At 40.8% G+C, this 72,089-nt stretch overlaps 1 protein-coding gene across 1 annotated transcript; it reads left to right on the top strand.

Moving 5' to 3' along the window:
* The first annotated feature begins 13,269 nt into the window (after window positions 1-13,269).
* Window positions 13,270-59,790, top strand: LHFPL1 (LHFPL tetraspan subfamily member 1). Its single transcript, XM_026478849.4, has 4 exons — window positions 13,270-13,540; window positions 21,541-21,936; window positions 32,131-32,229; window positions 58,795-59,790. The coding sequence occupies exons 2-4, from the start codon at window positions 21,555-21,557 to the stop codon at window positions 58,974-58,976; spliced, it is 663 nt and encodes a 220-aa protein (XP_026334634.1). The 5' UTR covers window positions 13,270-13,540; window positions 21,541-21,554; the 3' UTR covers window positions 58,977-59,790.
* The last annotated feature ends 12,299 nt before the right edge of the window (window positions 59,791-72,089 follow it).

The raw sequence follows: 72,089 nt of genomic DNA, 5'->3' as shown, positions 1-72,089 counted from the left end.
GAGAGAACAGAGCAAGGGAAGAAAGGAACAGAACTACAAAAACAACCATAAAATGAGTAACAAAGTGGCAATAAATATATACTTATCAATAATTACTTTGAATGTAAATGGGCTAACTGCTCCAATCAAAAGATATAGGGTGATGGAATCAATAAAAAAAAAACAAGACCGAGGACACCTGGGTGGCTCAGTCAGGTAAGTGTCCAACTCTAGATTTCAGCTCAGGTCATGATCTCAGGGTTGTGAGATCAAGCCTCACAACAGGTTCCATGCTGGGTAAGGAGCCTGCTTGGGATTCTCTCTCTTCCTCTTCCTCTGCCCCTTCCCTCACTCTCTCTCTCTTTTGCTCTCTCTCTAAGAAAAAGAACAAAAAAACAAGACCCATCTATACTATATGCTACCTACAAGAGACTCATTTCAGAACTAAAAGACACATGCAGATTGAAAGTGAAAAGATGGAAAAGCATTTATCATGTAAACGGATGTGAAAAAAAACCTGGTATAGCAATACTTACATCAGACAAAATACACTTTAAAACAAAGACTGAAACAAGAGACGAAGAACACTACATAATCATAAAAAGAATAATCCAACAAGAAGACACAACAATTGTAAATATTTGTGCACCCACCATGGGAGCACCCAAATACATAAAGCAGTTAATGATAAACATAAAAGAGCTGATTGATGCTAATAAAATAATACTAGGAGACATTAACGTCATACTTATATCAATGGACAGATCAGCCAAACAAAAAATCAATAAGGAAACAGTGGTTTTGAATGACATATTGGACAGATGGATTTAACAGATATATTCAGAACATCTCATCATAAAAGAGCAGAATAGAGCTGCCTGGGTGGTTCAGTTGGTTAAGTATCTGACTCTTGATTTTGGCTCAGGTCATGATCTCAGGATCGTGAGATTGAGCTCCATGTTGGACTCCATGCTCAGTAGGGAGTCTGCTTGAGATTCTCTCTCTCCCTCTCCCTCTGCCCCTCCACTTTGCACATTCTTTCTCTCTCTAAAAAAAATAATAAATAAGTAAATTAAATAAAAATAAAACAGCAGAATACACATTCTTTTCAAGTGCATATGAAACATTCTGCAAAGTAGATCACATACTGGGCCACAAAACAAGTCTCCACAAGTTCAAAAAGATCGAAGTCATACCATGCATTGTTTCTGATCACAGCACTATGAAACTAGAAATCAACCACAGGAAAAAATCTGGAAAGAGCACAAATATATCCAGGTTAAATAACATGCTACTAAACAATGAAAGAATCAACCAAGAAATCAAAGGGGAAATAAAAGAACACATGGAGACAAATAAAAATGAAAACACAGCAGTCTAAAATATTTGGGATGTGGCAAAAGTGGTTCTAAGAGGGAAGTTTATAGCCATACAGGTGTACCTCAAGAAGCAAAAAAAAATCTCAAACAACCTAACCTTTCACCTAAAGAACAAATAAAACCCAGAACCAATAAAAGGAAGGAAATAATAAAGGTTAGAGCAGAAAAAAAAGAAGTTAAAAAAAACCAATAGGACAGATCGATGAAATGAGGGGCTGGTTCTTTGAAAAAATCAATAAAATTGCTAAACCTTTAGCCAGACTCAAGAAAAAAGAGAAAGGATTCAAATAAACAAAATTACAAACGAGAGAGGAGAAACAACAACCAACACCACAGAAATACAAACAATTATAAAAGAATATTATGAAAAGCATATGTCAACAAATTGCACAACCTAGAAGAAATGGGTAAATTCCTAGAAGCATTTAAACTACCAAAACTGAAACAGGAGGAAATAGAAAATTTGAACAGAGTGGTAACCAGCAAAGAAATTGAATCAGTAATCAAAACAGTGCCAACAAACAAAAGTCCAGGACTAGACAGCTTCACAGATGAATTCTACCAAATGTTTGAAGAAAACTTAATACCTATTACCGGACTATTTAAAAAAACAGAAGAGAAAGGAAAACTTCTAAATTCATTAAATAAGGCCAGCATTACCCTGATACAATAACCAGATAAAGACAGGATGAAAAAAAGAGAATTACAGACTAATATCTCTGATGAATATAGATGTAAAAATCCTCAATATAATATTAGCAAACTGAATCCAATGACACGTTAAAAAAATCATTCACCATGATCAAATGCGATTTATTCCTGGGCTTGAAGGATGATTCAATAGTTGCAAATAAATCAATGTGATACAGCACACTAAAAAAAAGAAAGGATTAGAATCATATGACCATTTTGGTAGATGCAGCAAAAGCATTTGAAAAAGTGCAACATGCATTCATGATAAAAAACCCTCCGCATAGTAGGTTTGGAGGGAACATACCTCAACATAATAAAGGTCATATATGAAAAACCCACAGCTAACATCACATGCAATGGTAAAACACTGAGAGCTTTTTCCCTAAGATCAAGAACAAGACAAGGATGTCCACTCTCACCATTTTTATTTGACATAATACTGGAAGTCCTAGCCACAGCAATCAGACAAGAAAAAAAAAACATCCAAATTGTTAAGGGGATAATAAACTTTCACTATTTGCAGATGATGTGATGCTATATATAGAAAAACCAAAAGACCACCTGAAAACTACTAGAACTGAAAAATGAATTCAGTAAGGTTTCAGGATACAAAATCCCTGTACAGAAACCCATTGCATTTCTTTACTTTCTTTTTTAAAAGATTTATTTATTTATTTGAGAGAGAAATTAAGCTTAAGTGAACACGGGGAAGGGCAGAGGAAGGAGGAGAGGGAGAGAATCTCAAGCAGACTCTCCACTCAGTGTGGAGCCTGATGTGGGGCTTGATCTCATGACCCTGAGATCATGACCTGAGCCAAAATCAAGAGTCAGATGCTTAATTGACTGAGCCACTTAGGTAGCCCCATTGCATTTCCATACACAAATAATAAGGCAGCAGAAAGAGAAATTAAGAAAACAATCCCATTTACAATTTCATCAAAAATAATAAAATACCTACAAATAAGCTTAACTAAAGAAAAGACCTATACTCTGAGAACTAGAAAACATCAATGAAAGAAATTGCAGATGACACAAATAAATGGAAGGATATTCCATCCTCATGAATTGGAAGAACAAGTATTGTTAAAATGTCCAACCCACCCAAAGCTATCTACAGATTTAATGCAATCCCTATCAAAATACCAATAGCATTTTTTACAGAACTAGAACAAACAGTTCTAAAATTTGTATGGAAGCAAAAAGACCCTGAATAGTCAAAGCAATCTTGAAAAAGAAAAACAGAGCTGGAGGTATGACAAGTCCAGATTTCAATTTATACTACAAAACTGTAGCAATCAAGACAGTATGGTACTGGCACAAAAATAGACACAAAGAACAATGGAACAGAATAGAAAACCTGAAATAAACCCAGAATTATATAGTCACTTAATCTTTGACAAAGGAAGCAAGAACATGCAATGGGAAAGAGATATTTTCTTCAACAAATGGTGCTGGGAAAACTGGACAGCTACATGCAAAAGAATAAAACTAGACCACTTTCTTACACCACGCACAGAAATAAAATCAAAATGGTTTAAAGACCTACATGTGAGACCTGAAACCATAAAAATCCTAGAAGAGAGCAAAAGCAGTAATTTTTCTGACATTTGCCATAACTATATGTTTCTAAATATGTCTCCTGAGGCAAGGGAAATAAAAGCAAAAATAAATTATTGGACTGCATCAAAATAAAAAGCTTCTGTACTTTAAAGGGAACAATCAACAAAACTAAAGGACAACCTACAGAATGGGAGAAGATATTTGCAAATGACATATCTGATAAAGGGTTAGTATCCAAATTATATAAAGAACTTATTGAACTCAACAGTAAAAAAACAAATAACCCAATTTAAAAATGGGCAGAAGGCATGAAAAGACATTTCTCCAAAGAGGACATCCAGATAGCCAACACACACATGAAAAAATGCTAAACATCGCTCATCACCAGGAAAATGCAAATCAAAACCACAGTGGAATATTATTCAACCATAACAAAGAATGAAATCTTGGAATTTGCAACAACATGGATGGATCTAAAAGTATAATGCTAAGTGAAATAAGCCAGTCAGAGAAAGACAAATACCATATGATTTCATTTGTATGTGAAATTTAAGAAACAAAAGAAACAAAAGGGGAAAAAGACAAACCAAAAAACAGAGTCTTAACTATTGAGAACTATCAGATGGTTACCAGGGGTGAAGTGGGTGTGTGTGTGGGGGGTATTGGTGAAATAGGTGAAGGGGTTTAAGAATACACTTATCTTACATGAGCACTGGATAATACATAAAATTGTTGAATCAGTATATCATACACCTGAAACTAATTTAACACTGTATATTAATTAATTGGAGTTAAAAATATAAAATTAAAGTTTAAAAAAAGAAAAGAATTTCCTTCTTTTTATGGATGATTACTATTTCATTGTATGGATATACCAAATATATTTATCTATTCATCAGCTGATGGACATTTCAGTATTTTCAACCTTTTGGCAATTGGGAAACGTGCTGCTATTGATATTCATGCACTAGTTTTTGTTTGAATACCTGCTTTCAGGGGGTTATTTTTGGTATTTACCTAGGAGTAGAATTGTTGGATCATATGGTAACTGTATGTTTAACCTTTTCCAGGACTTGCCAAGCTGTTTTTTATGGCAGTTGCATGATTTTACATTCCTACCAGCAAAGAACAAGGGTTCCAAATTTTCCACTTCCTCTCCAACACCTGATATTTTCCATGCTTATTACTATCCTTGTTAATATTATAGCCATCCTACTGAATGTAAAATGGTATTGCATTGTGGTTTTGGTTTGCATTTTCCTAATTACTAATGATGCTGAGCATCTTTCATGTGCTTATTGGCCATTTACATATCTTCTTTGGAGAAATACTTACTCAAGTCCTTTGCCCATTTTAAAATACGGTTGTTTGTCTTTTTGTTTTTGAGTTTTAAGTGTTCTTTTTTGTTTTTATTTTTAAAGATTTATTTATTTATTTTAGAGAGCGAGAAAGAGAGATCATGGATGGGAGGGGCAGAGGGAGAGGGAGAGATTCTCAAGCAGAGTCTCTGCTGACCACAGAGCCTGATGTGGGGCTCCATCTCATGACCCTGAGATCATGACCTGAGCTGAAACCAAGAGACAGACACTTAACCGACTGAGACACCCAGGCACCCCTGAGTCATAAGTGTTCTTTGCATATTCTGGATACTAGGTTCTTATCAGATATATAATTTTCAACTCCCCCCCTTCTGTAGGCTGTTTTTCACTCTTTAGATAGTATTATTTGATGCACACATGTTTTAATTTCAATGAAGTCCAATTTATTGATTTCCATTTTGTTGCTTATGCTTTTAGTGTTATATCTAAAACACTTTGCCTAATCTAAGATCATGAAGATTTATGCTTGGATATTTTTCCATAAGTTTTTTGGTTTTAGCTCTTGTATTTGGGTATTTGATCCATTTGGCATTCATTTTTGTATATGGTGTAAGATGAAGTAGCAGTTCAGCTTCTCTCTTTTGCATGTGGACATCCAGTTGTCCTTAGCCTGGATTTAGTTTCTTAAACACTCCATGCATTTTTATAACTTGAGGGCTCTTAATTTTGTTTCTTCTGCCTGGAAGTTTCTTATCTTGGCTCTTTGCATGCTTTTCACTTCAGATCTTTTGGGTCTCATGTCAGATATCACCTCAGAGCTTTCCTAACTACCCCCATCTAATCTAAAGTTGCCTTTATTCCCACCCTAACATCGTATCTTACAACCAAATTCTATTTTGTTCTAGAACTTATTACTCTATTTTATTAATTGTTCACTTGTTTATTGACTTTCTTCCTTACTAGAATGTGAGCTGTGTGAGAGCAGGAACCTTGTCTATCTTGTTTTATCACTGTATCTGCAGCGCCTGACACATAATAAGCAGTCAACGAACATTATAGAATGAACATAGTGGTCCCATCAGTAGTATAACACTGACAACAATGTCCTCCAAGTCATTTTTTCAACTTAATATATGATATAGCCCCTTAGTATATGAGAATAATTTTTAAATTTTCTAAATTTTTTCCCTAGATAGGAAAATTAAGTTCTAGGAAGGGTAAAAGTGCTCTCCAAGGTCAAACAGAAAGTCTTTGACTTGTGGAGTGATTCCCACAGCATTAATTTAGCTTGTGGCATCCCACAAGAGTAAAGGAGAAAGACACAGGAGATTGTTCAAGGCCAAATCCAAGGTTCTTGAGCCTGCTTTCAGCCTCCCTGTCATTCCTTGAAATTTCTTTAAATTCAAGAAAGAAAATCAGCTAGTGCTAGTGTTGATGGGACTTTACCAAGTACAGCAAACGTCAGCTACTGAGTGGTCCCTTAAAATGCATTAAAAGTGAAAAAGACTTGTTAAACAAGCTGGAAGTACAGTTGCATTTCTGAGTGAGACTGGTTTCTCACAGCTCATCCTTGGTTACCTCCGGACAATGGTTGGTCGATAAAGCACTTAACACGGAAGGATTTTTAACCACGCTGCCCCCCTCAACCTCCATGTTCCCACATCCTTCCTGAGCCAGCTCTTATTCTTGAGAGGCTGTGGTGTGTGGGAAACAGGATGGCAAGAGGAGGACTGAGCAATCTTTGTCTCCTTCACAAATCATTGCCTCTTTACCTATCCTTTAAATGTGGATGTTTATCAAGGTTTTTTTTTTTTTTTCCTGTCCTTGACCCACACATTTGATAACCACCTCAGTCACATCATCTACTCTTAGGGCTTATGCCTTTCAGACTTGAACTTTCAGCCCAGAATTTTCCTCTGAGCTCCAGACCCACATAACTCAGTGTGTATTATACACTAAGATGTTCCAGAGATGCTTCTCACCTAAAAGCCAAGCTGAACACAATTATTCACTGTTCTTCACTGTCCATCGTCAAAGAGAAGGGGTATGGGGAGATCACACTGCAATCTGTCTTTATTCTTATCTTAATGAAGTATATCTCCATGCACCCTGGCTCTCAAAGCAGAAATGTAGGAATCATACCACATCTTTCCCTCTCCCTCAAACTCTTTTTGGCCCCTCCCCTCTGGTTTTCCACCCAGCCTCTCTTCTGTCTTCAAGTCCTTTTCTGAATCCATCACTTACTAGACCTAAGAGCTCTGAGGCTTTGGGAAAGTCATATAACTCTTCTAAGTCTCAGTTTCTGCCCAGAAAATGGAGGTAGTGCCTACTTCATAAGGCGGTTGTGAGAATCAAATTTACTATTCAAATTTAAGGGACAGTTACTTGGTAAAAAACAAGTCCTGCTAACAAAGATTAGGTTATATTTGCTCACAATTCCCAGCAAATATCCATGATGACAGCCTCCTGGGCAGGTCTTCTAGATTGAAGGCTTTTTAGAATCACTGATGGGCCTTTTGTGTCACCACAAAGTAGAATTACATCCCAGAAACACAGAGAACAAATTTCTTTGGCTGCCAATTGTATTTTACTCACAGCTGTCAAGAAAACATGGTGCATACTGCAGGTCATTAGGCAAATGCCCAAATGTGCCCTGGGGTGGTCTTACCCCAGCATCCAAATACCCAGAGAACAAAGCTGAGGTTCATAAACAGTGCCTTTCCTATTGTGTGATCCTTGCTTCCTGCAGCTGTTGCTTCATGGGATTTTGTGGGCAAGTGGTCTGGCTCGTAGCACTGTCTCCACTGGCCAGCACTGGCCCTATCAGATTGGTCCTGTGGAAAATGCTGTTGTATATTTCCTGAGCCCTACATCTCATTTCCTGAGCATATTTGGTTATCCTGTAATCCTCACTTTTCCTTCAGCCTCTTTGCCAATACCAAGATGCAGGAGACACACTCATCCCTTCAGCTCTTTTAATGTCCTTCTGTAGTGTAGTTGCCCAGGTCTTTTGAAGCAGCTGGACAGGCTGCACTATTCAGCAAAGCCAGTAAAGTGTAATAATGCTGTGATAACCAACTGGATGCCTAGAAACCAGTCTTTGTGAGTGAGGTTCCCAAATTGACAAAGCTCCATGACTTGCTTCAGGAAGCAGAAGCCAGGATAATAAGGATTTCTTGGTTCTGGAATGCTGCTTCTCTTGTTTCGTGGAAACTCTTCTAACCCAGTTAGATTACCCTCTGGTAAATGAATCAGGGTGGTTTAGAAAATCAGTTAGGCCATCAGTGGTCACTCTTCCAAATTGTTTGGCCTGTGCTAAAGACAGGGGTGTTTGTGCTAAAAAGGCTTCAAAAGACACTGATGGCTTTGTGGTGGGAGAGGAGGAACAGGGAAGAATGGCAGAGGAGATACTGTTGAGAGACTTGGGAGGAGACCATTTAGGACACTGCCCTAGGAACAGAATTCTAGTCATACCTTGATTAACTGGAGTAGGAGAGAATGGGTCTTCTGTTCCTAGGCAAATGAATCTCATAATTAGTTCAGCATCACAGCACCTTGAATGCAGGGGCCAAAAAGGAAATGAAAAGTGAAGTCTGGAGGTTGCGAATGCAAGACAATTCCTGAGAGAATAAGAAAGATTTGATAACAACCTGGGACCTGGAAATATCAATGTTACAAATTTCTATATTTTACAAGAAGACAGTTTTCAAATATGAAGCCGATAATGCTTTAAACCAGGCAGTGGCTTCCTGTTGCTCTGACTTAGGCTGGGCCAGAATATAAACTTCGTAAGGGTAGGGACACCATCTTCTTAACTTTCTGCTTCCAGTTCCTAACACAGTGCCTGGTGCATGTTGGTGATTTGTAATTGTTGGCAAGTTGCGTTTCTCTAAGAGGGCAGCGATCAGCATGGGTGATGAATCCTCCCCATCTGGTATGTCAAACTTCGTAAGAGTTTCATTTTACATCTTGATGAAAACTTTCTCTATTTTTTTCAAAAGTTTATTCATATTCAATAAAAATATCTCACAGAAAGATACTCATAGTTGTTAATATAATGCAATTTAGCTTAACTTACACTGAAAGTGTACTGAAAATATGGGAAATAATTTAAGTTAAAAAGGGGGGATTTGCAACCTGGTTTATTTTTTATCTGTTATAAATACAATAAAGAGCCTGTCTCAAAAGTTGTTAAAGCAGGCAGCAATGAATCTTTTAGGACACTGCCCTAGGAATGAAATTCTAGTCATTCTATATTCACAAACAATTAATCTTTGGTTTACTTCTGTATAATAAACAATTTATACTCTAGAAGCTTAAAAGTTGGTAGAGCAACAAAAAAAAATTTGCAATGTTTTAGTGCCAGCTACCAGTGTATCGTGGTTAGCCACCTATGTGTAACGTGTGAAATAGCTATGTACAGGGTACGAAAACTACCCTATTTTGGTTCATATTGTATGTAGCTTATGAATCTATGCAAACTGAGACTGAAATAAGTCCTTAAATCTGAGTTCCAGTGATGTGCTGGAACTGGCTTATACCAGCTGATGAGGGTAGATTGTGTATATATCTTCCCAACTCCACTTTTGTTGACTTCAAGTTGGTAGCTCGCAATTGGCCACAGTGGGAGTATTTACACCATGGGAATAAGCAAATGCCACAAATCAGGGCTCTCTTGCTCCCCTGCCACCCAAATCCAGTTATTAAATATTTATGAGCACACCACATCATTAGTTAACACTATCAGTTCATCCTCTGAGGACAATAAAAACACTCAACAAAATAGTGGTCAGTTCTGATTTTTATAGAAAAAGAAATATAAGTGCTATCTCTCAGTTTTCAGTCTAGAACTGAAACTACAGCATAAGCAAGGTGTATCTTCCATATTCAACCTGCATGGATGACAGGCCATGGAGACTATGCGGGGTTTTTTTAAATTTATTTTTTATTTTTTTAAATAATGGTTTTTTTATTATATTATGTTAGTCACCATACAGTACATCCCTAGTTTTTGATGTAAAGTTCCATTATTCATTACTTGCGTATAACACCCAGTGCACCATGCAATACGTGCTCTCCTTACTACCCATCACCAGCCTATCCCATTCCCCCACCCCCCTCCCGTATGAAGTCCTCAGTTTGTCTCCCAGAGTCCATAGTCTCTCTATGAGGTTTTTAATTTGCAAGCACTTACATGTAAACTCTCCAAAGTTCAAGGGTAATGGGGCTCTAGAAATGCCTCTTGAAATAATTGGCCTTTTCTTAAGAAAAGACTAGAAAAGAATATGCATCCTATACTAAAAAGAAACTTTGTTTTAAAAAACCAAGTAGCCCCCCAAAAAGAAGCAGCTCTGACAAAAGAGCAAAAATAACTTAAAGTATATGCTAATGAGTATGAGGTTTGTTTTGGGGTTAATGAAAATGTTGTAGAATTAGATTGTGGTGATGGGTTGCACAATTTTGGGAATATAATAAAAAACTCAATTCCACACTTAAAAAGGGTAAATCTTATGGTATGTGACTTAGATCTCAATTAAGTTGTCAGTAAAAAAACCCAAAAACTTAAGGTATATTGGCAAACAACATAAACACAGGTTCAAAGGATAGCTAACAAAGAAATACATTTTCATGAGCTTACCAAATATTTGGCTTATACTGATCTAGTGTGTTGTTAACTTCACAGATTCTAAAAATCTGGTGAGGGTTGATTGGCACCTTAACAAAGATGAAAGCAAGCAGCATTTTAAAAAAAATTTCACTCCACTCCCCTTCCTTTTCAAGCTCTTTCTCCTAACAATTGACATAATATCTCTATCAGTGTGGGTTGAACCAGAGGTCAGCGTTATTTTTTTTTCTGTAAAGAGCCAGATAGTAAGCATTCTAGGCTTTGTGGACCATGAGATCCTTGTCACAACTACTCAAATCTGCAACTGTAGCATGAAAACAACCATAGATGATACATAAATGAGTAAGTTGTGGCTGTGTGCCAATAAAACTACCAAAACAGGCAGCCTTTTGGATTTGGTGCATAACACAGTCTCTGGTTTGTTGACCCCTTGTCTAGACAACAAAATGTTGTGGGGGTATTTTTTGTTTGTTTGTTTTTACTATTGAATTTTATTTTTTTTATTATATTATGTTAGTCACCATACAGTACATCTCTAGTTTTTGATGTAAAGTTCCATAATTCATTAAATGTTGTGGGGGTGTTGATTTTGCTTGAGAAATTCTATTGCATAGAGCAGTGGTTTGCAAACTAGGGATGGAGGCATATATCAGAACCATCTATCATCATATCTTGTCTTTTTAGGATCTCTTATTCCACACTGACCAAGGCAAAATTCAGGTGTTCCATGGGTCCCTGACCAATACCCATTTTCGCATTATGGAAAATATTATATACCATCCTATCCTCTAAATAAATTACAAGAAGTGTTCCCTTCTCAATCCTTCCCCCACAATCTTATGAAAGTAGGCCTGAAGATCACATTTTACTTATTATTTATTTTTATTTCTTTGTACTTTTTAAAAATTTAAATTTAATTAATTAACATATCATGTATTACCGGTTTCAGAGGTAGAGGTCAGTGATTCATCACTTCTATATAACAACACTCATTACATCACGTGCCCTTCTCAATGTCCATCATCCAGTTACCCCATCCCTCCACCCCCCTCCCCTCCAGAAACCCTTGCTTTGTTTCCTATGATTAAGAGTCTCTTATGGTTTGTATCCCTCTCTGATTTCATGAAAAGCACATTTTAAATGAAAAACTTTCTAGAGGCACAGGATAGAAACAATTTTTTTTTCACGAGAGAATTATCAACCATTAAACTAAGAACAGGAAACAAAACTTTACCCAAGAAATTGGATAATTATTTAGTACACATTTAAGTTTTCATATTATTTCACTTAAGGGAACTGGGAACATAGGGAAAAAAGGATAAAAAGGGATAAGTAAAGATAATTTCTACTTAGAGTTGCAAATGATCATCAGTTCTCCAAATAATAGGTATAGCCATTAAGCAAGGGGCGATATTTATTGGTGCATAGAGTGGAATCAACGATTTTTCTTATGTCAAGATTTTCAGCCATATCTCATACACAGTTATTATGTATATGCTAATATTGACTTATTTTTGACAACACAGGGTCTAGCATTTCCTTTATACAGCCCAATATCTGAAGCAGCAATTCTTAAAGGGACATCGACTGGGAGATTATAAAACTTACCTCAGGACTCACACTGCCAAAAATCTGACATTTCACCTACTAGATCATCTGTCCCCCCCCCAGAAACTGCCTTAGCAAGCCATTATTACAGATGGCAGTGTGTTAGGGCTGGGAAAAAAAAATGATTAAAAACTGCTGATGGAAAGTAGCAAGATAGACAAATGCATGCATGCATGAATATAAGGTTGTATCACTGATAAAATGCCCAGTTGTATTCACAGCAGGCAGGATTTTAACTTCATTAAATAATTGGGGTACAATAAATCTGCCAAACTGCTAGTTCATTTACTCTCCTCTTTTAAATTATTGCCATAGAATGCTAGAAAATAGGCCTGATAACCTTTATAGCATTCTAGGCAGGCACATAGGACGTTATAGAAGTAAAGATACTTTGGACCAGTTTAATATGTTTTATTAAGTTAAACTGGTTACCATTCCTCCTTCCAACTCATTTTGTTTAGCAAAGTTCCCTATTCACAAGGCATCTGGGAGAGGAAATGGGACACATATGTGAAAAAATAACACAAGGTAGAAGGTGATAAGTTTTCCAAAATAAATATGGAGTGCCAGGGACATTCACAGGCGGGAGAGATGACATCAGGTTGGAGCAAAGCATCAGGCAGAATGCCATTAATCTCCAGACTTCTCAGTTATCTTCCCAAGCCCAAAAGCAGTTACTGGTGCTTTGGGATAAGTTAGACACTGACTTTTGGTAGTACCGTTATTTTTAAAAAGGCATTATTAAGCTTTTTCAATGTGTGATTTCAAGTTTCTTAAATGTAAAGTCATTACATCTTGGAGCCATACGTTGTACGGTTGGAGCATCAGACAATGGAAATCAGTTTGGGGAAAAAAGGTTATTCTGTCTTACTTCATGCACGCATGTGTTTTCTGCCGTTTCCAGCCACTTAGGTCTGCTACCTAATATCTATGGTGGAGATTATTTAGGGCTTTTGTGGAAAGTTAGAAAGAACCTCTATTCCTCGGCAGACATGTGAGCAGCAGATGAGGAAGTGAGACAGATACGCAGTTGCAGCGCTTGCGCACGCGCGCGCGTGTGCACACACACACACACACACACACACACACAGCTGACTTGGCAGCTGTGAGGATGGAGGTGGGGAACTCTGTGCCAGCTAAGCCCCTTCAAGAGCCTGCACGTCTGAGGCTGGATTTGAAGCCTCCAGCGTGTTTGGAGTTAATTCCCATTAGGTTGGACTCCGCCCCTCTCTCCCAAAGGTAAAGCAAGGTTTTCAGGCATCACTGCAAAGAGCAGCTGGGATTCCCATCCCCTTCTGACAAGCTGTGAGGAGAAGTTGTTTCTCAGATCTGAGTCTGAAGAGAGGAACAAGTCAATCAGCTTTCGTGGTCAGAAGGTAAATTTGCAACTTGGGCCAAATGCAATGGAATAGCTGGATAAGAAACTGCTTTTGCTCTCCCCCTGCTCAGCCCCTTTTCTCGCTTTCCTTTCTCAGGCTTCCTGTACTTTCATCTCACAGCTCAGAGAAGCTGTTTTCTTTCCTAAGAGGGCCTGGTGCATTTTTACTCCCTCATAGCCTGTTGTTTGCACAGAGGGTAAGAGGAATCCGGGTGGATTCCTATTTCATATTGACAGGGTTTGAGGACCTAAGGGTTAACTGTCAGCTGGTTTTCCCAGGAGAGTTGGTAACTTGAGGAGAGGAAGTGCATATTTCTGGGAGTGGAGGGAGGGATTTTGCTGGAACCTGTCTATAGAAGGAAGAGTGGATCCGGTTTGCTGGTGTGCTTGGTTGATCTCTTAGAATTGCCTAAATTGGGATTACGGGACCAAAATGGGGTGATGGGGTTAAGCTGAAATGCAGATGTTGAAGTCAGTCAGTGGGGCTGGAAACAAAAGATTGTATTCACTCCGTAAATATTTATGAGTTCCTACTATGTGCCAAGCATAATGATTTACAGAAAAACCTGAAATAGTTTGACTATAAATCCATTCTTGAAAAGACCACTGGGCCCAGTGGTTCCATTTTGTGGTGGGAAACTGAACACAGAAAGAAGCCGAGAGGTAAGAAGTCACTGGAAGAGTGGGGGGAGGGGAGAGAGAGGGGAGAGGAGGGATGTTCCACTTCTTGGGAGACTTCAAGTCTTCTCTATTACTTATGGTGGAATGGAATCTTTTCCAGTAGAGGGGAGAATAATGGGCACCTACCCGGGTGTTAGGTGTTTCACAGATGTCATTTTACTTGAACTATGTTTAATCATCTCCATTTTATAGATAAAACTGAAACCGTGAGGTTTTGAGTGATCCTCTCAAGTTCGCGTAACCTGTAAGGGGAAGACATCACAACCCTATCTCAGATCTGATTCCAAAATCTGGACCCTTTTCCACTAAAATAGTATTTCTCAATCTTTAGTTTCCATAAGAATCAATTGAGAATTTTTCAAAACTGCAAATCTCGTAAATTGTAATTCAGTGACTCTCAGAAGGAGTGTTACACAGTCTGCATTTTAAACAAGCACTGAGGGTGATTCTAATGCAGAGGGGTTGGGGCCACCATTTTGAGAAATGCTCTTAATATGCCACACCGCCTCTCATGTCTGCCGAAGTGGTTGGAGAAGCATCCATCCCACCTTCTTCGTATACTGGCCAGTTCACTGAATGGAGGTAGTCAGCTGAGGTGGCATTCTATTCCCCTCTGAGGCCACAGGTAAAGGGTCTACAGGGCAATAGTAGCAGGGCTGGGACCATGAACCTAAGGGTGTGGGGAGATGCAGTACCAGTTAGCCCACTGTTGCTGGGGCTTAACAGTGTCTTGCCAGAGCAGGCTGGTAGGAATGGTTTCTAACTGGTGGATGGGACTCCTAGCTGACCAAGTGATCACTGAAGGTGGTGGCATCTGTCCAGCCAGAATAAGAACTGGGATGAAGAGCTCAAATTGGCACCTCAGTTTCCAAAGCAGAAGACAAGTGGGGAGCTCAGTGAGCACCACTCTTTTTTCAGGGAAGGGAGAAGTTCATATGAAATTTAGGGAAATCATTCTAATTCTCACCTTTCCAACCTCAAACTCTGGAGACAGGGAATAGCCCATGGAGGTTCTTTGTAAGGGCTCTCTCTGTCTGCACAGCCAACTTGATTATTATTATTAGGTTGTCAGTGACTCAGCTGGTGTTCCAGCTCCACATACTCTCTAACTTCCTGCCTTCAACTTCCTCACCTGCAGGTGAACATCTCAGAGGCAAATAAATAAATAAAGCCAACACAACTAGTTTTGCTAATCTTTCTACTCCAGAATAAAAGAGGAGGGAAGAAAAGAAAAGGCTTAGAAAGAGATCAGCAAGCATGACAGCTGAGGAATTTGAGAGACAAGGCTTAGGTCAAAAGTGAAATATAAAGCAGAGTAGAATAGTGGTGCCTGGGACTGGTGGGGAGGGGGGAATAGGAACTTGTTGTTCAATGGGTATAAAGTTTCAGTCATGCTAGATAAGTAAATTCTAGAGATCTTCCATATAACTTTGTTTCTAAAATTAACAGTACAGTGTTATGCACTTTAAAATAAATTAAGAGGATAGATCTCACATTGTATTCTTAACACGCACACACACACACACACACACACACACACGCACACACACACACACAAAACCAATACATGGAACTTTTTGAAGGTTATGAATGTTTTAGTACTTTGTGGTGATGGTGGTACAAATATAAGCATATGTCCAAACTCATTGAGATGTATGCGCCAAATGTGTACAATGTTTTGTATACCAATTACACATTGATAAAGCTTTAAAAAGTGAGTTTTTCTTTGAGTCGCCAAGATACAAATGGGAGATAAAGCCCTTGGAGTAACTACATCATGAGATGATTTCAGGCATAGGAGAACTCAGAGTAACTCCCATTGCGGAGATATACAGAGGAGGAATAACTCCTGAAGGACTCAAGTGGCAGAAAATGAGGAGAGAAGTACTTGGGAAGAGGTAGTACATTCTTTTTGAGGCTGTGTCTGAAGCAGAAAGATCTAGAATATTCAGGTTCAGGCTGCTTATATACTCAACTTGATACAAGGAATCACATTGGGCAAAGACATTTCCCTGGAGTGTGGCTCTATTTACCACTGGAAACATATGCCTGTGGATCTTGCTCATTTCCTACAAAAGTCTCAACACTGAGTATGATGTATTTGTAACAGGGTTGGCAGGTAGGCAATGCACACCATCTGGGGGGCATGAGGAGAAAGGCCTGTTCCTATTCCTTTGCCAACACCAGTGCCAACAAAGCTGCTCCTCACAGACCAGTCTGAAACCAGTCGTCTTGCAGCCATGCTTTCCTTAGCAACTGCAAGTCAGAGACGCTCTTTCTGACCACTTCGTATTCTGGTTATGAACTCACTGGCTGCTTTGCCTGGACCCTGTTACATTTGATAAGGTAGTGCTTTCCTTAACTCAAAAGTTGTATGACAAGCTCAAGTGGAGAAAAAATATTTGAGTCTTTGTCTGTGAGGACTGGGGAGAAAGTGAGGTAAAGGAAAGATTGGTTTCTTTTCCTCCACCCAGAAAAAGTAAGAGCAGTTTTTCCAGTTTCACTGATACTAAGTGCCTATGTATGAGTATGTACACATGAGAGTGAAAAGGTGAGAACAAATTAAAGACTTGGCAATGAGACGCCACAGAGAGAGATAGAGTGCTCATTTTGGGGGGAAAGAGGCTAAAGGTAAGCTCCCAGCAATCTGAGTTGATTAAGGGCTCTCATCTGGAAGACTAGCCAAGCTCTTCTCCATTCCCTCTGAGGATGCGACCAAAGGAATTGGCCTTATGTTACAGCAGAAAAGGTTTCAAATGAGATGTAATGAATGATTTATTGACAGTGAGAGCTGTTAAGCTACTGAGAAAAATCGGACAGTCCCCTTTTCTAGAGTTCTTTAAAAGCAATATAGATAACCATTTGACGTATATGGCTTAGGTGGGTTTCCTGCTTCAAAAGGTTGAAGTGCTTCCTACCCTTCAGTCTGCATTAGAAGGACGACCAAAACTCTAAAGATTAGAGAGCATTAGCCTTCAGTAAGGACAGTAAGTGCAGAACACACTTCGTGCTTCCACCCTGGTTGTCACAGCTTTCGGGCCACACTCACTGCATCTTAACAACCACTCTCAGAAATAGGCACGTGACCCACTTAGAAGACAGAGAAACTAAGGGATAAGGGACCATGTGACACCTAAAGAGAGGGTCAGCAAGAATCCTATCAATGTCTTGTTACTGGACCAACTAGCAGGAGCGCCAGGGTTGAGTTCTTGGTTTCTGAAATCCAGTGTAGCTGTGTGGCTAGAATTCCAGGACAGGGAAACAGAACCATTGCATACATGACATACACGGGAAGAATAAAGATGGAATGAAGTATAGCACTGCATATGATTTTTATTTATGTGCATGCAAAGAGACTTGGCTAGTTCCTGGGAATGAACTTGGATTGCTTTGGAGGACTGTCATGGAGGGACGTCCACTGCAGGCCATACAGGAACTAAAAGCATTTGCCTGAATGCACTTCCCCGTCCGGCACCTGTGAACATGTAGCAGTGTGCCTGCCTAGACTCCACATGGCCCAATGCCTCCCTGTCCAGCCACAGGCGAAGCTGAAGTGGGACTGATTCTGTGCTCAGAAAACATTGAGCAATTGGATCTCTGAGCTCTCTTCCTTGACTGCATGAGGTAACATCTATGATTCAGAAAGGTTTACATTCAAAATACATAGGCTTCATCTCTCCATCGTTTAATGCCATGGTCCCTTTTAACTTCATATTGTTGGAGTCCTGGAGAGAGAACGCTAAAGAATTATCTGTGGCAGTGATGTTCAGCTTGCTGTCCACAGACAGTGCTGGCTCACCACACCTCTAGGCCTGCATAGGGTGACTAACTTTCCTAGTTCTGTCACTGTAAGTCCCACATCCCAGGAAATCCTTCAGTCCCAGGAGAGCTGGCATGATTGGTCATCCTAGTCCTCAGTGAAATAAGGACAGTGAGTTTTCCTGAAGTTAAATGTATTTAAATTCTGAAAGCCAATGAGTTTCTCTAAAGCTGAGCATATGAAATTTAAACTGGATTTTGTGATTCTGCCTTCTTACATCTTGGCTTCAAAATTCCATTTTAAAAATAAAATTATGGTGACAGTGGTTAGTAGTATTGTAGTTTTATAAACAGCCTGATTTGTCACAGATGATGATAATCTTTTTTTAACAATTTTTTAAAAATAAATAAAAGATTTTATTTATTGGGGCACCTGGGTGACTCAGTCGGTTAAACCTCTGACTCTTGGTTTCAGCTCAGGTCATGATCTCAGGGTCGTGAGATCGAGCCCTGCATCTAGCTCCACACTCAGCATGGAGTCTGCTTGAGATTCTTTCTCTCCCTGTTCCTCTGCCCCTCCCCAACCCCCTGCAATGCCTGCACACACACACTCTCTCTCAAAATAAAGATTGTATTTATTTATGTATTTGAGAGAGTGAGTGCGCACGCACGCATGTACACACACCAGTGGGGGAGGGGCAGAGAGAGGGAGAGAGAGAGAATTTCTAGCCACTGTGCACTGAGCATGGAGCTCGGTATGGGGCTTGATCTCACCACCCTGAGATCATGACATGAGCCAAAAACAAGAGTCTGACACTTAACCGACTGAGCCACCCAGGTGCCCCCAGATGATCATAATCTTATGTCAGAACCCCACCTCTTATTTCTAATATAGTCTAGGTAACACTCACTGATACAGTTTTTTTCTCCACCTGAAATTCTCTGCCCTTCTACTGGTTGTCATACTGGGACTTTTGATCTCAAGGTGATGACATTTATGGGCAACATATGGGGTTGGTTCTGACTAGAGTTGCTAAGCTTGAAACAGCTAATTCTCTTGTTCCGCTGGTTTCCACACTGCTTAGAGAAAGTGGCCTTCCTCCTACCTTCCCAGTCTGTCTCTCTAACTCTTTCTCCATTACTAAACATTTTTTGGAATCCTGGCTGGGAAACCATGGAGACCTTTCATCGTAATACCATTGGGGTGATAAAGGAGAACATGGGGGGAAGGCGGTGGGTGAATGAGAGGTGGGAAGTCATGGCTGTGCCATTAAAGTACTATGCAACCTTGGGCAAGTCACTCAGTTTTCTGACCCTCACCGTGCTCATTTGTACATTGAGGGTGACACCTTACCCAACAGGGAAGGTCGTTGGGCAGAGTTCATGAAATAATGGCTTGGGAAGGGAATAGGATGATGCAGCCCTAAGCGTTTGTCAGCTGGTTTCCTCTCATCCTGCCGCCTGGCTTCTTCACCGGCAAGTGAGACCATAACAGAAGGTTGCTTGCACTTTTCATAATCTTACAAACTCTAATATAACAAGCAGAGGCATGACCTCATTGCGGCCAAGCATACCTGTTTTCTAACAGCAATTACTTAAAACTAGTTCCACTTCTCCTCCCATTGGCTTTCAATCCCTCATCACATCTTCTTCTTACCCCGCCCCCCTCAGGCACAAAGCCTCATTCCCAGGGGCCCAGCTCAGGGCACTTTCTTCCCAAGCCCTAGCATTCCAAAGTAAGCACCTGCAATGTATGATCTCTTCTCCCTTCCTGCACAAAACACATAGCACACAATACATGTGTTTCAGGAGGGGAATTGTGGTGGACTGAAAACAGAGAGTTATGCTAAGAATCAAATAACTGGGCTCTGGTCTGGCCAGTGTACCTCACTAGCCCTTTACCCTTGGGTAAATCACTTCCTCTTCGGATTCCAGTCTGCAAAGTGATGGGGGGAGGGGTGTTAGTACTACATGGTAGAAGCGTACTGGCCCAGGAATCTGCAGATCGGGTTTCTTATTCCGGCTTTGCTGCTTGCTAACTTATTCTGTGACTTGGGGGAAATGATTTCCTCCCTTACTGGGCCATGCTCCCCCATATGTAAAACAAGAAGGTTGAATTAGGTGATTCATTAAGGTCCCTGCCAGCCTGGAAATTGGCTGCTTCTATGAAATGGGTTTCATTAGACAAACATGAGTTGGAGTTTCTACTCTGTGTGAGGCACTGTTTAATGGTGCTTGGGAAAAGGCCTACAGCTGGGCATAGTCCTCGAGACCCTGAGTACAACTGCTGCTTGTTCCTGACAATGTCCCAGACTGGCAGTATTGTAGCCCCGTATAGCCAGTGCCTGTACCCCCCTTACCTTGTGTCCCCCACTGCTGAACCCCACTCCCACCACCTGTAGCTTTAAGAAACGGTGATGAATCATGGAGATGGTTCCGAAATATACTCCACCATCTGCCTGCTGGAGACATTCACAGTGCTGTCATCAAGCTGCAGTGTGGTCTCTGCCCTAATTGAGGCCAGAAAGCAATGGCAGATTAATGGAGTTGGGAGGGAAGTGGTTGATTTTCGACAGAGGGGTCTGTGAAAGCCATTTGTGAGCTGGGCTGTGGAGATTAGATCTGAAAAAACTCTCAGTGTCTTGAATCTGAGATTACTTATTTCAGAAAGCACCTTGAAAGGTCCTTACATCTATATACGTATGTTCCTACTGCCAGGCAGGGGCTACCTAATCCATTTCAGAGAAAGGAGAAGCTTTCCTGACTATACTGAGCAAGGGATGAGGCAGGTTTTCTTAGTAGCCTGTTTAGAGTTAAACAGCTCTCCCTGGTTGGAAAGTTGCCTCCCATATTGTTTTTTGGGAAAAGTGACGGAACAGTGCTCACTCCGTGACAAGCGTCGGGTGTAAGACAGGCACCCCTAGTTTTATTCTACACATTTCAACCCCATGAACAGCTCATATTGATGCACTACATAGGTCACATGGGCACATCCTGTAACTCCATAGTGAGCTCTGCTTCCCATGTCTCCCTTCAAGGAGAGGCAGCCCCATGAGTTGTCTTCCTTCTTCCTTCATTCTCTGAAAGCAACTTGGTTTCTGACCCTCTTGAGAGATCATCTCCTTCCAGGCCCCCAGGCTAGCAAGGCCATTCCACTGGAAGCTGAGGATTCTCTGGGCTGCCTTGGTTTCATTCCGGCTTCAGCTCCTGCCACTCGTTTCATGCTAGATGTCAAGAGTTGAAAGCTGTCCAATTAGGCTGCATTTGAGTTGGCAGAACAGTCACTAATTCAGTTCTATGGTTCTTCCATTGCAGCCTAGAGAGCCTAGAACTCTGAATCAGGTGGGAGGAAGGGAAGATGGGAAAAGTGCTGGAAAGTGGAATCCTAGAAGGACCTAAATGGGCCTCGAGAGAATAATCTTATCCAAAAGCAATGGCCAGGTGGTCCATAAATGAGCCCTAGGACTGGCCAGCCAGAGGAAAAATAGGTCAATGGAGCCTACATGCTAACTTTCTGCATTCGGTGCTGTGACCCCACTCATCTCCCCATCCCTGCAGAGAAACCTGGGACCATGAGGAGCAGCCTGACCCTGGTGGGGACCCTCTGGGCCTTCCTGTCCCTTGTTACTGCTGTGGCCAGTTCTACCAGTTACTTCCTGCCTTACTGGCTCTTTGGATCCCAGCTGGGGAAGCCAGTGTCATTCAGCACATTCCGGAGGTGCAACTACCCTGTGCGGGGAGAGGGGCACAGTCTGATCATGGTGGAAGAGTGTGGGCGCTATGCCAGCTTCAGTGCCATCCCAAGCCTGGCCTGGCAGATGTGCACGGTGGTGACAGGAGCCGGCTGTGCTCTGCTGCTCCTCGTGGCACTGGCTGCTGTCCTGGGCTGCTGCATGGAGGAGCTCATCTCCAGAATGATGGGACGTTGCATGGGAGCAGCACAGTTCGTGGGAGGTAAGACTGTTGCTGGGGTTGGGTAGGTTGTGGAGTTTGGTGGTGGGAGTGGCGGTGGGACGTGTTTCTTTATGGAGAAACCCACTCTCAGCCCCTCCCCTTTATCCAACCCAAAGGCTATGAATGGGGACTCATTTGAAACACCTAGCCTAGGCGTCCCCAAGGGGCCATCTATACCAGGACTTTATTCACAGCAAAATTGGCTAGCAGCAACGTTGACATCTGGTTTGTTAGCCCTCCATTTTTATCACCTTCTTCTGCATGAACAGTGCCCATTTAATGATATTATCCAGGTCCACTTGCCAGGGACAGCAACATATACTCTAAATACACTTGATCTCTAAGAGCCTTGATCTCTGATAGTTATCTCAGAGGACAGTGATAGATATAGATGCAAGTGCTAATTACTAGCAAGTTTGATGTACAGTCCTCGCCGAAGAAATATAGCTCTAAAAGTGAAATGCTAGGTACCAGACAGACTGTAGGTGACTGCTAATTTGGCCTACATCTAAGGTTAGCCCTGTCTGGTAGCCATTAGCAGTCTATCCCAATTTCTTAGGGCCCTGACCACCCTACTTATTTTTCCCTCATTCAGTCTCCCTCTAAATTTAGTGCAGAAGACGTGGGATGCTGGTAATGCATAGATGGGCCAGGAAAGGGCCAAATGCAAAAATGGCAACTGCAGGAAGGCACCAGGGGCAGTTTAATTTGAACTTTATAAGAAGAAAAAGCAAGTTTAGACAGACAGGCAAATCTGTGTGTGAATATGTGAATGATATTTTATACCGGGATGGTGCACTGGGAAAACGTGCTAGTAGAACCTACTGCTGAAGTGGTGGTCGTTGCTCAGGAAGTTTTAGAATCATTACTCAATTTATGATCATTATCATCTCCATTAGCAGTATAGTGTGGTGACTGGAGCCAGGAAACTTGGATCCCACTTCTGGCTCTTGCCCTGGGTTGCCCTCTGGCCATGGGCAAATGACAGTGGCCTTTCCTGTGTTCATCTCCCTTCCTTCTTTGAATTTGTTCATTGGCAAGATAGCGCAGATCCTAATTTTCTTTCTTCTCTCTAATGACTGTATTTAGGTGGCCACAGAGTGAGGTGATAGTGGTGAACAAAAACAGTGGTTCTCAACAGGGGCTGATTCTCACCCCACCCTGGACATTTGGTAATCTCTTTGTGACAATTTTGATTACCACAACTCGGGGGGTGTGCTATTGACATCCAGTGGGTAAAGGTGAGGGAACAAGAACACGACAGCTTTCCACTTCTAATGACAAAGAAGTATCCAGCGCAAAATGTCAATAGTGCCAAGGTCAAGAAACCCTGAGCTAAGATATCATGGTTTCCTGACCTGCTTATAAAAAAGTGCCAGAATCTTTTGGTTGTGCCAGTTAAGGTGATATTTTTTTCTGGTTCCCTCTTTCCTCAGACTCACTGTGAAAGTTTTAAATATGAATGGACACTCTAGCCTCCCTTATCTCTGAATTTTTCCACTCTTTAGCTACTAATGGTTTCCTGGCCATATTGGAAAATCATTAGATTAGCTTCTTTCTTCCCTCTTGAAAACCATGGTACAGAACCAATTACTAAGGCTGGTCTAAGCCAATGACTTTGTCTCCCTTCAGGGCCTCTACGGATATTACAAATGAACCTTAAAAAGGCTCACTTTTCATCTGAATTCTTGGGCATGCTATACATAGCTCAGCACTTTTATGGACACGTTATTTCAGGAGATGACACTTAACTGGCAGAAGAAAGGAGTGGTCTTTTCAACTCATATTCATAGTCTGAGGGCCCAGTTCATTGCTTGGCACAGAGCAGGTGTTCAGTAACTATAAAAGAATGAATACACAGCTAAGACAATGTTTAGTGTATGTTGGGATAAGTTGGACATGTGAGAGCTGGGTTCATTCACATCCCATCCTTTTTTTTCTGGGCTTCCATTCAGGCGGGTTAGCACCCTGAGTCCTTTTCTCTTCTGATCTGAGAGTGGCAACTTAGCTTCACGTGGATCTCTAAGAGTTGCCAGCAGAGAGTGAGGAAGGGTTAACTGGTAGGAATCAGAAGGCCAGTAGCAACAGCTTCCATCAGGCTCCAACCATTAACAGTGGCTCCCGTTCCCAGTTTGCTTGGGCTTGGCTGAGACTTTTACGAAAACCTTGTGGTTCTCCATATGATACATTTTAGTTGATCCCACTTCCTTGGTCGAGAAAATCAAAGGAAATTCTTGAGGAGATATGTGGGTAGGTCATGGAGCTTTAGACACTCACAGACTGAGTGGGGAAGAACTTTGGCTGAGTGGCGAGTGTCATACAGAGGAAGTCAGAACATCAGTACCCTTTTCATCTCATACGATTCCCCATATAGAATGATTCCCCTCTGACCTGTGCTCAGAGGAACATGGTCACAATATTTATACTTAGAGGAAGGATTTTAAAGTTAAAGAATAAAATTTGGCAGCAGTCATGGAAGGAGTCAAGACCCAAGGCATGGTAGTACAAGGTTTATCCCTGGATATGTGAATGATATTGGGCAGGTTGCTAAATTCCAACAGCTTCCTCATCTGTAACACCAGCCAAATAAGGGTCATTCTTACTGCCTTTTTAGAAACTGGTGCCTGTGAACGTTACATCAGATGTGAAGGAATGGTGAAGACTGGATGTATCATATTTTCTAGGAGCCCCCTGGCACACGAGCATTACCCAGGGGTCTTTATAGACCTTGGATCTGACGTCTTGGAGATACCCTCTGCCAGTGTCAGGAAGCCAAACCTTAACAGCATGTTTAGCACCACGGATAAAAGACACAAGAGAAAGAGCTGTGAGGGTTAAGTTTAAGCTTGTTGTTCAGCTGAGGGGAATTGATTTTGTTGCTCCAGGCCTGGCGGCTTCTCGGCAGCTAGCGCATTAACTGAAATACATCAGGGGGTGGAGCCAATTTGTTTTAGGTCTGGTTTATCTCTGCCAGACCCCAAACCACTGAAGAGATGGAGTATCCATTAAGAACTACCCCCTCCCCCTCCTGACTCTTGTTCCCCAGTTTGGCAGCAGCCCACAGAGATGAACGGTGGGAAGTGGGAGAGACAGGAAGAAATAAAGAGCTGCTGGCCTGAGTCAGACTTAGCAAGGTGACCTGATGGGGCCCTTGGGTCCCATTTGTTCCACCTGCAGCTGATCCAGCTGGACAAGCCTAGGGTCCAGAGAGCCTTCCACAGGGACCTTCATGCCCTGCTCCAACCGGTGAAGGAAACATCTGGCCAGGAGATTATTTCAACCCTGGGGCTCCTGAGGTTTCCAACCAGCTGGCCCCTGGTCCCTGAGAACAAGGTCATTATTCACATTCCCCTGTGTATACATATGCAAGATGCTTGTGAATTGTTCTCTATCTTCAGTGAGAGCTAAACAAAGAAGAAATAGTTGAGAAGTAAATATAAGGAACTTCTTGGCAGGAAAAAGTGTAAGATCTTGGATCGGGTTACTTGAGGGAGGCCAAGAATCTTTCTAGAGTAGGGAATGTATCAGGATCACCTGGAGTGCTTAAAAAAATGTGGACTCCCCATCTCTCCCATCCTCTTTCCCATTCTGATATACATAGCAACAGGTGGAAGTCTGGTGTTTTGAAAAATCTCTCCAGTGACTCTGATGTGTATGCTGTGTTCCCTTTCCCCAACCCAAGTGAGAACCATCACCCTGGACATTTTTTTTTCTTTAAGGAGATATAATTCAACATGCCCAGACAGGCACCAGTGTTTTTTTTCCATGTAAGGTCCTAATGCTACATGCTTCAAACTCAATGAAAGCTGCTACTGGAGACAGATCACTGAGAACCTGAATCAAGGCAAGGGAGCTATTTTTCTAAAAACCATTATCTTCTCTGGAAACCATGCATTTCCTGAAAAATCCTTCAGAGTTTCACTGGCATCATTTAATTTATACTTACCGTGCTGAACAAGGATAAAAGTGGCTTTCTGTTTGGGAAAATAGTATTTAAAGGAGTTAAGCTACTAGCAAATACTTAAATGTAGCAAATTGGAGCAAAGTGAGAATATGGGTCAGGGCTCCTGACTCTCAGCCCTGGGCTTTATGCACTGGTGCTATTGATTTTTCCTTTTCCCCTTGAAGATGAAATGCTATCACAATGTTTTTCAGAGTGGTCCATGAACCACTTTGTAGAAGAATTATTACCTGGGGTGCTTGTTAGCGCCATTCTAAGCCTACCGAATCAGGACTGATGCCTTCTTCTCTGTGTTTTACACAGCTTCTCAGACTGATTTATTTTTTAAAATATAGTATAAAATAGTTCAGATGTATGCACCACTCAGCTTAAGAAATAGAATATTACCAATACAGTTAGAGTCTCCTTCATATCCTGATCATATTCCCTTGTTCCTACAGCAAAGATAACTACTGTCTTTGATTTGTTATTTATCATTCTCCAGCATGATTCCAGTACAGGCTAAAATTTGAGAACCTCTGCTCAGTTTCATTCATAATGTTGCTTTTTCCTAGAACTCCCTTTTCTTCCATCTCTGTCTATAAACATCTGCTTATCTCTCAAAGTTCATGTCAAATGACAGCCTCTGTGTGAAGCCTCCGCTGATCTACTTTAAATATCTCTCACAAAAGTAAATTGTCTTATAACTCTGAGAGAGAATATGGGGTCAAATGAATGGGAGAGTTGAGTGGGGAGCTCCCTGGGAAGGGGAAGCTGAGATTATAGCTGGAGGGCAGACTTACACATTTTCTGCTGTGTTTGAGTTGAAGTTGCTCTAGAAGGAATAAATTGAGCAAATTAATAACAAATTAACCCATACTAGACTTCTGCTCCCGTAGTAAATTCAAACTACCTAATAACCATATTTGGACACATATTTGGGGATCGGGTGGGGAGTGTAACAAAATGATTGCACACTCAGTATTTGTACTTGTGAATGGATGTGGGGGGAATGCAGGGGGTTGGTAACACCCAGGGAGGGGGCTTTCTCTGCCCAGAGACAAAGATTTTGGCATTTGCCTAATGGAGCATGTGCAGTTAGGAGGAGGTTATACAACTGTTGGGATATGGGGAAGTAGTAATTCTGGCATCAGGGGAAGGTTCGCTGTAGCTGGGAAGTAGCTGCAAGGAGGGTTCCAGGTTCTGTCCAAGAAGGTGAGTCTGAGGGTTTGTATGGGAGTTGAGGTTGCCTGCCATAAGGGCTGAAACAGAGTAGAGTGTTTAACTCCGGGTCTCCGCTTGGTCAGAGAAGTGAATTCAAACCATAGCAACCATGTTTGGGGAGGACATTTCTTTTTTTTTTTTTTTAAAGATTTTATTTATTTATTTGACAGAGATCGAGACAGCCAGCGAGAGAGGGAACACAAGCAGGAGGAGTGGGAGAGGAAGAAGCAGGCTCATAGCAGAGGAGCCTGATGTGGGGCTCGATCCCATAACGCCGGGATCACGCCCTGAGCCGCAGGCAGACGCTTAACCGCTGTGCCACCCAGGCACCCCTGGGGAGGACATTTCATACATTTTGCAATAGGGGATTCTTGTGGAAAGAAAAGCTGAGGAAGGGAAACAAGATGGCAGCCCCAGTGGTCACTGTATAGTAGGGAAGTAAGGATAGTAACATACTCTAAAGAGCTTTTGTTCCCCTTTCTAGAGGCAGATGAAAATGAGAAGGTACCCAGCTGAACCAAGGGACATATGTGTTTAGAGGGCTAATAAAACTAGCAATAGTACCTAGAGAAGTGGGAGCTGGGGCTACAGCTCGTATGTGGCAGGGCTGGGATTTAAACTAGTTTTCTCTGCCATCAGAGCTGCTGTTCTTCATATTTTTAGTGGTGTTTTTCTTGAGTGTTGGTACTAGAACCAGATGCACCAGCATCACTAGGATGCTTTTGAAATGCATATTCCTAGGCTACAGTGAACGAATCAAATATCTGTGGTGAAGGCCCAAGATTCTACATTTTTTTTAAATAAGCCCCACTCTTCCAGAAGGTGGCAAGTCCTGGCACTGGCAAATGACTTCTGCATTTCTATTTGAAGCTCATCTTCAAAATCCCAAATTGATGAGAACTGTTGGAAACAAACATAATTGAGAATAAATTACCCTGTGACTTAATTTTTAAAATACGTCTCCCAGGACACGTCTTTCTCTAGCTATGAGCAAATGTGATGGAATCAGCTGTCAGTTACAAGTCAAACATCTCCACGAAGCATGTGTACAACCTACTGCGCTCATCTGTCTAAAAGGCAGGAGGGAGGATAGGGGATGGGAGGAGTAGGAGGGCTGGTTGGGTAGAGTGTGGAGCCACACGCACTGGGGCAGAACACATGCCTGGCCAAGATTTCTAGTCTCTGGCTTGGTGCCTACAAAACATTGCAAGATAACAACTCCAACCAGGAAGCTTTTGAATCGAGCCCTGTTGAGCATTTGACTTTTCAGCTGTATTTTTTATGAGCACAAAGAGGTGAGGAAGAAATTAGCATGGAGAATACAGGTGGAAAGTGAGAGAGGAGTCATAGGGAGAGGCTGCTGTTTAATAAAAATCATTTTTTGTCAAACCTTCTTATATGCTAGGCACTTTCTAAGTATTATTTCTTGAAACAGCCCTCTAAGATGGAGTACTATTATTCTCATTTTAAAGGCAAAATAACTGAGGCACAGAGAGATTAAGTGACTTGCCTAAAGTCACACAGACTCTAGGTGGCAGAGTTGGAATTTGAACTTTGATCTAGACTGACTACAGAACCCGTTCTTTTTTCCCATCTTATTAAAATATAATTGACACATAACACTGTGGGAGTTTAAGGTGTACAACGTGATGATTGGATACACATATATATTGTGAAATGATTACCGTAATAAAGTTGGATAACACATCCATCACCTCACGTCATTATGGTTTTTTTTGTGTGTGGTGAGAACATTTAAGATCTACTCTCTTAATAACTTTCAAATATATAATACAGTGTTGTTCTCTGAAGCCATTGTGTTGTGCTCTCTGGATCTAATGCCTATAAGATTCCTAGTACTTGCTAGAGATATTCTTGTCAAAAGGTGGTCATTTCTGGATGCCTGTCTCTAGAACAGCAGAGCTTCTAAGGATTGCTGATCGCTCTGATTAGTGGGGAAAAGTGTTGCCAGTAACTGGCTATGTGACCATAGCTAATCGCTTTCCCTCTCTGAGTCTCAATATCCACATTTGTAATGGGGACGGATTGGAGTAGGTAATCTCCAGAAGCCTTTCCCTCTCTAAGATTCTATGGCTGTATCAGGTGTCTAGGATGATCTCCCATCCCAGCTATGAAGATCCCTTCAGAAGGCTTCCCCCTTGGGTAGCGTGGGCAAAGGAAGATGTCTGTCAGGTAACCAGAGCATACTCTGAAACAGATGCATTTATTGGGCACTCATTATGTACCAGGTACCAAGGGTTCCTCCTTTCCAGGAACACACACTTTAGTGAGGGAAGCAGACCTCAATCAGTTGTGAAGCATATATTGTCACAGGATATTTTAATCACAGGAGTAAGCACAGGGTGCTGTGGGAACAGAGAGAAGGAATATGTAACTTAGCCTGGGGGTGGCACCTTGGGGATATTGAGAAAGGCTTCCTGGAGGAGGTAATTCCTGACCTGAGCTGCTCAACATGGTACGGTCTGAGAAACAAGAGGGGGCTGAGGAAAGTAGAAGGTTCCCCTTGCCATGTTGAGACAGACACTTGGCCAGCACTAATACCTTCTTGAGAAATCAGAGTTCATGCCAGTCTCAGGGTTCTGAATGTGGAGGTTGGAAAGCAGAACTGCTGTTCTTTTATAAACTTATGTTCTTTTCTTCCTAGTTTGTGTGGAAAAGCTCACTTTTTAGTAACTCTTCCCTCAAAGGATATATATACTAGAAGCAGGAAAAGGCTTAGATTTCATTTCCAATTTTGTCCTTAACCCATTGTGCATACTCTGGGCTCCATTTTCTGACTCATACCTCCTCATCTCTTAGGATTTCAGTTTATCTGTGGTACAAACAAACGAACAAAACAGAAGAACCCCTAAACAAATAGGAGTCTTGTTCCATTGCCATTGGATAAATTCCAGAGCCTAGAAAAGTCTTTGAGTGACCAGTTTCATTTCCTTTAAGACTATGAGACAGATAAGAATGTCTTCTAATTTTAAGCATTCCACTGAAGGGAATTTCTAGCCTTAATTGGTCATTCTTTTAGTTTCTAAACACTCTCTCACTGTCAGAAAGTTATCACTGTTTTCTTATTTAAACCTTTCTCTTTTTTAAAAAGATTTTTATTTATTTATTTGAGAGAGAGAGGAAGAGAGCACAAGCAGGGGGAGGGGCAGAGGGAGAGAGAGAAGTGGGTTCCCTGCTCAGATGGTGGGCTAGATCCCAGGACCCCACGATCATGACCTGAGCTGAAGGCAGACACTTAACTGACTGAGCCACCCAGGTGCCCCTATTTAAACCTTTCTTGCTATTTCTTAAGGCCCTCATCTTTTTCTCTGGACTCACTGAATATTGAGAAAAGCTGGTTGCATGTTGCAGACAAGCTTAGAGTACTTTGTGACCTTCTTCCGAAAGGATTCATCTTAAGACAAAGTGGGCTTATTAGTTTCTCAGAGTGTATCTGGAATCTTCCTCAGTGGAGAAAGAGAGGTGTAGGTGAAACCAGTAGTCCCGGGAGTAGTCTGCTTTTCACTGTCCAGCTGAGCCTGGGAGCTCTGGAACCTCTAAATATACCATTCATTCATCATCGATCGAACACCTTCTCTGCGGAGGTTCTGTGTTATGTACTAGTTTCTGCATTTATATTCGTGGCACATGACCTTCCCATAACCTTTGGTGTGGCACCCGAGTATAGTGTTCTTGTTATTAGGCTCTCTTTGTTGCAAGTAGCAGAGACTCACTTGAGTTCTCTCACTAAAAGGGAGTTTATTATAACACAAGGAAAGTGGAACTGGAAAGCCATTGGGAAGGACTGGATTTTCGCTACCTCTTTTCAGGGTGAGAATGGAGTTTTTCACCATGGTGTGTCTGCTTCATGCCACTGTATCCTCTTCCTCTAGCAATCAGTTCACTCAGCTTCCCCAGAATTGATGTCTGCTCATAACTTTGGATTGAATTTGGTTTCAGCTTGACACAGACTTGATTCTACTTCTTGGTGTTTTTTCCGTAACTTCTGCTCTATCTGCTAACTAGCTCAGCATCTCTGTTTCTTGATTAAAATTTCCAGAAAGAAGAATCTGGCCCAGTTCATCTCTTCATCATCTCTTCGTGCCAGGTTATGATGTCACCCATCACTGATCAGCCAATGAATTTTATTGCTTTTGTGTCAGGTGTCAATGCTTAGTCCAATCCACTGTCACCAAAGGCACGGGGTGGGGGGGGGTCTTAGGTTATAAAAGATAAACCTAGGCAGTAAGCCAGAGCTGGGGATGAGGCAGTTGCCCTTAGAAGGCAGTGTCAGCAAGCAGACCCAGATTTGTACCTCTCATTGGAAGAGCAAGGTTATCACTAAGATCCCACAGTTTCTCTCTAGTGACCAGATAACCTAAACAAAATGGACATGAAGACAAGGGGCACAGTGGAAGGTATTGGAAGCCAAATAAAGGAGAAATGCTTAGCATGAAGCTGGAATGATTTCTCAGAATAAGAAAGTATTCTGGAAGAGGGATTGTGGTGCCCTCCTCACCAGGAGAAGCCTACCCAACGTGTATGCTTTCTATAGATCTCAGTCTGGCAGCTGAGTCCAAGTGATAGAAATTATGACCTACCTTCAACTAGCAGGGACCTATTTGACTCTTAGAAAAGGCTACATTTTAGGAAAGAGTAGCAGTCTCTACATTATTATTCTTTGAAAATCAGACCAAGGTAGAAGAGGAGTCTGACTGGGGAGGCCACTTGGCTTTATAAGTCATCGTCAAAAACATCTGGGCTGTAAAAAGTACACTGGCTTGTCTCAATTCCTAAAACTGCCCTTTCTTTATAAGTTGTTCCCTCTACTATCTACAGCAACTCACTGCCTATGGCATGGCAAAGAAATCTTGTTGAGTTGGTAGTGTCATAGATATTTAGGGTTAAAGGGGAATGGTAAACAGTGAACAGAAGAGGTAGAAGTTGAGCTGAGCTAGTCCAGAGAGAAATTTTGGGTGACAGAAGACCTGTGGTATGTTTTCTACTTATATGTATGCTTTTCTTTCCAGGGCTGCTGATAAGCTCAGGCTGTGCATTATACCCCTTAGGATGGAATAGCCCGGAGATAATGCAAACATGTGGGAATGTCTCCAATCAATTTCGGTTAGGTAAGGTGGCCTGGGCAGGATGGCAGTGATGGTTCATTTGGGAATCTAGTATTCAAAGTGCTTTACCTCTTGGAGGGGACTCTGCTTGCTAGTGGTGCTTGTCTGAGTCTCTGTCATTATGTTGGCTTGTGGGAAGTGGTGGCTTGGCCAGATTCATTTGGCCTTGCTAACTCACAAAGGACTTAAACTCCTCTTTTTAAATTATATTTCTCTACATCCTTTATGCACTTTTACCCAGAGTCCTGTGACCAGTATGGGGAAACCGTATCTACAGGGGGATTTTAAATTGTTAAAGACCGATGATCTGTCATTCTCTGAAAAAACTCCTAGTTCCTATTACTATTTCTTTCCGAGGCACTGTTTTCCAGCTATAAATCAACGGTATCTCTTTTCACTCTCTACCAAGGATATAACAAGAGGTAATTTGGTTTATACCAAGCATTAGGAACCTAGATTAAATATGGGGAATTGTTACATTGTTACTGGTATGTTAATGGCAAGAACTGTCAAATATTAGAATGGGTGACAGAAGTAGCTCTGGACTCTTCTATGGTTGCCCATCCTCACTGAGAATGGCTTAAGTTCACTAATGTGAACTGGGAATAAATTAGTCTCCAACTGAAAGACTTCAAAATATTTTCCCAACATACTATGCTGGAAGGGAGTAAAAGGCGAAATGTCTAGGTTTCCTTGAGTATTCTCAATTATAGGGGAGGATTTTGGAACAATGAGGCCACCTATTCCCTACAGCTTATGCTCCAATATTTCCCTTTCTCTCTGTTGCCTCAAGACTGTTTTTTGAGTCCCATTTGACTCATTTTTGCAGAAAGGAGTTTTTCACTATACAAATATAACATGAAGGAAGGGTTATATAGAAGATGTGACAAATGTGGACACAGGAATGTCCAGTGTTACTGGCTCAGGGCATAGCTGACTGGCACCTTCTGCCATAGGTGAAGGAATGAGTAAATATTTGGGGGCAGGTTCTGAAGAAAAAGGAAGGAGGCCACTGGTCCAGCCAGTCAGGACAGAGAAAATTGAAGATTTAGCACATTTCTCCTACTTGGTTGTTAGACATATAATTCTCCTTTTTAGAATAACAACTTTATTGATATACAATTCACAAACCATAAAATCTGCCCTTTTAAAGTTTACAATTAGTGGTTTTCAGTACATTCATAAAGTTGTGCAATCATCATTACTATGAAATTCCAGAATATTCCAAAAGAAACCCCTTACCCATAAGCAGTCACTCCCCATTCCCCCTGCATCCAGGCCCCAGCAGCCACTGTCAATATAGATTTGGCTATTCTAGAAATTTCACATAAATGGAATCAAATAATATGTGGTTTTTAGGTCTGCTTCTTTTACTTAGCATATTGTTTTCAAAGTTCATCCATTTGTAGCATGTATCAGTACTTCTGCTTTTCATGGCTGAATAATATTCCATTGTATGGCTATAACAAATTTTGTTTCTCTACTCACCAGTTGATGGATACTTGGGTTTTTCCACGTTCAGGCTATTATGAATAATACTGCTATGAATATTAGTGTGCACATTCTTGTATGGACATATATTTTCACTTCTCTTGTGTATATTTCTAGAAGAAGGATTGCTAGGTCAAGTGTGAATCTATGTTTAAGTCTTTTGAGGAACTGCCAGGCTGTCTTCCAAAGTGACTGCATCATTTTACATTTCAACCAGCAACGTGCAAGGGTTCCAATTTCCCAACATCTTCACCAATACTTACTTTTTGTTTTTAAAAATTATATAGCCATCCCTGTGGGTATGAAGTGGTATCTCTGTGTGATTTTAATTTGCATTTCTCTGATAACTAATGATGTTGAGCTTCTTTTCACTTACTTATTGGACATATCCCTCTTAAACTTCCTTGGAGAAATGTCTATTCAAATTCTTTACCTGTTTTTAACTGGGTTATTTGCCCTTTTTGTTATTGTTGTTGAGTTGTAAGAGTTCTTTATGTATTCTGGAAACTAGACCCTTTTCAGATATATGATTTGCAGGTAGTTTTTTTCCCATTCTGTGGGTCATATTTCACTTTCTTGATGATATCCTTTGAAGTACAAAGTTATTTCATTTTGATGAAATCCAATTTTGTCTATTTTGCCTTTGCTTCTTGTGTTTTTGGTGTCATATCTAAGAATATATTGCCAAACCCAAGGCCATGAAGGCTGTTTTGGCTATTCTGGATCTCTTGCATTTCCATGTAAATTTTAGGTTCAGCTTGTCAATTTTTGCACGAAAACCAGGTGGGATTTTGATAGAGATTGTGTTGAATCTGTAAATAAATTTGGAAAGTATTGCTACTTTCACAATGTTAAGTTTTCCAATCCAAGAACACAAGATGACATTCCACTGAGTTAGATCGTCTTTAATTTCTTTCAATGATATTTTGTGGTTTTAGTATACAAGTCTCACACTTCTTTTGTGAAATATATTCCTAAGTATTGTTTTTTTTTAAGATTTATATATTTATGAGAGAGAGAGAGTGGGGGAGGGGCAGAGGGAGAGAATCTTCAAGCAGACTCCCCACTGAGTACGGAGCCCAGTGTAGGGCTTGATACCACAACCCATGAGATCATGGCTTGAGCCGAAATCAAGAGTCAGATGCTTAAAACTGAGCCACCCAGGCCCCTGTATTGTTTTTGATATTATTATAAATGGAGTTGTTTTCTTAATTTTATATTTTGATTGTTCATTGTTAGTGTATAGAAATACAAATGATTTTTCTATATTGACCTTGTATCCTGCAAGCTTGCTGAACTCCTTTATTAATTCTAATGATATTTTTGGGTAGATTTCTTAAGATTTTCTATATACAAGATTATGTCATCTGAGAATAGAGAGTTTTACTTCTTCATTTCCAATCTAGATATCTTTTATTTCTCCTCATTATCTCATTGCCCTGGCTAGAACCTCCAAAACAACATTGAATAGAACTGGTGAGAGCAAACATCTTTATCTTATCCCTGATCTTAGGAGTAAGGCATCCAGTTTTTCACCATTAAGTACTGATGTTAACCATTTTTTTTATACATGGCTTTCATTAGGTTGAGAAAGTTCTCTTTATCTATTTCTAGTGTGTTAAGTGTATTCATCATGAAAGGGTGATGAGTTTTGTCAAATACTTTTTCTTCAACTACTGAGATGATCGCATGCATTTTATTGATTGCTCTTCATATGTTAAACCAACCTTGCATTTCAGGGATAAACCATAGCTAGCCATGGTGTATAATCCATTTTATATGTTGCTTTGGTTTGTTAGCATTTTATTGAGGATTTTTGTATCTATATTCATCAGAAATATTGGTCTATAGATTTCTTCCTTGTGATGTGTTTGTTGGGTTTTGTCATGAAGGTAACATTGGCCTCACAGAATGAGTTGCTACTTTGATTAATGTAAGATGCCAAAGTAAAAAATTGCAGACATGATTTGTACATAGTCATTTGGCAGTGTTCTGCACTAATCACCACCCCCAAGGGGCGAGTTCACAAATGGGCAATTTTGTGTGTGGCGGTCTTTGTTTTAAGTTGATGGCCATCAATTGTGTTTACCACAGAATCATTATATTTCTCTTTTCACTCAATATTTTTTATTGTTTCTTTCTCCATTGCGTTCTCCTTTATTTACCTTTCTCCCCTGCACCATATGTCTTCCCAAGGGCTCTGGCTCCCCTCTCCTCAGTGCACTGAATACTGTTGTTCTGTGAATCCTTAGAGATGAAGGGATTGCTGAATCCTGCTTGAGTCAAGTTCTCCCAGTTCCTTTTTTGAATCACTCTTTCAAATTCTTCCAACTGCCTAAGTGTCTCTTATCCATGAGCCACATTTCCTGCCCATATTCTTCAATAACAGGCCTCTGTATTAGTGCTTTTCTGGTTAATGCTGAAAAGAAGAGACAATCTGTGCCATCCTTGATCCTTTCCTGGTCAGCTGCCCAAACATACATGACAGTGCCAACTGTATCAGCAGCTGTTCCCTTGTAATATAGAGATGCCAGGAGCAGCAGCAAAACATGTAATAGATTTAAAAAATATATTTTATGATATGTTATGAATACCAAGGTTTGGAAATACCAATGCTAGAAGTACAGCCTTTCTCTTTAGACCTTTCTTTAATACTCTGGAGATCCTGGTAGTGTGGAAGCACCCTCGGCACACCTTAGATATTGTTTGGATGGATGAATGAAATAGGAGAAAACTACCCTTGGTATCCAGTATACAGACTTTTGTTTCTTTTCCCTTGAGAGGCAACATAGTAGAATGAAAGATCATAGGCTTTGGAGTCAAATATCTCAGTTGCTATCCAGGCTCTGTCACCTATGTATTTGTTGTGGAGGTAAAGTCACTTAACATTTGTGTCTCACCTTCCTTCTCTGTAAAATGGGGGCTAATAATAATACCTGTCCCAAAAAATCTTCTCCAAATGAGAATTTTCACACTTCACCCAGTAGTGAGTTTTTCTACTCTCTTGCTTGTGTATTTTGAAGAACAAAATTTAATAATCATAATAATACATCTTTTCCATTAAAAAAATACCCATCCCACTGTTGTTACAATGAAATAATAAAAAATATATTAAAGTACCTAGCACAGCATTTGACTTAAAGTGGATGGTGGCCTTTAATATATAGGAAAGCAGAATGTGCTGGAGGGTAGACTATCAATCGGTGGCATTACTTTGATTCTGCTGTAGGCTCTATACTCTACTATGCACTCTGTATTTTGGATAAGAAGTTTCACAGAGTCAAGAAAGACATGAGGCCTACCCAAGGAAAAAAGCTTCTTACCCTGACTTGCTTGAGAGAGATGAAGGGAATGTGGAGGACAATGGAAGTAGGCATTATTAGTCTGCCAACGTGATTCTGAGAGTAAGTAAAATAGAAATTGTACTCTGAGACTCTGAATGGCCTCCTTCATTTTCCAGTAGAAGGGGTTGCACTTGTGTCTTTAGCTCCTCTTTACCTGGTTTTCCATTCAAGTTATCCTCAACCATCCACAGTTATGATTTTTAGTCCTAACCTGAATTATCAAAGATACAACTTGTATTAAGGCAGCAATCTTTATGTCTGTATTGGATTAAAGATGGCCACAAATTCTCTGATGCTCTTCCAGTAGAAAGCCTGGGTCTATCTCTACTACTTATCCCCTAAATCTGGGCTGGCCTATAACTGCTTTAACCAATAGAGTGTGGCATAAGTGACATAAAGCTCATTCTAGATCTAGCCTCTAAAGAACTTGTAATTTCCATGTTGGTTTCTTGGATCTCTGAGCAATCATATGAAATATTTGACTACTCTGCTGGAGGGACCAAATGGAAAGTCCCCGAATGCTTGGAAATAGAGAGAGGCCCAGCTGAGTCCAAACTTCCAACCATTCCTTCCAAGGCACCAGACATGTGAGTAAATCAGTTCTAGGTCCTCTATTCAAACCATCTGAATACCACTGAATGACTCTAGCTAAAGCCAATTGCAGTGGAGATAGCTCTCAGCTGAACCCTGACCAAACTGTGACCAACAGATTCATGAGATATAATAAAATGGATGTTGTTTTAAGCTACTATGTCCAGGGGTTAGTCGGTTATACAGTAATGGTTGTATAACAAACTAACGAGAAAAATGCCAAATCATATACATATAAATTTAAGATTATTATTTTTAATCAAAAGTAATTTATGTATGTGATAAAACAGTACATAAATGTTTAAAATGCAAACTCAAAGTCTTTTTCCTAACCCCGACTCCGTTCCCCAAAAGGACCATTAAATTTTTTTGTAGCTCTACAGAATTTTTAATAAATATAAAAATATGAGTATATCTTTATTTTGTTCAACCAAGATCATATTATGTATCTATCTAGCTATATAACTATACCACTCTGAACCTTGCATTTTTCACTTACCAATATCTCTTGGAGAGCTATCAATGTTTATAGATGTTCCTTTTACATTTTAGGCATGCCATATTTTCCCATTGTAGAGAGAGCATAAACTCTATGAAGGCAGGGATTTTTTCTGTGAGATTAAGTAACTTGCCTAAGGTCACTCAGCGATAAATCAGCAGAGCTGGGATTCAAATTCTAGAAGCCTGGTTCTAACTGACTTGCCATGTTCTGAGTCTTGCTATCCAGTGTGTTAGCCTTTAGCCACATGCTGTTGTTGAACGATTGGAATGTTAGGTTGATGGGACTGAATGTTTAATTTAATTTAATAAACATTTAATCTTGTTAATTAATTTAATTTAATTTATTTAATTTTATTGATTTAAATGTAATAGCCACAGTGTGACTAGGGGCTACCATATTGGAAAGCAGGGCTTGAGAATCTGTTCTTAACTGCTGTGCTCCTCTGCAGAGAAGAAAGAGCCTACTAAGGAGACTCAGAAAGAATAGCCAGAGAGACATATAAAGAAAAGTAAGAATGCAGGGTCACAACAGCCAAGAGAAAGAGTGTACATCGAAGAAGAGGGTGTAGGCAATTGTGTTTAATACTGGTTCAAGTTGCTAGATGAGGATAGAGAAGTGACCAATGGAGTCAGCCAGAAAAGGTGACCTAGAGGAGCAGTTTTGCAGTTATAAATACTGGAGTAATTGTGAGGTGAGGAAAATGAAAGCAGCCTGTATAAACAATTCTTTCAAAAGTTCAAAAAGTTTTGCTACAAGGGAAAGCAGAGAAATTGTGAGGTGAGGAAAATGAAAGCAGCATGTATAAACAATCCTTTCAAAAAGTTTTGCTACAAGGGAAAGCAGAGAAACTGAGCAGTAGCTGGAGGAGAATGTATTAAGGATTAAGAGAGGCTTTCGCTAAATTGGTCAAATACTTGAGTCATGATGATAATGATCCTATAGTGGAGAGAGATTGATGCACAAAAGCAAAGGCCTTGAGAATGTGAAGGTACAATGAAGAGGACCCTTGAATGGAGACTTCATTTCAGCTGGTTTCCAAATACATTTATTTTAGCTTCACTGTGATTTTCAAAATCCTCTTTGATTCACAAAACTACTAGGGAATTCCTTCATATCCAATGGCCTATCACCCAAACAAGCCCCACTGAAAATTTCGAGAAGCTAAATACTTCTAATGGGACATAGCTGTTTTCAAACTACCTTGTAAAACTACTATGTTATCAGTAGCACTTTATTCTAAGGTAAGGGCTCTACCTGCCATCAATGGATCACATCTGCAACATGTTCTCATGCATATTATCTAACTGATTTTCAAAAGTGCATGGATAGCAGATGGTAATATACCCATTTTATAATGAGGAAACCCTGAGGTAGGGATAGGTAAAGTGATTTGTGTAAGGTCATACAGCAAGTGAAAGGCAGAACTGTGAATGGAGCTTATCTCCTAATTCACGGTTTTGTGTGTGACTACAATGACTTTTCCCCTCTGCATTGGTGAGGGTAGGTATTGAGTCATTTGAGAATTTCTCCTCAAGATACACTTTAGCTCTATTGTTTTCAGAAACAAATGTCTGAAACATCGTGGAAAGTACCTAGTATTGCATCTTGTCTCCTTCACTTCCACCCTCAGCCTACGTCCCCCATCCATCTTTTAGTATAATCAGGGTACAAAAACAGAAGGTGGCAGCTGAACCTGACAGGATTCTGGAAGAGGTTGTAAGTGGAATGGACGTGTGTAGAAAATTCTAATGTGCCTCTAGATTTGACTTGCATTAATAAAGACACCTACATTGTCTTGCTAAATTTGATCATAAGCAAAAGATATATAAAAGCTTTTGTTTCATATGCTCTAAGATGATACACAGTCTTCCACTCTCTGGTCTTCTAGTGTTATCTACTCCTTATAGTACTACTTATCTTAGTCTGTCTTCTTAAAAGAAAGACAGTGGGTGGGGCAGGAAAGGGAAATAAAAGATCAGAGGGTGTTGGTGAAGACATAGCTCTTCAGACAAAAACACAGTTGTATAAGGAATCCACAAACTCTGGCACCCCAAAAGTTTTATTATCACCAGCTAGACTCCAAGACCTTGCCTTTACTGCCCACCTGCTTGCACTCACAGACCTTTGTCCCACATTTTTCCTTGAGCTCTTCTTTCCAGCTTCTCTCTTAACTCAGACAAATGGACAGTGAAAGTGCCCTTTGAGTGATAGTGACTACCCTGACAAGACCTCCAGCCCTCCCAGATCATCCAGACCAGTTTTAACTTAACCCCTGACTTGGAGTCTGCACAGAGGACCATGGAGTGACCTCTAGAATGACCGATGACTACCTTTATTATAATGCTAAGATCTCCACCTAAGGTGGAGCCTTAGCCTCATTTATATAACATACAATGTATGTATAGGCATGGTTCCTTAAGGCACATTTGTGACCTTATGCCTGCCTCTACATACAATGACAAGGCTTCCCTATCTAAATATTCATCCTCACCCTAAATAAAAGAAAACCATCCACCCTTGCTTGGGGACTCATGGCTTTGGAAGCTATTCCCTGTGACCTCCTTATTTGCTGCAAATAAAATTTACTTTGTGCAACAACTCAACCTAGTGCAGTTTGACTCACCAAGGAGTGAATTCCTGTTGGTCGGTTACATGACCACCTTCCTCCCACTGCGTCTCCTGTTTCTCGGATTTTCTCTCATGTCTCCTGGTCTATCTTCCAGGTCCCCTGCTGTCCTTATCCCCCTCAGTGTCTGCTCTAACACCCTGGAAACATATCTTACCTGGCTCTCACCCACCAGAGTCATCAGTTGAGCAGTTTAAGGAATTGATTCCCTTTCTTCTTTTCTGCCATTTAAAGAAGAAATTAACTTGCATGAAACCATAAGAGACACCCCCCCAAATAGCCAAAACAGTCTTGAGAAAGAAGAACAAAGCTGGAGGTATCATGTTTCCTGATTTCGAACTATAATACAAGTCTATAGTAGTCAAAACAGTATGGTATTGACATAAAAGCAGACACATAGATTAATGGAACAGACTAGAGAGCTCAGAAATAAACCCACACAAATATGTCAATTAATTTATGACAAAGGAACTGAGAATATTCAATGGGAAAAGGAAATTCTCTTCAATAAGTGGTGTTGGGAAAACTGAACAATCATATACAAAGGAATGAAGCTAGACCACTATCTTACACCATACATAAAAATTTGCTCAAAATGGATTAAAGACTTAAACATAAGACCTGAAACTAAAAAATTCCTAGAAGAAAATGTGGGAAGTACGAAAGTAAGCTCCTTTGAAACATAGGTCTTGTCAATCACTTTTTGGATTTGACACAAAAAGCAAAGGCAACACAAGCAAAAATAAACAAGTGGCTGTATGTTAAACTAAAAAGCTTCTGCACAGCAAAGGAAACCATCAACAAAATGCAAAGGAAACCTACCAAATGGGAAAATATAAATGCAAGTCATATATCTGATAAAGGGTTAATCTCCAAAGTGTATAGAGAACATACACAGCTCAATAGCAACCCCCCCAACAATCCAATTTAAAAAATGGGCAGAGGATCTAAATAGGCATTTTTTCAAAGAAGACAGACAGATGGCCAACAGGTACATGAAAAGGTTTTCAACCTTTTCAACCTAATCACCAGGGAAATGCAAATCAAAATCACAATGAGATATCACCTCACACTTGTTAGAATGGCTACTATCACAAAGACAAAAAATAACAAGTGTTGGTGAGGATGTGGAAAAAAGGCAACTCTTGTGCATTGTTGGTGGGAGTGTAAATTGGTACAGTCACTGTGGAAAACAGTGTGGAAGTCCCTCAAAAAATGAAAAACTAGCACTACCACATGATCCAGGAATTTCATTTCTTGCTATTTATCTGAAGGCAATGAAAACACTATCTCAGAAAGATACATTGAAGCATTATTTACAGTAACCAAGATATGGAAGCAAACTATGTATCCATTAATGGATGAATGGATAAAGAAAATGTGGAATATGTATACAATGGAATATTATTCAAGAATAAAAAACAGAAGGAAATCTTGATATTTGCAACAACATGGATGGACCTTGAGGGCATTCTGCTCTGTGAAATAGTCAGATAAAGACAAATACTGTATGATCTATAAAGCCAACCAAACCAACCAACCAACCAACCAACCAACCAAAGTCACGGATACAGAGTACTGATTGGTTATTGCCAGAGGTGGGGGTGGGGGTGGGTGAAATGGGTGAAGGGGCTCAAAAGGTTCAAATTTCCAATTATAAAATTAGTAAGTCTTGGGGATATAATGTACAGCATGGTGACTATAGTTAATAATACTGTATTGTGTATTTGAAAGTTGCTAAGAGTAGATTTTAAAAGTTATCATAAGAAAAATATTATAACTATGTATGGTGATGGGTGTTAACTAGACTTATTGTGATGATTCTTTCACAATACATGCAAATATTGAATCATTATGTTGTATACCTGAAATGAATATAATGTTATATGTCAATTATATCTCAATGAAAAATAAATAAGAAATTAACAATCAAATATTTAAAGCAGTAAAAAACCCCAAACACTAATCAGGAGCTTACACTGAGACCTACAATGCGAGGGACCTTGCAGGTTAATCAGTGGCTTATTTACAGTTAGTGAGACCCAGTAGGGGTAGGGGCCTTTGAAAGCAGGGCTTTCAAGGCCCACAACAAGGGATTTGGGACTAGCTTCCTGACTCTCAGGCATATTGTAGGTGCCTCTCAATGGCAGTCCCATACCTGTTTGTTGAATGAATCATTCATTCGGTAAGAAGGGGAAAGTCAGACAAAGGCTCTTAGCAACAGCCCTGTTAAACTTTCCCACACATTAATTTGATTAAATAAATGAAAGATTAAAGCTGAGAAAGGTGTTTTGATGGTTGTTAATTAAATCTGGCCATCAAATAGAAATTTCAACAACTTGATCCCACACAAATGAATCCTCAGCCCAACATTAAATTAATGCATTTCACTCCACCTCCTACTTGTCCTTCATCAAGCCTCTAATTGGCATCAGCATCAGTGGGAGGCAGGGAAGAAACCCAAGGGCAGGTTGCCTAGTGGTAAGAGCGGGCTTTAGCACAGCTGCATCCTTAGCTCTGTGACCTTGGGCCAGTTTCTCAGCATGTGGGAGCTTATTGCTACCTCCTGGGGTCATCGTAAGGGTTAAATGAGATCACACATGCAAAACACCTAGTACAGTGTTTGGTATACAGTTACCAGTCAACAGTTGTTGGCCAGTATCATCATCATCATCATCATCATCATCATCATCATACCAATTGTTGAAATGGAAATGTTCCCAGTACTTTTCAGTAGTTTTCAGAAAAAGGACACACTACAGCAACGAGACATTATTTAACACAAGATGGCTTAAAAACACAGGTCAATAGTAGAAAGCCCTGCTTTCAAATCTGAGCCCTGCCACTTACTGGCTGTGCATTTTGGGGCATGCTATTTAACCTCACTGTGGGGATTGATAAAAATAGTTTTCCCCATAAGGTTATTGAGAAGATTAAGTCAAGTAATACATGCGTACAAAGCATTTAGCACAATAGGCTGCACTAAATGTAACTTGTGTTAGTAGGTAGTCGGCCCAGTTCTCAAGAGCCTCCTTACAGAGGATGCCCCAGGCTTGGCTTCTGGGAGGGAGGGAGAGACCCACTCCTCTTGACAAAGGCCTGCAACAGAGGCTACCCAAAGGCCTTGTGTGTGCTCTCTGTGTTTCCTCTCTCAGAGGCCCATTTCCTTTGCTCTCTCATCATTTCCTCTCATTCTTGCCAGTTCAAAGCCTTTTATGGTGACTCGGGGTTTGGACTTTATGGGTTTAGTTTCCAGGCATTTCCTGTTACCTTTCCTCCCTATCAGTTTCCTTCGTTGTAGAGGGTCTGTTTTCTTGTGCTCAGGAGGGCACAATGAGGCGGCTTCATACATTCTCATGTCCACAGAGGGGCAGCAGAGTGTGGTAGAAACAGTTCTGGCCTGGGGATCAGGACAGCTGTGTTTTAATTTTCCGAAATTTGCTTCAGCATGTCACTTCCCTACCCTGAGCCTTGGTTTCCCTGTTTTTGTAGACAGAGTGTTGAAATAGACTGATGAGCAACCGAAGGCTGCAGACACCCACCTAGATCCCTGCTGTGACCTACCTTTGTGGTGAAGCCTTTGATCAAATTTCATATTTATCTATTGTGGTCTTAAAAAACCAGAAGGTTAGGGCGCCTGTGTGGCTCAGTTGGTTAAGTGTCTGCCTTCGGCTCAGGTCATTATCCCAGAGTCCCGGGGTCGAGCCCAGCGTCATCGGCTCCCTGCTCCGCGGGGAGTCTGCTTTTCCCTCTTCCTCTGCACCTCCCTGTCCTGCTCATGTGCAATCTCTCTCACTCACTCTCTCTCAAGTAAATATATAAATTTTTTTAAAAACTCAGAAGGATAAACCAGTCTACTTAAGGCAGCCGTCCTAGAGGAGAGGAGCCTTTTATATCACTCACCCATGGGAGTGAGGGCCAGGGATTGACCCAGGGGATTGGGGAAAGCAACCCACTCACTGGGCAACAAGAGCTAGAATGCCCTGGGGAGCCTGTCCTTCTGGAAAACTCATGGCTCAGGTGTTGCTTAAAGCTTTTCAGTTTCCTCCTGGCTCACAAAAAAAGGTTTCCATCCAGAGAAGCTGGGCTAAGCTGGAACAGGCAGGAGGGAAACAGTGAGTCAGGGAGCAGCATAATTCAACAGCATATCCCTGGTGCCTGGCACACGCTTGGCGCTCTCTGAATGTTGCGCTGAGTGGAATGAACAAATTGCAAGGTGGCGCTGTTGCCATCTTACTGTGTGACCTTAGCCAAGTCATTTCAGCTCCTTATATTTTTGTGCTTTTTACTGAGATATATTTGACCTCTAACATTGTGTAAATTGAAGGTGTCCAACATGTTAAAATGATACATTTCTATATTGTAATACGATTGCCATTGTAGTGACAAGTAGCACCTCTATCATATTACATCATTATTTCTTTGTAGTGGTTGGAATAATTAAGTTCTAGTCTCTTACCAAGTTTGACGATTATAATACAGTGTTATTGTCTATACTCACTATACCATGCATTAGACCCCTAGGGCTTATTGACTACTTGTTGCAAGCTTGTACCTTTAAACAACATCTGTCCTATCTCCCGACCCCCCACCAGCCCCTGGTAATCACCATTTTATTCTGTTTTGGACCACTTTGGCTTTTTTAGATTTCTCATATACATTTCACTTCTTTAAACCTAGCTCCCGCCAACTACAGTGAGGATGATTTTATCTACCTTTAGGGATTGTTTTACCCATGAAATGACAAAGTGCACGTAAATGTGCTTTACGAAAACATTTCTGCCTTTCCTGAAAATAGCCTGCATGATAAAAGGGTATTTACTCCTGGAATAGTTGAACCCTAAGGTAACTTCAAGTCTGGTGACTCCAGAGGACTTAGGAAAAGACCTCAAAGGGCAGGGTCTCTGTTTCACTTGGCCTTACTTCCCCACTTAGCGCCTTGTAGAGAGTCTCGCAGGCTCCCTGACTGAAACAGTGAATGCAGAATTGTGAACTCGGTGTCGGTCCATCAGACCACCACGAGGTGGCGGTAAAGTCAGGTGAATGCATTCTGTTCTGGGCTGCTTTCTCAGTCCCCCCCTCTGGTCCTCAGGTCAAAGAATCTGATTCATGTTTCTTCTCCTTGCTTCCGTTTCCTCCACTAAAATTTCCTTCTATAAACCTCAATAACAGTCTTCTTTGATCCCCTCACTTTTAGTGAGTGTCTTTCCCTGGCTACTCAGGAATGATTCAGTATTCTAAGCCTTTTGTTTAAAAACAGAAACCAGTTTTTTAAATAGGGATGTTAGTACCGTAGTGCCCATTTCACGGGACCTTGTGAGGATGGAATAAAGTGACGTACCTAAAACTTAGTACAGGGCCTGAACTCGATAAATGTCAACAAGAACTGCCATTATTTTTATTGTTATTCTTACAGGTTAGACTGACCCAGGTTACTTAATAACTGAAATAGATTTCAAAAGCAGGAACCAGAGGGAAAACCGGAAACAGTTCTTTTATGTCCTCGGGGCAGTTCTCTGGCAAAGTTAGAGTTACATATTAGGGGTGGACATATATGTCCGTCTGCTGTGTTGCATGACTTTTTCAAACCATCTTTACCAAGTCCCTCCCAGGTGAATTGGGAGAAATTGCATACAAATGTATCTTTCAAGAGAAAGCCTGTAGCATTGCATCAAGCACACTGTATGTTCTTTTTTTTTAAGATTTATTTTATTTGAGAGAAAGAGAAAGAGAGAGCGCATAGAAGGCAGGGGCAGAGGGACAGAGAGTCCTAAGCAGACTCCGTGATGTGGGTTGGATCTCAGGACCCTGAGATGAGACCTGAGCTGAAACCAACAGCTGGGCACTGAACCGACTGAGCCACCGAGGTGCTCCCCCCAAACCGTAGGTTCTTTTTTTTTTTTTTTAAAGATTTTTATTTATTTATTCGACAGAGACAGAGACAGCCAGTGAGAGAGGGAACACAAGCAGGGGGAGTGGGAGAGGAAGAAGCAGGCTCATAGCGGAGGAGCCTGATGTGGGGCTCGATCCCATAACGCCGGGATCATGCCCTGAGCCGAAGGCAGACGCTTAACCGCTGTGCCACCCAGGCGCCCCCCAACCGTAGGTTCTTAATTCAAGTTTGACTTTTCCTCTAAAAGTTGGACCAGTTTGAGCTAATGATATGGTATTATACAGGTGGCTCCCCACTGCACTGTGCATTGCAATCATCTGGGCCCTCTCCCCAGAGATATAATTCTATAGATTTGGAGCAGGGCCTAGAAATATGTATGTTAAAGCTTTCTCCAGACATTTGTGGCAACAAGTGGACTAGTTGAAAAGTGTTTAGCTGAGAGGAGAAGGGGCCCAGAAGTATGGATCACTCTAGGTGCTGTGCTGAATGCTTTATATGTTATCATATCATTTGACCTTCACAGCTGCTCTGTGGTGTCACCTCCATTGTGCCCATGGGAGAGCTGAAACTCAGAAATGTTAAATGACTTGGCCACAGGTTCAGTTCGTAAATGGCAGTTCATGGTAGCAAACACCATTCTCTGTCATCCTCATCCAGGACCTTGTTCATGCACCACATGACTTCCTGAGAACACATGGGCTTGGCCCAGTCTCTACTCTCTGGCTATGTGGCAAACTTGATCAAATACTTATCTGTTTGCTCAATGGCTTTCTCTATAATGACATATCTGCCTCTAGCTGGGACCTGACGAATGAATAAAACAAATACAAGAGGATTAAATGAAATAATGAATAGAAAAAGTGCCTGGTAAATTGTAAAGTGCTATACACATATTGGGTGGTATTATTTGTGGCATTGGTTGTTACCCAGATATACCGGGCCCAAGGAGAGATGTAGGGTCTGTACCTATTGGCCAATGGAGCATGGATAGAAATAGCTGATGTTCAAACCTGGCCTTGCAGGTATGGGGCTAAGTCAATGGCTGGAATGAGGGTGCATGTGCTCCTGAGTCCTGAGCTTTGTCAGCTTTCCCGGTCTGGCATTCTACATTCGTAAGTATTTGAAGATTCTGTCAAAAGTATGTAACAGTAGAGCAGTGATGTGGCATGCTGCAGGTGGTAAGGCCGTGTGCGCCATTGCTCCTTCCTCTTTCTGGACTCCATCTTTGTGGTAGAGGCTGCAGTGACTGCCGTTCAGTCTTGCTAGAGGACATCGCTCCAGAAGATCAAGTCTGGATCCTGGCAGGCACACCCCCTTGAGGATGAGGCTACCCTGGGTCAGTGATCACCCCGAAGGTAGCCGGCTGCATGCTTGGAAGTAAAGTCTCTGGTTCCCTGGCCTGTGCTGGGAAAGTAAGAGGGCAGACTCCCAAGGTGGCTAAACAGGAGAAACGGAAGAAGAAAGGACGAGCCAAGTGGTAGATGCAGTACAACTGGTACTTTGTCAATGTTGTGCCCACCTTTGCCAGCTCTGAAATCCATTGTAATCCTGGCTTTCCCCAGTAAAGTCACTTAGTCCAGTCAGAAAGAAAAGTATATAACAGTCACTCAGTAAGCATATGAGATCCTGAATGAGACACCGTACATAATTTTAAGAATTCAAGAACATAGTCTTCAAGAAGCTTTGATGAGACATTTTATATATGTCTCTGTATATACATACATATATATATATATATATATATATATATATATATATATATATATATATATATATCAAATACAACCGTAATAATATCAATCCCAACCCATAATGATATCAATCATTAGAAGGAATAAATACTGCTAAGGCACGTGAGAACTCTAGAACTTATCTTCTTTCTCTTAGTATCAATTTGCATCTGTATTATAGAAAACAATCCGTGACTCTCTCCATATTTGTGAAGATACTACACACCACTCTTTTGATCTCTCTCACATTCTGTGGCTACAGTGATATTTCGAAAATGCAAATCTGATGTCATTCCCATTCTTTAACAATAATTCCCCATTGCCTGCAGGATAAAGACTCCTTAAGCATGGCCTATAGGGACCTTGGCCATCACTTCCATCAACACTCAAGCTCCTCCTCCTGCCCAGCCACCCTGAAATACCATGTTCTTCCAAACCTTTGCAACCTTGCATGTGTTCTTCCCATAGTTAGGAACACCCTGCTCCCCTTCCTCAGCTAGGTAACTCCCTACTTTTTTCTTGAAAACTCCCTGCCCCTCTTTGAACTGCACTTGATGCCCCTCATCTATATCATTGTATCGCTCTATGTCATAGCACTTATCACACTAACAGTCTGTTTACTTGTTCCACTTCTGTCTCTGGCTCCCTTTCACTCAATCTAGTTTGTTGATCTTACCTATGCAAGAACAACATATTTAAAGAGCTTACCACAGTGACTTTATTAGCTGAAAAAGTTCAAGTGGATGCAATCAGAAATCTACTGAGCAGATGCTAGAGGAGAGGGGCCAATTTCTTAGAGGCCAAGTATCTTATAGAGCTCATGTTGAGTCAAGCAGGTCCAGTACTTGGTTTTTGACTAGTACTTTGGGAAGAGTACCTATTTTAGTCCATTTGGACTGCTGTGAGAGATGCCAAAGACTGGATGGCTTATAAACAACAGAAATATTTTTCTCACAATTCTGGAGGCTAAGAAGTCCAAGATCAGGGTGCCAGCAGATTTAGTGTCTGGTGAATTCTTTCTTCCTGATTCATATGTGGCAAGCTTCTTGCTGTGTCCTCACATGGCAAAAAGGGGTGAGGGACCTCACTGGGGCCTCTTTTATAAGGGCACTAATCCCATTTATTAAGTCTCCGTCCTCATCACCTAATCACCTCCCAAAGTCTCAACCTCCAAATACCATCACATTGGGTGTTAGGATTTAACATATGAGTTTTGGGGGATGCAAACATTCAGTCTATAACAATTTCCAAAGCTCTTCTGAAATGCTGCTTCAAGTGTAGTTTGATGGACTATGGAAAGAACAATACGGAGGGACATGAAAGTTTATTCAGGGGTAGGTGGGGGCCAATCCTGAGAAAGACCCAGAAGCACAATTTAAGTTGACCTGAGACTTAATTCCTCCTCTTTATCCCCCATTGAAGAAAAAGATGATCAGAGTAGCTAAAACTCAGGATAGTTATGCAGGAAATAACATAAATAGGAAAGACTGGTTGGCAACATACAAGGATGGGTCAGAAGCAAATGTTTAACAGTGCCGTTGAAGATTTCAATGGAAGGACTCAGTTTTTTCAGCAGAAGTGTAAGAAAAAAAATCAACCATACCAAGGCATCTCTGTCACCATGAAGATTTGACTTTTCACTAAGTGCTACCCTGACTTTCTAACACTAGAAATAGTGGCTACTAAAAAAACATGTTTACCTGAATTATTGAAGTTTTCAAAGGACTTTTTGTTTTGCCTTTTCAAACTCTGGCAAGGGAGCCTAACAGGCTTCTGGAATATTCAATAGGTTCTGGGCCTCCAGTCTGGGTTTCTGTTGAAACTCATGCCCTGCCTGGAGAGTGAGAAGAAAGGTGTCCTCAGGGTGTTGGCTATCTTTTTACTGGGAGCTATAGTGGGGTGAGGGATGGATAGGGTGTTTGGCAATTCCCTTGAATTCATTGGCTTTGCTTTATTTTTTATAATTATTCATCTGTGCTGAACCTAGCAGAGAAAGTTCTCTCCTCATTTAGCTTAGCTGCATTGAAAATATTTTTATGCTGCTACCTATGGAGACCCTATAGTTAGCAGTATCTCTCTGAACAGATGGGACCACCAGCTTCTTCCAAACCCTTGCTGCCTGTTTAACACAAAATGCAAGTCCCCATGGCAAAAATATGTTGAATAAGCAAATAGCAACCCTATCCTTCCCCGCCCCCACCACCACACACACCAAACAGCAGTTTGGGAGGTGGGTTGCAGCCCTGGTTTCATAAGCTCAGATGGTGCTACACTGATCGGAGGAGTAGCTAATTTTCCTGAGCTGGGTCTGCTCTGGAAAAACACCACCTTTATTAGGAAGTGGTCTGTTGCAGAGCTCAGCCTGTCCACTCATTCCCTATGTACCAGGTTCTCTAGTGTTCTAATCTTACAGTAATGTTTTTTAAACAAACTCCCCCTGCCTTTCTTTTCTTCCTCTTCCACCTACCCCATTGACTATCCTTTAGACTCTTTCTTTTCTTTGATCTTTCTCTAGTTCTTCCCCCTTTCCCTCCATAGAATTCCGAAGGAATCTTAGGCATCTCTCTGTAGCTGAGGTGATTGCTCTCAGGGCCAGTGCAGGCAGACTGCTTTGATATGATGAAGGCTGTGAAGGCCCTCCAGGTGGCTCCTAGACAGACATCTCCGCATATCTGTTCTGTCTCCTCTGGAAGGTGAGGTTGAGGGCAATATGCTGGTTCCCATTGCAGGTCCTCCTCTATCCTTGGGGTCACTTTTTCCTTTATTTTGCCTATAAGGCTAGAGCAATGTCTCTCAAGTTCCCTGGTTATTGGAGTATATTAGATGATAAAACAGAAGTCGATATTGCTCTCTTCGCATTCTACCTGAACCACCTCCCAAAATCCTGACTCCATGAGTTCCTAGAATTTGGATGTCATCTTTGTATAGGAATAAAGTCCCCAGTCCACACTCTAGAGCTGTTTACATTGTTAAACAGCTTTATCCCTTCTTGCTCTACCCCACAGCTCCAAGCTACTTCACAGTTCTTAACCCCTCCATCAGCCTCTTTCTTACCACAAATCCAGGGCTCCTTACCTCTGATCCTGGGTCACAAGCAGAACTTTTCCTGGAGTAGTAGCTCTCAGAACTAGACTTTTGCAAAAATTTGTGTCAAATCAAAACTTCATATATCTGAAAGTTCCATTTCATCTAACACTAGTCAGTGTTGGAAGTGTTAGTGGTCATTATGTACTTGCTATGTCCTTGCTCCCTTGTCTCTTCCTCCAAACTTTGAGGGGCTTAGATTTTCATCAGATGATTTTCTAAAAGGGAAGACTTGAGAAACCTAAAAGACAGACTTAACTCACTCTTTTTAAATGAAGACTTTAACAAAGCAATTTAAGATTCATAGCAAAATTGAGGGGAAGGTGCAGAGATTTCCCATATGCCCCCTGCCCCCACACTTGCATAGCCTCTCCCATTATCAACATCCTCCACCAGAGTATGGTACACTTGTTGCAATTGATGAACCTATATTGACATACCATACTCACCTAAAGTTCATAGTTTACATTATGGTTCACTCTTGGTGTGGTACCTTCTATACATTTGCACAAATATATATTGACATGTATCCACCATTAGACTATTATGCAGAGTATTTTCACTGCTCTATCAACCCTCCATGCCCTGCTTATTCATCCCTCCCCAAATCTACCAACTCATGGCAACCATTGATCCTTTTACCATCTCCATAGTTTTTTTCCTTTTTCAGATGTCATACAGTTGGAATCCTATAATATGTAGCCTTTTCAGATTGGCTTTTCACTTAGTAATATATATTTAAGTTTCCTCCATGTTTTTCGTGGCTTGATAGCTCACTTCTTTTTAGTGTTTAATAATTCCATTGTCTGGTTGTACCATAGTTAATTTATCCATTCACCTATTGAAGGATATCTTGGTTGATTCCAAGTTTTGGCAATTATGAATAAAGTTGCTTTTTAGTGTTTAATAATTCCATTGTCTGGTTGTACCATAGTTAATTTATCCATTCACCTATTGAAGGATATCTTGGTTGATTCCAAGTTTTGGCAATTATGAATAAAGTTGCTATAAACATCGTTGTGCAGGTTTTTGTGTGGATGTAAGTTTTCAGCTCCTTTGCGGAAATACTAAAAAGCATGATTGCTGGATCATAATGGTATAAGTATCTTTAGTCTTATAAGAAATTATCAAACTGTCTTCCAAAGTGGGTTTACTCTCTTTATGCCTTTTCCCTCTTTATCCAAGCAGGACTCCTTTCTTTAGATTAGTTCTCTAGCGTTGTTGGCTTCTAAGGTGGCATTCTGAGCATGCCCTCTGCAAAGAGACCCTCTCTGTTAGACTCTTTCCTACTCTGATTCCCAATCCTGATGCCCCCACCAATACTAGACCCTACCAAAAGCATCAGCCTGTGGCTTACTCCTCCCAGTAGTTCATAATGATCCATTTATAGTTGGCCAGACACCATGTCCCTAAGGACATAGGACTGGGGCTCTATGGAGGGGGATCAGTTTAAGTAGCAGCCAGTGACAATTTGTTCTCTAAACAGCAGAGATGTAATAATGTAACTTAATGCTGAATCAAAGAAAATAGAGTCAAACTCCAAACCAATTTGATTTGCAACTTGGAATAAAAGCAACGTGTCTTGATTTAAATGTCATGCCCACTGCTGAGTGATGATTTAATAACTTTTATGAGGGATCTTGTCACAGCAAATTCAACACTGGAACAGAATGACTCACAGATAGAGTGTTAGAAATTATACAGAAGAGCACAAAAAGGAACAGGCTTCTCTTAGGGCTCCTCTAGAAACTTTTGCGTAAAGCTAATTTGCAGTTAGGACCTCTTTTCTCCCTCTATCCTACTACCCAATCTTTCTCTTCACAGATACCTATGCATGTATGTAGACACAATCCCCAGCTGTGATGTCAGCTCACTGCACTGTTTTCTGAGGACACGAGAACAATTCTAGCATGGAGGCTCAGAACTGGTGCAGTCAGTCTGAAAGGTGAGGCAGCAGTGAACCTGGTTATTTTTGAAAGGAACCTCAAGAACTCATCTGGTCTTTATTGCTCTGTCTCTAGACAGGTTCTTAACTACTTTCTTCAATTTTAAGGATGAGAGAGCTGAAGTCCTGTGGAGTTAAAACATTTCTTCAAAGACTCCTGTCTCCTGACTTGCAGGGAATCAGTGCTTCCTCCTGAATACCTTGTGAGATCTCTCTCCTTGACCTTCCCCAGCATCCCTGGGCTAGCATACTAGAAGGCTCAAAGCTGACCATGCCCCAGTTCCAGTCAGCTTCCCAGGTCAATAGGAAACCATGCACAGCTGTTCTTAAGGAAAAAGATTCCATTCTGTTGGCATAATTGTTCAGCTATCAAGATTCATTTTGGAGGTAATTCAAAGTGTAAATATCTGGTGTTTGCCTAGATGACGGTTGCTTAACCTCAAAAATACTAACATTTTTGGCCAGATCATTTTTTGTTGTGGGAGGCTATTTTATGTATTGTTGGGTGTGTACCAGTGTCCCTGTCCTCTGGTTAACTGGTCTCTTCCTACAGTATACAACTGCCTCTAGTCCCTTTTATACAGAGATTTTAGGTTAATCTTCCCAAACTATACCTCTAACTCAGCCATTCTTAATGGGAAGCAATCCACTCCACCCCCACTCCCAGGGATACTTGACAATGTCTTTTTGTATTTTCAGTTACCACAACTCAGCGGGGAGAGATAAGGTGCAGACATCTAGTAGGTAGAGGCCAGGGTGCTACAATGCACAAGACAGCCCTCCCACTCCTCCTCGCCTCCCCACCATACAACAAAGATTTTTTTGGCCCAAAGTATCTACAGTGCCAAGGCTGAGAAACCTTGTTCTATCATGTCATCCTCTGGTCAGAAAATTTCTATTGTTCCCCATTGCTTGTGGGAAAGATGCCAGATTTCATGGGTCCTCCTGGTCTATGTTCAATTTATTATTTGCCAACTACAGCTCCTTTTCTGAAGCAACTCTGAATGGAGTACTTTTTCTGAAACCTGTGGTCAGCTTTCTCACTTACATAACTTTGCTCACACCAACCACTCCGACTGCCTAGAATGTCCACTTCCCACTGCTAAGTAAAATTGAAATGCTATTTTCTCTATAAAACACTACCTGAGCATGAATTCTCCCAGATACAAATAATTCTTTTCCTAGATGTTCTTGTAGTATTTCCATCATATGTCTCTTAAAGCATTTATCATGTTCATAGTAGAATGGAAATTTTGAGTTGGAAGGGGCTTTTAAAAATCTGTCTAGTGACGGGGCACCTGGTTGGCTCAGTCAGTTAAGCATCTGCCTTTGGCTCAGGTCGTGATCTCAGGGTCCTGGGATCTAGCCCTGTGTTGGGCTCCCTGCTCAATGTGGAGTCTGCTTCTCCCTCTCCCTCTGTGTTCTGTCTCTCTCTCACTCTCCCTTTCTTGCTCTCTCTCAAGTAAATAAATAAAATCTTAAAAAAAAATCTGTCCAGCAAAATTCCCTTCACTTAAAGAAAAGGAAACAGAGACCCAGAAAGCTGAAGTGATTGGTTGAAGACATAGTTTCCCATAAGTCTTTGACCATAGTAACTTGTATCCTTGGCTCCACTCTCCTGGTATGGTTGAAATAGATGACCATGGACTTTCAGTCTTGGCACTCACATATGAACTCTGACACTTCTAAGTTGACAGAGTAACTTATCTTTCTGAGACTCTGTTTTCTCAGCTGTTAATGAAAATAATCATGGCTGTTGTAAGAATCAAATGGGATGGTGTATTCAAAATGTGTGGCACATGGTAGGTACTTAATAAATATTTATTAGATGAATAGAAGAATCAACAGTGCTTTAGGGAGTAGAATTTACAGATTGGTGATGGTCCATGGGACTTCACTAAAAGGTGATTGGAGGTAAAGGGTGGTATCTCATTATTACTTCTCCCTATTGCACCCTTCCATAGAAAACACAAATTTGTCTGTAGGCCATCGGACCAGTGTCCAAGCTTTCTGTGGAGTAGGTGAATACTGACAGCAGCTCTCAACTTGAAGATGTAGTTCTTGAAAGGTTTGTTTTTTTCTCCCCTTTTGCAGTGTCACTGATATAACCTCTCTATTCCCTTAAGCAAATAACAGGTAGGGTTGTGGGGAAAGGGTTGGATAGAAGATATTTTTCCTCTATTACTCCTTGGCTCCCTGTGTGGCAGTAGCTGGGAGCTTAGGTGCTGTTCAGTGGTCTAATAAGAGTCTCTGAGAGCGAAAACTCTGATTGCATTGGTGTGGCCATGGGAGCACTTTGGTGCTGGCTCCTAGCCCTGTGATACCTGGTTCTGACATGACTTCAATAAGGTTTATTGAAGTCCTTCTAGCCAGTTCTTCACTCTGGAGCTGCCCACTCCGTCAGCTTTCTTCCTGCCTAGAGCTTTGGGGTAATGGCATGCTATGCATTTATTCCCTTCATTTACAGAAACAAGTCTTTCCCTGGTCCCAGGGTTCATGTATCTAATAAAAATATCCCTGCTACTCTAATGGGGGGATGACCTGACAAGCAACTGAAGAAACAGAATGAGACTTCTGATGCCTTCCCTGGACTAGATTGGGAGCATGCCAGAGAGGAGGAAGTTGCCTGACTGTGGTTCTGTCTACTCTACCATGTGAGCACAGATTTTGGTTAGAGGGGCTATGGGAGAAGCTCAGGTGAATTTATTACAAATTAACTTAGGAGCCCCCTCTTTTGGGTTTATAGGTCAAGTGTCCTGTAAGGGGGAAAAAATGCCTTTTGGGAGGATGAGGAAACCAGTAGAGAGGACAGAGTACCAGATTGAGAGTAAAGAGACTTGGTCTGGATCCCTGCCTCTACCTCTCTGATTCTGAGAGAGTTCCTAGGGCTATCAACTAAGCCTCACATTCCTGTCTGTGAACTGGGTACAATAAAATCTTCAGTCTTCCTCCTAAGGATGGCAAAAGTTGAAGGTTTGCCCATCTCTAGAGTTTTCACCTTGTGAAAACCACAGCATTATATAAAGCCTCCTACTTTTAGTGAGTGAGGAAGTATGTGTGTATGTCTAAGAGGAGGTGTGACAAGGTGGGAGGAGGATAGAGATTTATTGGCTGCTTGCTTCAATATGGTATTTTTCAGTTTACTCTTCAGAGTCCCACCATTATTATTCATGTTGAGGCCACTTTGTAGATAATTGAATTATTTTCTCTAAAAGGGTTCTTGTTCAAATTCACTCTAAGGATTGCATTGTTTCCATATCTACAGTAGTCTGGCTCTCAGTATAATTTTGTGTGGGGCCATGGGATTGCAAGGAGTTATATGACTGCATCCATCTATTGGTAAAGTACTATCTCTGCTGAAGAACTAAAGTTTGACATTTGTCATGGCAGGCGATAAGGGATTCACTCATTCATTCAAGTACAGAAGGAAATATACACAGTACTAATAAGGGCCTTTGAGGAAGGAATTTGACTTAAGGAGGTCAGGGAAGGCTTTGCTAAGGAATTAATGATTGGGCTGAGCTTTGAAGAATGACTGAACATTGACTAGGCAAAGAGAGTAGTAGGAAGTATTTGTGTACATGTGTGTATGCAGTAAGCATTTTAGGCAACAGAATATGCATAGGCCTTATGGTGGGAAGGATTGTAGCACATTCCAGAAACAAATAGAATAATACTACTGCTGGTTTTGTAACTTTAATAAAAATCAAAGACATAGATTTGTATGTTGAGGATTAAAAATACAAGTGTACCCGTATTTGGAGTATTGTTAGGCTAAAACATGCATAGTGAGCATCCACTGTTTATAGACCATGGGAAGTATTATCAAGAAAGAAACAAATACATCTGCACTGTTGAGCCAACAGTCTGGAAGGGGGTACAGGGCAGATGAAAAATATTTGATATGCAAATTTTCCTCCCAACATTTTGTCCAACAGGTACACCCATGTAAGGGATGTATAAACAAACTCCTGGAGGGCTACTTGGTTGAGGTGACTTGAGCCCACTAGGGTTAATCTGGAAAAGCTTCCTGGAAGTCCTGGATAGTGTTCTGAGGAAGATATGAGTTGGTGAATAAGAGGAAAGAAGCTGTTTCTGGCAGGAGAGACAATATGAATAATAATTTGGTGGTGGTAGAAACACTATTTCTGAGGTGAGAAATTTGGGATAAATTAGGTTGGCCTGAATGGAGGAGCAAAGCAGCCTAACCTGGGGCCATCTTATACTCTTTATATGACATGCCAAATAGTCAATTAAAAGAAGGAAAATTAAGGTTCACCGAGCACCATGTGAACTGAAACAACTGGTTATTAAAAAGTAAATTGTCAAGAGGACCAGTCTTGGGATCTCCAACTGACTGACTATAGTCAGGACTAGCTTTCTGCAAGACTGTGAGGTAGGTGAAGGTCACTGCCTACCTCTTTTCTTGGGGCCCCTCTACAATTTTCTATCACTGGCATCTACTCCAATTTCTGGGGTCTTGTTTGCTTAGGCACTTGATTTGAACAATTAGTTGTTACTCTGCTCCCTTATAAATTAATAGCTCTCCTTTCTTTGGGCATTGACATTTTCTGAGGGAAAATTCTCCGAGAAAACATAAATACTACAAAGGACAGAATCTACCTCTGATAGAAAGGCAGGTGGTGGAGTGGATGTTTTTGAGCAGGTGACCTTTCCTATTACCCTTAAAATTTAAACTACTGCCTTACAAGCTTAGCCTTGATTCCAATGCATATTTCTTCCCTGGATACTGAAAGGGTAGGTTAAGATAAAGGCATGTAGCAAGAGGCAAGGGATTTTTATTTGTTTTGTGCCTGTCAAATCTCCTGATGATGCAAAATACGGTTCTTTGGAAATAGTCCATGCACTGCAGTACATCTGTGTGGTGAAGAAAGGTAGAGCTTTAGAGTTAAGATTAGCCAGGGTTTCTATCCTGACTCTATTGCTGTCTAGCTGTGTGATTTTTCACAATTAACTTAACCTGTGCCTCAGTTACCTCATCTTACATAAAATGGGGCTAATAAGAGTGCATATCTCATATAGTTACTGTAATCATCAATGAGATGTATGTCTAAGGAGTTTAGCATAGTTCTTGACACTTGATCAAGTTGTTCTTGTCATCAGTTTCATTAATGGCACCACCACCGCTACCACCCACACCACCCCCAGGTTCCTACTGTAACAGAATAAAATTCTATAACTTCTTGCTAAAGCAAATACCAGCCATCAGCAAAAGAGGAAAGGAGGAAACAGGAAGCCCAGTTGCACTCATTGTTTCGTATTCTCACATTAACCCTAACACTCCAAGGAGAATATATGAGAAGACAACCCAAGACTCATGTCTCTGTCCCTATATCTACAGGTACCTGTCGGCTTGGCTGGGCCTATTACTGTGCTGGAGGTGGAGCAGCTGCAGCCATGTTGATCTGCACCTGGCTCTCTTGCTTTGCTGGAAGAAACCCCAAGCCTATCATGCTGGCGGAAAGCATCATGAGGAACACCAATTCTTACGCCATGGAGCTTGACCACTGCCTCAAACCTTGAGTTCTGGCAGAAGATTGGAAAGGGTGGGAAAGAGAAGGGAAAAGGGCCTTGAAAGGAGGAACTAAGACTAGGCCACTTGCTACCCACCTGCTATTAGTGTAGCCTCATGTTTGCATGCTTTTTAAGTCACCAATCATTCATTTTCCCTTTCCCTTAAGCCAGTGGGTCAGTGGCTATTTACAAAATTCATCAAGAACAATGATTCTCTCACATGTTTACCTAGCTGGTGAGTACCCACTAGCCCTGAAGTCCCAAAGTGTTCCTTTGTGCAAAATAAGAAGATCTCACCTGAAAAGTAACTTCACAACCAAGCAGATCTTCGGAGTCCTACAGTTCCTGTCTATCACTTAAAGGTTGTGTAAGAACACATGTGCAGGGAAGACCAGGAGATGAACAGGGCTGGTTCCTACCACTCCATGCATATGGCCCTCCCCCTAGTATTTATTGCCATTTCCAAACATCTATGGAGTGCCACTGCTCAAATTTTTGTGACTTTCTTAGGACTATACCTTGACTCTTCCTATTTTCTCCTGCTTTTCTTCCTTTCCAGTTGTGCAGAAGCTTGTGGGGAGGGTGACTCCCAATGGGAAAAATACTAATCAAGGGTGACTGCATATAGTCTAAGACCCCTTCCTCATTATGCTTTAGAATATTCATAAGAGTTCATTTTGTGTTCTGGCTGGGTGAGTGGCATCAAAATAGTAGCAAATATTCCCTAGTCCCTTATAGATACAGAAATGGTGTTCATCCGATGTTCTGAGCAGAGACGGGCGTTTGTTATACATTCAATAAATATGAATTCACAACGATGATGACAAGGATGTTTCTGCTGGCTCCTTATTAAAATTTCTATTACAGTTCATTTTTATTGACTAGGAAATTCACAGTGACCTTTTGCTGCTATAGTCATTCCTAGCATGATATAAGTCTCTCTGCCCGTTTCAAAGACGGCTCATCAAATACTTTCCCCTCCATCTGGGGTGAATTAGACATGAAAGAACACAGCTTTGGTGTCACCTAGGGCTGATGTATTTTTAGGGCTGGCCTCCATCCCATCTATGTTCAAGTGTGATGGATGGTGTAGAAGAACTTGGTGTCTCCCAGGGACAGAATTTGTCTCCCCCTCCCCAATTAATTCGGTCCAGCTCTATTGTTCCATAACTATAGCTTCAGGGATTAGGGAGAGCCTGTGACTCAAAAGGCCAGCTCATCTGTTTCTATTCTTACTCACTCCAGAGTGGTTTGGGTACAGTCCTACCTGGAAGAGGAGAAATGGCAAAAACTGGCCTCATTAGTTACATGCCATTTCTTTTTTTAAATTATTATTATATGTTAGTCACCATACAATACATCATTAGCTTTTGATGTAGTTACATGCCATTTCAAGAAGGGTCAGTTTCCTGATATTGAACTTATGTAGGTAAGTGAATTCAAGCATATACTTCATTCATGAGCTCATTCATTTGTCTAGTCACTCATTCATACATCTCTTGAGTATCCTACTATATGCCACATTCTGTGCTAACTGCTGTGGATAAATGGAAGAAGAAACACTTTCTTACCTTAAAAGAGAGAGTGGTGGGCATTGACAGACATGTAGATAAATAATTGCCAGTGTGTTAAGTGCTAGTAAGTGAAGAAAAGGGGGCTAAAGGATCACACAGAAAAGCTACTAAACCAACTTGGGGTGAAGGGATTCACGAGAAAACTTCATAGAAAGGATGGTTCCTAAGATAAGTCTGAGAGCTGAGTAGGTGCAATTAGTCAACAAAGGCAAGAGTGTACTAGAAAAAGGAGCAGGGGCATGAAGACATGAAAGAATATGGCATCATCATGAAAGCAATGAATAAAGTTGTAAAAAGGGAGGTGGCAAAAAATGAAGCTGAAAAGGGAGATACTACCCAGAATCCATGAGGCTTTCTACACCAGGATAAAGAGTTTGGATTTTATCCTAAAGAAGCACCACTGAAAAGGAAGTGACATGAACATATTTGTGTTTTTTCAAAGATGAGTTTGACAACAGTAAGGAGAATGAAAGAGAATAAGGAGAAACTAGAGATATTTCAGTAACCCAAGTGTCCAGTCCTGGCTAAGGTAGTAACTGTGAGGCTTGAGCAGATGGATGAATTTGAAAGAAGCTATTTAGGAATTAGGTTAAGTGCCACAGCACTTAGTCTAATGGATATGTGTAGGTGAGGGTGAGTGAAAGTTTGGGGATGACCACTCTGGGAGATGAGTGGTTCTTATTACCAAGATGCGGAATATTAGAGGAATAACATAGTAAGGAACTGATGATTGAATTCGTGTCAGGAATTATCTTCCTCATGGAACTGAATTAAGTGTTTAAGGTAAGGCAAGTTGAACATGCCTCATTGGAAGGAAAACAGTTTAGTTGGGATTGCAATTATAAGAAAGATGACTAAGAAGACGAATAAGAACAGGTAAAACAAAAATGGAACCAGCTCAAGCCTTATTTTTATTATGTAGACAAAATAATGCAACTTTAATTTAGGAAACTGCAAGAAATGGAGAATATGTCAAGTATTTGAGAAGAGGCAAACCACTCTCTTTAGAAAAAACAGATCACGTGATCTCTCTTCTCAGGATAGGGAACCTCCTGGAATTCTGTGGGATGGAATTTGTGGAAGGGGTATTAAGTCTTTAAGCCAAGGTCTTGGCAGGAAACAGATCTCACACTCAGTAAGGTATACTTAGCTGAGATGAGCTTAATGCAGGGACCATTTATGGTGGTATGTGTAGGATTAAAGGAAACTGCCAGTGCTGGTGAGACATACAGATACCATGAACAGTGGGGAGTTGTTATCGCCTGTAAGCCTGAAAGGGCAAGGGGAAGAAATTGTGTTATTGGAACCCAACAAGAGCTATACGTGCAAGAGGGGGGCTGCCTGGTAAGAGCTATGGCTTTAGGTAGCACAATGTGGGCTCTGCTTAAATACAACACAGCTGGGAGGGAGATGGGGGCATAAGATCTATATATCTCACTCTCTTACCAGCTGGTAAGGAAGCCTGTTGCTACAGTCCATTGAGGTCAGCTTTGGCACAGAACATGGCAAAGAAGGACAGAGAATGAACCTTGGGGGGTGTGAGGCGTAAATGGAAAATAACAGCTCAGTGAGTGTACTTGGCCCTTGACACTGTCATTCCCTTACACGTTGCTCTCCAGGAAGCCTTTGCTTTGCTGCCCTACATGGCCCAGACACCCCAACACACTGGAAAGTAGTTACAGCATAAAGAGGAGACTGAGCAGGAAGGAGTTAATTCCAAAGAACCATTTAAAATGACTGTCACCTTGTATAAGGTACTAGTTAGTTGGAATGTTTCCTCTCCTTTTCCAGGGAAAGGAGATGGGATTTAAAAGGGTTTTTTTTTTCCTGTGAGGAAACCAGGCCTTCAGGGGCTTACACTGAAAGCTAAGCCTGCCTCCTCTTGCTGCTGTTGAACAGACAGGAAGGAGAGCCCATGGCTCAGGTGGAGGGCCAAAATGAGTCAAGTGAGGACCTTAGACACTGGTTTGTCCCATGCCTGCCTGGCTGTCATGCTTTCCACCTGTGTACCCAGATGGAGTGGCAAACCATGGTTGCTTTATGACTCCTGGAAACACATAGATCTTCTTGGGGGGGGGGGTGACAGGAGGGAGGCTATTCACTTGGACAAACTCATAATCCACTGAGTAGTTCATAAGAGCCCATGTAGCAGGACATTCTTTCAGGAAAGAATGCCAGATTGGCAGTAACTGCCCAATTCACATGCCTTCATGTCTATAGGGTTATAGTTTCTACACCTGGGGTGGCCCTTGGTATACAGCAAGTGTTAAGTCACTCATGTGTGTCTTAGGTGATGTCCTTTCCTTAATGTTGTCTCTAATTATCCCTGCTCCCAGGGGAGTACCTGCCTTCATTCACTTGCAGCTGCTCATGACTTCCAGGCACTGATACCCTCCCTTGTCAAGATGGAAAGGAACGAAGATGGAAAGGCTCTGACCTCTGGGTAAGGGGTTTCTGGTTTCTGCAAGAATTGGTGGAAATATGGGGGTTTTGCTGGATAAGGGGGAACCCTGGGAAGATGAGGGGATGAGGAAGCTGCTGAGAAGCACAGGCTTTATAAACTGTCAAACAAGGAGCAGTAAGAGGGAGGGTCTGGCCCCTTCAAATGACACTGAAGACATTGTCTTCAGTCTGGCTTTCACTTTTGGTAGAAGTACTAATGTGGAGAAACTTCAGGATGATATTTGGTCCCAAGGCAGCCTGTTTGTGGGGGTGGGGGGAAGGGAGTTTCAAGAAAAGAGTGAATTCATTTTTGTAAAAGATGGAAGGCATCCCACTTGGTGGTTTGAGGGGAAAGGTGTGCTACTTCTAGAATGTACAATCTCTTACCAGGCCCAGTAAAGCTTTCTTAGCAGACAGGAAGCAGGACCCTTTCAAGGAGTCATCTCTACTCCATGTCCTTGGTTTAAAAGCATTTCCTGAGCTTAAGATATTTATTACTGGCCTCTTTTTCAGATGTAGAGATATGTATTTTCAGCTTCAATTTTCATTTTGTCTACTTATGAGATTAGGCTCTCCCAGGGTTGATCTCTTCTCTGAATGCATTGAAGCCCCACTGAGTCCTCAAAGCTAACAGCAAAATAAACAGTTGCTATGTGTGCACACAAATGATTTAGATTTTCATTATACAGAGCTGCTGATGTGTCAGGAGGCAGAAGTAAAGGGAGACAAAATGCTTGGTTTTGACTGCAGCACTGTATCCTGTTCCTTCCTCCCTCTCTAGAAAGGAGGCCCCAGAGAACAGTACTTGGGAAAGGGGGCATTGAGGACAGCTGTCATCCATAAGGGTAGCCCACAATGTTGGCTCCTTTTCATGTAGTGCCTTTACTTACTGGAGAGATGGTGACAACTACAGAAAGGAAACAAAGCTGGTAAAAAGTTCAAGAGAATAAAAGGGGGATAGATAGGTAAATATTGGAATCATTCCAGACACATGTTGCCTCTTCCCACTGTGACATATTAGAATCTCATCAGGTGGGGGCACCTGGGTGGCTCAGTCAGTTAAATGTCTGCCTTGGGCTCAGGTCATGACTGGGATCAAGCCCCGCATGCGGCTCCCTGCTCAGCAAGGGAGTCTGCTTCTCTCTCTCCCTCTGCCTGCTGCTCCCCCTACTTGCACTCGATCTCTCTCTCTCTCTCTCTGTCAAATAAATAAAATCTTAAAAAAAAAATCTCATTTGGGGAATTTTGCAGTTTTGCACTTCTTTCCAAGACATCTCTTTGTGTCTTCTGAGCTAAAATACTGACCCCTAGACAACATGGTAGAGTGAAGACTGTCTAGGCTTTGGAGTCAGGCAGATCGAGGTTTGAATCCCAGCCCAAACGTTTCCAAGCTGTGTCTCCTTTGGGCAAGTTACTTAACTTCTCTTTGTTTATTAAACTTTCTAAAACAGCATCTCCTATTTGCTGTTGGCCTTCACATTCTCAGGAGCTATGGTAGGCATTTACCATTCAGTGGCTCCATACCTTTCACTTCAGACTGATTATTCTAACAGTGATTTGCAATTCTGGTTCACATTAGGGTCCTCTGAGAAGCTTTGAAAAAAGTTTTATGCCTAGGTCCCACCCCAGTTTAACTGAGTCACAATCTCTGGGGGCCGCTAGACCATCCCTTCCCGTTTTCATTGTTGATATCATCTGCTGCTTTCTACTCATCTTTCATTCATTGACTACTTCAGCCCATGGCTTCCTTCTTGTCCGCCATCCTTTTGGAAATTTCAACGTTCATGTGAACTTCTGTGCCAACATCTTGGCCTCCAAGTTCTTTGGCTTCCTTACCTCCAGTTATATTTTATTTTACCTAATCTCTGCTTCTCCCAGTCTTGAAATCAGCAAGAAATGCACCAGCACCAAAATCTTGATTTTAAGCCTCCCATTCCTGACCAACACCTCCTTTCCTTTCAGTTCATGCTCTTAATATCTCCACTCTATCAACTTTTTGATCCCATCTTACTTACCCAATCTAGAGTCTATAGTTCATCAATGTAATCACCTCTTGAATGAATGTTCCACTCTTTTGCCCCTGTCATATATTTGTCCCACAAAACCTTAATCCTGTTTACATTTGATAATCTGCCAGGTCTGTGCTTATACCAATTTCCCAACCATTGAGACAGAAAAACAATAACTGTCCTTGCACCTTTTCTCTGTCTACACCCACTCCCTTGATGAGTTCATTTAATCTCATGCCTTTAAATATCCCTATCCTTGCTACTCAAAGTGTGAGCTATAGTTCAAAAACATAGGAGTGCATTAGAAATTTAAAATCTCAGGCCCCACCCCAGACCCACTGAATCATAATCTGCATTTTAGCTAGATTCCCAAGTGCATTAAAGTTTGAAAGGCAATGATCTATATCAGTGGTTCTCAGATCTGATTGCAAACTGGAATCAGGTGGAGAGTTAAATCTCTGCTATTGCCCAGGCCCACTTTCAGAGGTTCTAATTTAAGTAGTCTAGGGTAGGGCCTGTACATGCATAAATTTTATAAGTCACTATATGATTTTAATGTGGATCCATGATTGAAAACCACTGACTTAAATATTGACAGCTCCCAAATTAGTATCTTCTAGGCCAAATTTCTCCCATGAATTCCAGGCTCATAAGTCCAACTACATACTCCACATATCTACTTGGATGTCTAATAGGCTTTACAAATTCTACATATCTGCAACCAAGATCCAAATCTTCCTCCCCAAACCTGCTCTTTATAATTATCCCCATCTTAGTAAGTAAGTGGCACCATACTTATTTGGTTACCCGCCCCCATCTCCTTTGGTGGCACGTCTCATCCTTTTCTGGCTCTCCTGCCTCTAGAGGTTCTACCTTTTAATGTAGAAATACTCTAGAGCACATTGCTCCTCTCAAGATGCAGAATCTCTTCAGATGATCTTATCTATATGATAATGATTTAAACATGATTAGGTTGCTCAAAACTAACCTATGCAAAAGAAAATTACTAGTTTTCTTTATCCCTTCTCTAACCATGGCTCCTGCCAAAAATTTGGAAGTAATCGTTGATTCCTTTTCTTCCCCTGGTCCCTACCTCCAATCCATGTGCAAGTTCTATCAACTATACCTACAAACAACATTCTGTATCTGTTTACTTCTCCTATCTTTACTGGTACCATCCTAAAACATTAATGATAAAAAAAGTATTGGCAAACTGGGAGTAAAAGAGGATATCCTAACCTGATAACAGATATCAAGCCTTCAACAAAAATCATACCACATAGTGAATTTTAGAAACATTCTAATTTAAGTCAGGAAAAAGTCAATGAAAAATATTTCAGTCCACAACAGCAACCAAAAATATGATGTACTTAAGACTAAATCTAACAAAAGATGTAGAGGAAATTACAAAACATTACTGAAGGGCACAGAAAAAGACTAAAAGGAGAGATAAATACATTTCATGAATTAAAAAAATTTGATATCTCAGTGTGTCAGTTCTTTCTAAATGAATCTGTAAATTCCATGCTCTTCCAATAAATATTCCATGTTTTTTTTTAGTGTAACTTTACTTGCTGATTTTCATATTTGGATTCAGATATCAAGACTTCATGCAAAGCTATAATGATTGATAAGTATAATATTGACACAAGGATCAACAAATAGACTGATGGAACAGAATAGAGGAATTGCTATAGACTGAATCCTGTCCCCCCAAATTCATATGCTGGAGCTGAAGCTGACAATGTGACGGTATTTGGAGATAGACCTTTGGGAGGTAATTAGGTTTTGATGAGGTAATAAGGGTAGGACCCTCATGATAGGATTAGTGCCCTTATAAGAAGAGATACCAGAGAGTTTACTCTCTCTCTCTCTCTCTCTCCATCTTGTGAGAACACATCATGTTCCCTGAGACTACCCCTTCAGTATCAGCCTCAGAGTGAAAATGCGTGGAGAAAAGTTGCCTCAGCTGGTACACATATCAGGGGAGCAAGAGAAGCATGCTTGTTGTTGTATGATACTAGATTTGATATACAGCAAAAACTGAAAGGTATAATGTTATATATATATAAAAACATATATATATAAACATGTATATGAACATATATATACATTATATAAATACATATGTGTCTACATATATACACATATACATATCACCAAGTTTATGTATATATATAATATGTGTATATATGTGATAAAAACAGGAATAATAAGTACTAAATTTAAGAGAGTGGTTATTTTTCAGGATAAGAACAAGGAATCCTTATTTTCCTATATTCTGCTTCATTTTCCCTCATAGCATGTGTTTGTTAATTGTTTCCCTCTCCCTCCCATAAAATGTAAATTCCACAAAAGCAGCTAACTTTTCTTAACTTGTTGACTGCTGTGATCCAAGCATCCAGTACATTGCCTAGCACATAATAGGAACTCAACAAACACTTGTTGAAAGTGTTGAAAGTCTTCTTAGCGGTACAATCTCAAGTTGTTAACCACTCCATGTCTTCGTTTCCTGATCTATAGACTGGGGACAGTAATACCCACCTTGTAGGTTGTTTGAGAGTATTAAATGATACATTAAGCACTTAGCACAGGACATGACACATAGTAAATGTTCAGTAAATATTAGCTGTTTTACTACTACTACTACCACCACCACCACCCCTACTATGAAATAGGCAGTTGCTTGTGTGGTATAAGTTCAAGAGGAAGGTTTGGAAGGTTTCTTTACTAAAATAATATCTTCTACACCAGCCTGCCATTTACATATTAAATTTCGCCATATAGAATTATTCTTTTGGTGTATGTCTTGTCCATTCCAGCTGCTTCTTATAAACTTCATTGGAAATATGCTGCCAATAGTTTTTCATCATTAGTTTTATGTGATATCTTGTTTTCCTCCATTCCCGGGAAGATGGGGAACATGAGGGCCTTGAGTACAAGTCTGGGAAGAGAAGTAGAGGGACAAATTCCAAAGGCAACCTTGGGTTACTTGCCCCTCCTTTTTAGGGATGGTCTTGTTCAAAATTGCTTCTAGTCATCATTCTCTTTCTCAGCAGGAACCAACTCTCTAGCGTCTGTTACTTATAATGTGGGTGAAAGTTTGGAAATCTGTGAGCCATGTTTCTTCTGTTAGGGTTTCCAAGTGTTCCATGTTCTGAAGACTATTACTAGCCTGTTTTATGTCCCATCATCTCTTTAACTGCTATAGACCTGTCAAGAGAAACCAACCCCAAACTCACTACACAGGTGCTATTGGCCTGACTTCTTCCTGGGCCTCTGAATATTATCCTTAGCTCTTCTGATTATAAGGCTACATTATTTTGCTCATATTTATTTCATGGGCATGTGCTTAGGACTCTTTGAAGTGAATTCTGGAATGATTATAATTGGTGTGAAAATATGTGCAAAGGTTTGTGCAAATACCTATACTTAGTTGACCTCTTTTATTAAACAGCCTTATTAAAGTATAATTTAAACATCACAAAATTCACCTCTTTTAAGTATACAATTCATCTATTCTTATTACATTTATAGAGTTCTGAAACCATCACTATAATCTAGTTTTAGAACATTTATGGTTGCCTTCTGAATGTATTCCTTGTACCATTACTTAGTATTCTTGATGGAAATCCTAGAAAATATCTAAGCTTTAGCTACATAGTTTTATGGAATAGGTGCCTTCCAACAAAGTGGTATAAAACAAATTTCTATAGAATTAATACAATTTGAAATGACCAAAAGCTTTTATACTTCTCATACAAATAAAATTGTATTTAGTGATATGTGTGGGAGAAATATGGAAATCATGCAAAAGACTGACTGATTTGGATATTCTTATGAGGGCAGGATTGAATTAGGACTAGTAAACACCAACTGCCTCAAAAGACAAATAAAAATTCTAGTATCTCAACACAGCAAAAGTTTATTTCACCAGGTTTAATGCAAGTTGGTGGGGATTTTCCTCCAAGCAGTGACTCCAGGATTCAGGTTCCACCCATTTTGTGACATCAACATCTCAACATATAGCTTCCAAGATCATAAGAGGAGAAGAGAAAGATGAAGAGGAAACACTAGCTCTTAATCCCTTGGACCTAGAAGTGGTACGTATAACTTCTGTTTAGAGTCATTGGTCAGAATTAGCTACATGGCCCCAACCTGACTGCAAGGGAGTTTAGGAAAGTAGGTTAACACTTAGATAATTATGTGATCAAGCTATAGTAGCCAAGCCTTTGGTGCTTTGTTTTTCTTCCTTCTGACCCTTGCTCAAGCCCTCAGAATGGCTAATATTTTCACAATCTTCTGATTCCACATTTTTTGCTTTTAGAAATTAGATTCACTCTTGGTCATTTAAAATGTGCAGTTCCAGCTAGATTGCAATATCATGTTCACCAAGAAGTAACAGAAGTGAACACATCTGTCTTCAGCCTGCAAAAGCCTCTACTAAGATTGTCAGTTCTGTACAACAGATTTACTTCATCAATTCAGCAAGATTAATTCTTTGTAAAATTCATACATCTATACCAACAAATATCCATGTTTTTATGAATCATTGTTTCCAGTTTTATTGATATTTGATTGACAAATAAATATGGTATATGTTTAGATAATACAACATTTTAAGGTGTACAATGTGATGATTTAATATATATATATACACATTATGAAATTATTACCACTATCAAGCTAATTAACACATCCATCACTTCACATTATTACCATTGTGTGTGTGTGTGTGTGTGTGTGTGTGCGTATTTAAGAATCTTTAGATTGCATCCATTACTTAACCATCTCAATAAATCACCAATGATTTTGGTTACTGATTATCCTTATTTACTGTTTTTGATAAATGTCATGAAGAGGTGTCTTTCCCTATCTTCTAATTTCCGTTTCTCCAATCCTTGTCATACTCAATAACATCATACAGTGATATACTCAAGGTCAGGAGCCTAGAAATGAAAGCTGCCAAAAAGGCCAGGAGACAAGGGATCTAGCCCTGGCTCCTGCTACTAATTAACTATATGACTTTGGATGCGTCTCTTAACCTCTCTGAGTTGTCTTCCTTATCTGAAAAAAAAATTATATAAGATCTGCCAACGATAAATGAGTGGTGAGGGTAACCTCCAAAAAGCAGCCTTGTAGTAGCTGTTGCTAGCTAATTCTCCCCGCTTGCATTCTATGGGTTTCTTCTTCTCTGAGAGCCTTGCTCCTAGAGTCCCAGTCCCTTCCTCAATTTTTATGGTGCTTCTCTCCAATTATTATAGATTGAAATATAAATTATGTTTTTATAGTTTTTGTTGGTTCATTAAATCTCCTTATACTTCTATACCCCCAGTATAATGCCACATTTCTGTCTCAGCTCCCTCACGCCCCCAAAATGCAAAGTCCTTTTTGACTGAACTTTATAAACTTCATCTCTCCTTTCTAGGTCAGACGTGCTCTCATTATTTATACAAAATTCTGACTCAGTAGCATTCCAGGATCCAGAACCAAACTCCAAATTCTTTGGCATCCAACCTAGGAAAAATGACCTTTCTCATTGTTATGCAAGCTTTCCCTCTCTCTGACACTACACTTCCCCACAAATCTCTAAGCTCTTTCATACTTCTGCTCTAGCAGCCAGGACCAGCCCATCTCCACACCATACTTTTAGGTCTGAGTCAGGGGTAGTGTAGGACATTAACTCATTAACAACAAAACTGTCTTTTCTTACTCTAAACTGTTGCCAGACTAAGGTTGTTTTCAATGAGCAAATTGAGAGAGGGAGGGGTTTTCCTTCCCCCTTTTCTGCATAACCATTCTGTTTACAAGGTAGTTGGGAAGCTCAAAGGAATCCATGTAAATATAAATGGCATATATCTATATGGTAGGTATGGAGCAAACTCAGATACATGGTGGAGGTATACATGGGGACCATCCTTTTTAACTCATCTTTTCCTGGTTGCTTTTAGAAAGAAAAAAGCTAGAATCTTCATACATCTTAAGTTTCAAGGGCTTTTATTATTTGTATGGCTGGCATACTACCATTCAAATATAATCATATCTAGTTTTCATTCTTATTGGGTTCTAAAGAATAATGCACATCTCTTTTCTTCTGTAAATCACAGCAATGCATCGACATTAACCTCTACCCAACCTGATTCCCAGCTGTACCACTAACTGAAATGTATCCTGCTTTTGTGTCTTCATTCATGCACTAACTTCTCTTTCAATTTATATTTTCGGCTATCAGATGTGACAGCAGTCAGAAACCCATTTTGTTTCTAAATGATAAAACAATCATGAATATTCAGATAAATTGAAGTATTTTAAAAATCAGCAACTCAAAGACATTCAGGGTTCCATTATGAAATGTAAATGGCTACCCTTCACTGCTATACACTATTTTTTTTAAAGATTTCATTTATTTGACAGAGAGAGACAGCCAGCGAGAGAGGGAACACAAGCAGGGGGAGTGGGAGAGGAAGAAGCAGGCTCCCAGCGGAGGAGCCTGATGTGGGGCTCGATCCCAGAACGCCGGGATCACGCCCTGAGCCGAAGGCAGACGCTTAACGACTGCGCCACCCAGGCACCCCTGCTATACACTATTGAGCACTTTTGTAAAACCAACAAAAAATGGTTTCCATTCTTCAGGCCAACCATGAGGGAAAATTCTTTCTCAAAGTGCTGTTCTACCACAACTGTAAATTCAGTCACTTTTTGTGGTAGAAACCCAAAGATTACACTGGTATCTGAAATGATGGGAACGGTAGGTTCTGTTTTATTTCCAGAATCATGACATGAAAAGGAGAGGTTGGGGAAAAGTCCGAGTATTGCTAGCACTTGGATGTGTATTGATTTGTGGACTCACAGCTCTGCAAACGTGTGAATGGGGAAGAAGGAGGGATAAAGAGTGTATGTGGGTACACACACACATACAAGTGTCTTTTTATTGTGGTGGTAGGAAGAATTCTAAAAAATGCATCCCCCCTTCCTGACCAGTTTGCATTCCCTAATATGATGATCACTGCTATGATTATATTATGTTATATGGCACAGCTGACCTTTAGAGAAGGAGATTATCCCAGTGGGCATAATCTCTTAAAGACATGAGCTTA

This window comes from Ursus arctos, chromosome X (genome assembly GCF_023065955.2).
Source record: "Ursus arctos isolate Adak ecotype North America chromosome X, UrsArc2.0, whole genome shotgun sequence".
In the NCBI taxonomy this organism is placed as follows: domain Eukaryota; kingdom Metazoa; phylum Chordata; class Mammalia; order Carnivora; family Ursidae; genus Ursus; species Ursus arctos.
The sequence above is the reverse complement of the archived record's forward strand: the minus strand, read 5'-3'. Positions and strand labels throughout refer to the sequence as shown.

Excerpts from the sequence above, each read along its gene's own strand:
- LHFPL1 (XM_026478849.4), top strand. The coding sequence starts at position 21,555 with ATGAGGAGCAGCCTGACCCTGGTGGGGACCCTCTGGGCCTTCCTGTCC. Across the intron at positions 21,937-32,130 it reads AGCAGCACAGTTCGTGGGAG|GGCTGCTGATAAGCTCAGGC; the intron begins GTAAGACTGTTG and ends TTTTCTTTCCAG. Across the intron at positions 32,230-58,794 it reads CTCCAATCAATTTCGGTTAG|GTACCTGTCGGCTTGGCTGG; the intron begins GTAAGGTGGCCT and ends CTATATCTACAG.